Source organism: Coregonus clupeaformis, chromosome 13, assembly GCF_020615455.1.
Source record: "Coregonus clupeaformis isolate EN_2021a chromosome 13, ASM2061545v1, whole genome shotgun sequence".
Classification (NCBI taxonomy): domain Eukaryota; kingdom Metazoa; phylum Chordata; class Actinopteri; order Salmoniformes; family Salmonidae; genus Coregonus; species Coregonus clupeaformis.
Window position 1 is genome coordinate 5,497,961 of NC_059204.1, and position 72,089 is coordinate 5,570,049.

The following is a 72,089-nucleotide window of genomic DNA, read 5'->3' on the forward strand; positions in this document are numbered from 1 at the left end:
CAGAGGATATACCCATTGGACTTAGGGCTCTGCTGGGAGTTTCCCTAATATATATATATTTTTTTTATTCTGCTTTGCCACTAAAATCATAAAACATTGAGAACTAAAATATTGTGTTATTGTTATGCATAATATTATTAATTATTATTATTATTAGAGGAGGGGGGTAGTTCAAAAATGAACCGCACAAGGTTATGAGGATCCATTAAAAGGGGTTCTTCAAAGAACTTATAGGGGTTCCCCCACAGTTTCAATTTGAAGAACCCCTTAAGGAACCTTTTCTTTTTAGAGTGTAGACAATGTCTATTAGTCGATCTGTAGGCTAGCCTTCAAGAATCCCAATTTGTGCACCTGGTCTGGAGTGATGCCTTTGGTTGGGAGAATACCTTAAAAATGGATGGATGGATTGGAGAGGGTGGCGAGGTGAGTGTTTGTTTATCTAAATACTGACTTAGTCTATAGCTAACCAATCAGGACATCACCGATCGTAATGTGCAGTAACGGTTGGGATACAAATGCAAGAGCAAACAATAGGCTAAATAAATGATGCAGTAGGCATATAAGACAGTGGTTTAAACACGCTTATTCCCTCTGCAGTTTTGGAGAGGTTTATTTTACGCTGAAGTTTACACTCGTAAAATAAGCAGTGCGTTTTCGGTCGGTGGATGTGTCAGTAAGCGTCTCTGACGGGAGAATTGGCGCATCTCACGGAGCATCCGCCAGGACTATCCGGTTATGAACGATTCGGCCTTTTCGTGCAAGATACCCTATGTTTTCCCGTGAATTTGATGCAATCGCCGTCGGTTGCATGCAGGACAGCGATGGGGCATTGATAAATAATACAGTTTTATTATGATAAACGGAGACGCTCCTCCCGAAGCCATATTTGTTTTGGATACCGAACTGAGACAGGGGGTGGAGAGTCGCTACAGAAACATTGGGCTTTGGCCAAACATCACCCTGTTTTAGTCCATAATTGACGTAGTCGTGGGGTTGCGTTGCTTTTGGTGAAACATTACCGAATTGAGCAAATTTTGCCAGAGAAATGCAGCTTGCTTGAGGACACCCCATATATCGGTTGGCTGCTGCTGCAATGACAGGCAGAAGTCTCCTCTCGATCACGGTTTCGCGGGTTGGAGAAGAACAGATTGATTGGGACGTTGTCGCAGCTGCAGATGATATTATCAGTGGAGCCTGATCCTGTAAATATTATAAGCGAAAACAAACAGTAATTCGGGAAAAACTCAGGGAAAATGTCTTCTCGTTCTGCGTTACCGTCTGGGAACGACAGGGGCACGGACCATGTAAGTGGAATTATTAGGCTATCCCCATAATTTGTGTGCATGCAGAAATTCTGCATCCTATGTGGATTATAGAACTATGGGTCATAACATGGCGCCTTACATTCGCCATATTTATTTGTAGCGCATATTATATGGTGTATTCATTTTGGTTGTTTGAAAAAGGAGCCCGGTTATGAGAGGATGGATATTTAGCATAGCAGGTTCTCTCAAAATGGGCCGTATCCTTGAACGTCTAAACAGCGAAAGAGCTGATGGCTATAGGCGAACAGACCGGGATGAGTCCATCCGCATACGATAACACTCAGACAGTGGATATGCGCAGAAGCTTCATACTAACCGTCAGCTATTTATAACGCTTTATAGATAGTGATGTCACATACTGTCCGTGTATTCCACTTGTGTGGCCGAAAAGCCGTTAAAACTGGCATACAACCATTCAGATTAATAAAAACGAGAATTTCCCTAGTCAAATTGATTTAAAAATAACTATTTCGGATCATTGCATACAATGTTGTGCAAAATGAAATTGATTGCTGCGTATAGCGGACTATCCAGAGCTATCCAGGTCAAACAGCGCAGCGCCATCCGCTACAGCCTGACACTCCAGCCAGTAGCAGTAGGGCCTGCACAAGCAACAATGGAGATTAGCATTAAACAGAATGTATGTACAGGGCATTCGGAAAGTATTCAGAACCCTTGACTTTTTCCACATTTTGTTTTGTTACAGCCTTATTCTTATAATTGATTAAATTGTAGTTTTTCTCATCGATCTACACACAATACTCCATAATGACAAAGCAAAAACTGGTTTTTAGAAATGTTTGCAGAAATAAATGTAAAAAACCAGGAAATATCACATTTACATAAGTATTAAGACCCTTTACTCAGTACTTTGTTGAAGCACCTTTGGCAGCGATTACAGCCTTGAGTCTTCTTGGGTATGACCCTACAAGCTTGGCACACCTGTATTTGGGGACTTTCTCCAATTCTTCCCTGCAGATCCTCTCAAGCTCTGTCAGGTTGGATGGGGAGCGTCACTGCACAGCTATTTTCAGGTCTCTCCAGAGATGTTTGATTGGGTTCAAGTCCGGGCTCTGGCTAGGGCACTCAAGGACATTCAGAGACTTGTCCCGAAGCCACTCCTGCGTTGTCTTGGCTGTGTGCTTAGGGTTGTTGTCCTGTTGGAAGGTCAACCTTCGCCCCAGTCTGAGGTCCTGAGCTCTCTGGAGCAGGTTATCATCAAGGATCTCTGTACTTTGCTCCGTTCATCTTTCCCTCGATCATGACTATTCTTCAAGTCACTGCCGCTGAAAAACATCCTCACAGTATGACGCTGCCACCACCATGCTTCACTGTAGGGATGGTGCCAGGTTTCCTCCAGACGTGACGCTTGGCATTCAGGCCACAGAGTTCAATCTTGGTTTCATCAGACCAGAGAATCTTGTTTCTCATGGTTTGAGAGTCCTTTAGGTGCCTTTTGGCAAACTCCAAGCGGGCTGTCATGTGCCTTTTACTGAGGAGTGGCTTCCGTCTGACAACTCTACCATAAAGGCCTGATTGGTGGAGTGCTGCAGAGATGGTTGTCCTTCTGGAAGGTTCTCCCATCTCCACAGAGGAACTCTGGAGCTCTGTCAGAGTGACCATTGGGTTCTTGCTCTAGGAAGTGTATTGGTGGTTCCAAACTTCTTCCATTTAAGAATGATGGAGGCGACTGTGTTCTTGAAGACCTTCAATGCTGCAGAAATGTTTTGGTACCCTTCCCCAGATCTGTGCCTCGACACAATCCTGTCTCAGAGCTCTACGGACAATTCTTTCGACCTCATGGCTTGGTTTTTGCTCTGACATGCAGTGTCAACTGTGGGACCTTACATAGACAGGTGTGTGCATTTCCAAATCATGTCCAATCAATTGAATTTACCACAGGTGGACTCCAATCAAGTTGTAGAGGATGATCAATGGAAACAGGATGCACCTGAGCTTAATTTCGAGTCTCATAGCAAAGGGTCTAAATAGTTATGTAATTAAGGTATTTCTGTTTTTTAGTTTGATAACATTTCAAAACACCTGTTTTCGCTTTGTAATTAGGGGGTATTGATGAGGAAAATAAATAATTTAATCAATTTTAGAATAAGTCTGTAACGTAACAAAATGTGGAAAAAGGGAAGGGGTCTGAATACTTTCCAAATGCACTGTAGGCCTATCTAATTTGCTTACAAGTCTCCTGAGTGGCGCAGTGGTCTAAGGCACTGCATCGCAGTGCTAGCTGGGCCACTAGAGATCCTGGTTCAAATCCAGGCTCTGTCGTAGCCGGCCGTGACCGGGAGACCCATGGGGCGGCGCACAATTGGCCCAGGGTAGGGGAGGGAATGGCCGGCAGGGATGTAGCTCAGTTGGTAGAGCATGGCGTTTGCAACGCCAGGGTTGTGGGTTCGATTCCCACGGGGGGGCCAGTATGAAAAATATAATGTATGCACTCACTAACTGTAAGTCGCTCTGGATAAGAGTGTCTGCTAAATGACTAAAATGTAAATGTTAACCTACTATGCACTTGTTTATGGGGGTTCCTCTTTAGATGTGATTCCATAAATGGTAATTTCTCTGCTGACATGTGTGTTTATCAAGGAGCTGTTTGATGAAGCAAATATTTATGTGGAGACCATGTCTTTATTGCAAATGTGCATCCCAAATGACACCCTATTCCCTATATAGTGCACTACTTTGGACCAGAGCCCCATGGGCCTCTTCCCTATTTAGTGTACTACTGCATCCCAAATGACACCCTATTCCCTATATAGTGCACTACTTTGGACCAGAGCCCCATGGGCCTCTTCCCTATTTAGTGTACTACTTTTGACCAGATGGGCCCTATTCAAAAGTAGTTCATTTTAAAGGGAATAGGTTGCCATTCAGGCAGAAAGCAGGAGGACATGCTGAGGGGATGGAAGTGTTAAGCCTCAGGCCTCGAGACTGGCCAGGGACCACTGTGCCTGCATCTGCTCTCTCTCTCGCTCGCTCTCTCTCTGCCTCTCTCTCTCTCTCCGCCTCTCTCTCTCTCCGCATCTCTCTCTCTCCGCATCTCTCTCTCTCTATCTCCGTGCTTCTCTCTCTCTCTCCACGCTGCTCTCTCTCAGCGTCGCTCTCTCTCTCCGCCTCTCTGTCTCGCTGCCTCTCTCTCGCTCCGCTCTCTCTCTCCGCCTCTTTCTCTCTGCGCTTCTCTCTCTCTCTCTCTCTTTCCGTCTCTCTCTCTCTCCGCCTCTCTCTCTCTGTTTCTCTCTGTATTTTCTCTCTCTCTCCTACTGGCATCTCATTCTCTCGTTTTTTGGGGCCCTGTTTCCTTTTGATCACATGACAAGGAGCTGTACATTTATCTTTGTTCCTGTAAAAAACATATTGGTGTTCTTTTTCTTATGCTCTGCTGCCTGCCTGGATGACTGAAAATTAGCCATGACTCAAGCTTTGGACTGGATCTTCACAGCACCTAGTACTAAAGCTGTTGGGTTCTGGAATCGAGCACTTACTAGCATGTGATGCATACCACACCTGGGTTCAGATTCTATTTGAAATCATTTCAAATACTTTAGCTGTGTTTGATTGAGCTTGCCTCTTGCAATGGAACTGATAGAAAACTCCCAAAATTGCAAATCATGCCCAAATTGCACTCCAGGCAGTCTAAAGCAAACACTCAAAATATTTGAAAGATTTCAAATAGTATTTGAACCCAGGTTTGAGGTACACTAGCTCAGTATTTGTAGTGCTAGAAATGACATCGGTCATCTTGGCCCCTGACTAAGTATTTTACACGGACATCATGTGACTAGTCACCAGTGGTGTAAAGTACTTAAGTAAAAATACTTTAAAGTACTACTTAAGTCGTTTTTGGGGATATCTGTACTTTACTATTTATATTTTGACTACTTTTACTTCACTACATTCCTAAAGAAAATATGTACTTTTTACTCCATACATTTTCCCTGACACCCAAAAGTTACATTTCGAATGCTCAGGCAGGACAGCAATATGGTACAATTCACGCACTTATAAATATAACGAGTTGTCATTCCTACTGCCTCTGATCTGGCGGACTCACTAAACACAACTACTCAGTTTGTAAATTATGTCTGAGTGTGCCCCTGTCTGTCCGTAAATTAAAAAAAAACATGAAAATGGTGCCATCTGGTTTGCTTAATATAAGGAATTTGATATATTGCATTTACTTGTACTTTTTACTTTTACTCAAGTATGACAGTTGACTACTTTTCCACCACTGTACTTACGTACATTTAGAACCAGATACTTTTAGACTTTTACTCAAGTAGTATTTTACTGGGTGACATTCACTTAAGTCATTTTCTATTAAGGTACCTTTTACTTTTACTCAAGTATGACAATTGGGTACTTTTTACAGTGTGGAGCGTCACAAATAGAAATATCATGAATAGAACATGGTTCCTTAGTCTACATGTGTGTAGAGAGACATGTCTGTTCTACATTATATGTTTCTATCTAAACGTTCCACAACATTGTGCCCTGTTGAATGTAGCCCAGGCATGATGATGTCCAAATCAAAGATAATATACCAACTTAGAATATAATTTCAGTGTAGAACTATGGTGTACCAGCAGTCCTGGGTGTTGCTTTCAGGCCAAATGGATCTAGGGAAAACACTGATGTAACATTGTTATCTTACTTAGATCTATTCACTCTCAGTATTACCCTGTCCTATTGGAGAGCCAGAGCCACCGTGCTATATGTCCAGTCCAGTAGAGTAGTACCTTAAACACTACCATGCCGAGCTGAGCCGAGCCAAACTGTACTGGCTTGGTTACACATCCACCATAGTTGCTGAAACCGTGCTAGAAGGGGCCATGTGAAAATACAATTCCTTCCATCCGAGCCAGCACAGTAGTGTGGTTCAGGTCAGCTGTTGGCACAGTAGTGTAAAAGGGCTATTGGTCTCTCAGTTGGCCTTGTACCCTTTTCACCCCACTGAGCTGAGCTGCACTTGGCTGGCCTGGTTACGCATCCAACATAGTTGCTGGAAGCGTACTGGAGAAAGCAATGTGAAAAGAAAATATCAGTGCCATCTAAGTATACTGAACCAAAAAATATAAACGCAACATGCAATAATTTCAAAGATTTTACTGAGTTACAGTTCATATAAGGAAATCAGTCAATTGAAATAAATTCATTAGGCTCTAATCTATGGATCTCGCATGACTGGGCAGGGGTGCAGCCATGGGTGGGCCTGGGAGGAAATAGGCCCACCCACTTGGCAGCCAGGACAACCCACTGGGGAGCTAGGCCCAGCCAATCAGAATGAGTTTGTGAAGGTCCTGGGCTGGCGTGGTTACACGTGCTCTGCGTTTGTGAGGCCGGTTAGAATTCTCTAAAACGACGTTGGAGGCAGCTTATGGTAGAGAAATTAACATTCAATTATCTGGCAACAGCTCTGGTGGACATTCCTGCAGTCAGCATGCCAATTGCATGCTCCCTCAAGACTTGAGACATCTGTGGCATTGTGTTGTGTGGCAAAACTGCACATTTTAAAGTGGCCTTTTATTGTCCCCAGCACAAGGTGCACCTGTGTAATGATCATGCTGTTTAATAAGCTTCTTGATATGCCACACCTGTCAGGTGGATGGATTATCTTGGCAAAAGAGAAATGCTCACTAACAGGGATGTAAACAAATTTGTGCACAAAATATGTGAGAAATAAGCTTTTTGTGAATATAGAAAATGTATGCGAAAAAAAAAAAATTCAGCTCATGAAACAGGGGACCAACACTTTATATGTTGCGTTTATATTTTTTGTTCAGTGTATGTTTCGGGTCGGCAGAATAGTGTGAAAAGGGTCTTGGAGTTCCCAGGCTTTGCGTGGTCGTTGTCATGAGGGTGCTGGTTGTGACCCCCCCTTTCCCCTCACTACTCTCCCCCCAGCATGTGTCCCTAGCTGCTAGCCGCTCAGACAAGGGCACCAGCCTGTCCAGCCGCTCGCTGGGCGCCCGCTGCAGGAACTCCATTGCCTCCTGCTCTGACGAGACTCCGCACATCGGCAACTACCGCCTGCTCAAGACCATCGGCAAGGGCAACTTCGCCAAGGTCAAGCTGGCCCGCCACATCCTGACGGGCAAGGAGGTGAGGCTGGGGCACGGGGAGGGTGGGGGGTTGTTGGGTAAGGTACATGATGCAAAGGAAGGGTAGTGGCCATAGAAATAGAATGAAATAGTGTATATTTATATGGTAGTGGGTTGGATGGATGCATGGGGCCCAATCTCAAATCGACCCCTAGACCCAGCATAGCCGGAAGCTTCACCATATTTATACCAAAACAGATATAATATTTGACTAAAACATAATCATTTCAAACCTTGTTTACATTTGTATACGATCACGTGTCTCTCTATTATGCGTGGGAATACTTGGGAACAGATTTCCAGAATTAAAATCACTTGGAGCTGATTTTTGGTGTTTTTACAGTCTTTTATGTCCAACAATTAGAGAGAGAGAGGCAGGGAGAGAGAAAGAGCGGCGCGGAGAGAGAGAGAGATAGAAGCGTGGAGAGAGCAAATGAGAGAGGCGGAGAAAGAGAGAGACGGAGACAGAAAGAAGCGGGGAGGTGGAGAGAGGCAGAGCGAGAGAGAGAGAGAGAGAGGGGGGAGGGGGGAATAAAACCACCTGCGGGCCAAATTCGGCCCACGGGCCATCAGTTGGGGAATCCTGGTCTTGGGATTGGGTTGTTGTAGTGATTGGGGGGGACTTGGGATATAGGGCAGAGAGGTGAGACTTGGTCATGGATAGGAGTAGAGTGAGTGGTGGGGGTAGGAAGTGGATGGGAGGGGGATCTGTAGTTGTGGTTGTTCTTTTATTAAGATGGATCCCCATTAGCTTTGGCCTTAGTGACCACTAGTATTTCTACTGGGATGTTTTTGTCTTCTCGTTGTGCTTTTTTGTAAAATGTCCTTCTTCGCTTCCTCTGACTCCAAGTTCTCCTCATGTTCTCCTCATGTCTCCTCCAGGTTGCAATAAAAATCATTGACAAAACTCAGTTGAATCCAACCAGCCTACAGAAGGTGAGTATTGGCCATTTGTGTTTTCTCAGTCACGGTGGACCTGACTTTAAATGCTTAATAAACTCCCTCTTTTCCCATTGACATTACACAGAGTAAGCAGGCAGGGGCATCTTTATTAAGTGAGTTGATTCAATGACTGAATGACTAAAGTGAAGTAGCTGGAAACCTGAGAGAGTTTTTGTGGAGCGCGGCTACTCTGGAGAGTGAGAGAGAGAGAGAGAGTGAAAGTGAGAGAGAGAGAGATATAGAGAGAGAGAGAGAGAAAGGGGGGGGTGGTGAGAGAGAGATGCAAGGGGGGGTGGTGAGAGAGAAAGATGGCCACTGCGTGGGTTCTAATGCATGGCTACTTTGTCTTTCCCTTGACATGCACTGTTCTTGCCTGGATGGCATGTCTTACCAGGATCTGTGATCATATGCCTATGCCCTTCCTTGATAAATCCACCGCAATTCTCTCACTTATCTCCGATTGGGCAGCGGTGCAAGAGAGGAGACTGATTGGGCGGCTGCTTGAGACCAAACAATGCGATTGGGCCATTGTCGGAGACTACACCTACTATCTATCAGATTTGGCCTAGATTGACGAGAGCGGGCTGGGATTGGCTAGCGACGAGAGAACGCTCTACAATTGCCGTTGATAGCAGGCTGCTTTACATGCCCGTGGCTAGAGAAAATCCTCAATACAGAAGACATGAAAGAGGCCATATTAACATAATCTGGTCTGTTACGCAGAAAGAAGGGAGGGAAAGAGAGAGTTGGGGGAGGTAAAGAGACAGAGGAGAGAGGGGGGTGAGAGAGCGAAGCGTTAGGTAGTGTTAATGCTATCTAGAGGTGGTCAGAACTGTGTCAATTTAAGTACTTGCACTAATAAGCCTTATCTCATAAAATGGGTATAACACTGACAATCAAATGCATCTGTCTGTAAATGTACCCTATATACTGTATTAATGGTATATCAGTGACAGTAGGTCAGATAGCGAATGGCCTGGGGCATGTTTGGTCTGTGGAATTCTGGGATTTCAGGATGACGACGGCAAAACACATCGTATCCCAAAATTCCCACTGGCACAGCTGGAGAAGCGGGGAAGGGCCTAGTCTTAATACCTGGGTCGCTATGGCAACAGTGACGTTGGGCATCGCAAGAGTCTTTAGACTGAGAAAATAAAGGATAGAATGAAGGAGGAAACGGAGGGAGAGAGAGACATATAGAAAGAGGGGGAGGATAGTGGATAGAAAAGCGAGTGATTTGAACCCCACCATATTCCTGCCGAGTTAGACAGCGGGCTGCCATTAGACCACGCACTTCACGCGAGACTACCGCTGTTTACACAGTAGAAAAATAGGAGGATAAAAAAAAAAAATTGATATCGAGGGACACATTTCACTTAACGTCTGGTAAGTAGAGTTGCTACAGATTTATACTTTTGTTGACAGGAAACGTTGAAACTTTTATTGGGGTGAAGCCGGCTATATTGTGGTATGGTTATTTTCTGTCACCAACCACCAGAACGAGGCACAGCTCAGGGAGTCCAACCAATACACAGACTCCTGATGTTGTGTCCCAAAGCTAGGAGCTTATATGTATTGTGAACCAGATGAGCCAGATGGATGGCTCAAATTAAATATCCTGCTTTATGACAAAGCATTTGAACTGATTTCTTCCCAATACTGTAAGTGTAAGCCTTACAGCAGTATGAATTGAAAATGCATAAAATGTTGAAAGAACACATGGTACACATTGCTGTAACATTTACTCTCAGTTGAAGACCCCATATGAATATGTTCTATATATATTATTTGTATTCTATTCACTTCTAACACATATCCTTCTGCCTTTCATAGCTTTTTCGAGAGGTTCGGATAATGAAAGGTTTAAATCACCCAAACATAGGTAAGGGCCTGCATTAAGGGTGTGTGTGTGTGTGTGTACGTGTGTGTGTGTGTGTGTGTGTGTGTGTGTGTGGTTTGTTTATGTTGATACGGGCTATGTTGTATCTATTCTATATTTCTATCAAGGATTTGTGCTAGTAGGTACTGAACCATCATATGCATTTGTGCTGGTGTTTATGCTGTGTGTCTGTGTCATTCACATGATCACACTATGTCTACAGTGCCTTCGGAAAGGATTCAGACCCCTTTGTTAGGTTACAGCCTTATTCTAAAGTTGATTAAATTGTTTTTTCCCCTCATCAATCTACACACAATACCCCATAATGACAAAGCAAAAACAGGTTTTTAGAAATGTCTGCTAATTTATAAAGAAAAAAAAATGGACCCTTTACTCAGTACTTTGTTGAAGCACCTTTGACAGCGATTACAGCCTTGAGTGTTCTTGGGTATGACGCTACAAGCTTGGCACACCTGTATTTGGGGAGTTTCTCCCATTCTTCTCTGCAGATCCTCTCTAGCGCTGTCAGGTTGGATGGGGAGCGTTGCTGCACAGCTATTTTCAGGTCTCTTCAGAGATGTTACATCGGGTTCAAGTCCGGGCTCTGGCTGGGTCACTCAAGGACATTCAGAGACTTGTCCCGAAGCCACGCCTGCGTTCTCTTGGCTGTGGGCTTAGGGTTGTTGTCCTGTTGGAAGGTGAACCTTCGCGCCAGTCTGAGGTCCTGAGCACTCTGGAGCAGGTTATCATCAAGGATCTCTCTGTACTTTGCTCTGTTCATCTTTCCCTCGATCCTGACTAGTCTCCCAGTCCCTGCCGCTGAAAAACATCCCCACAGCATAACGCTGCCACCACCATGCTTCACCGTAGGGATGGTGCCAGGTTTCCTCCAGATGTGACGCTTGGCATTCAGGCCAAATAGTTCAATCTTGGTTTCATCAGACCAGAGAATCTTGTTTCTCATGGTCTGAGAGTCTTTAGGTGCCTTTTGGCAAACTCCAAGCGGGCTGTCATGTGCCTTTTACTGAGGAGTGACTTCCGTCTGGCCACTCTACCATAAAGGCCTGATTGGTGGAGTGCTGCAGAGATGGTTGTCCTTCTGGAAGATTCTCCCATCTCCACAGAGGAACTTTAGAGCTCTGTCAGAGTGACCATTGGGTTCTCGGTCACCTCCCTGACCAAGGCCCTTCTCCCTCAAATGCTCAGTTTGGCTGGGCGGCCAGCTCTAGGAAGAGTCTTGGTGGTTCCAAACTTCTTCCATTAAAGAATGATGGAGGCCACTGTGTTCTTGGGGACCTTTAATGCTGCAGACATTTTTTGGTACCCTTCCCCAGATCTGTGCCTCGACACAATCCTGTCTCGGAGCTCTACGGACAATTCCTTCGACCTCATGGCTTGGTTTTTGCTCTGACATGCACTGTCAACTGTGGGACCTTATATAGACAGGTGTATGCCTTTCCAAATCATGTCCAATCAATTGAATTTACCACAGGTGGACTCCAATCAAGTTGTAGAAACATTTCAAGGATGATCAATGAAAACAGGATGCACCTGAGCTCAATTTCGAGTCTCATAGCAAAGGGTCTGAATACTTATGTAAATAAGGTATTTCTGTTTATAAAATATTTGTTATACATTTTCTAAAATTTCAAAAAACCTGTTTTCGCTTTGTCATTATTGTCACGGACGTTTACAGAAGAGACGGACCAAGGCGCAGCGTGATAAGCGTACATATTTATTAACGTAATAGAACACGAACAAAACAACAAACAAACGATACGTGAAGTCCAAGGTAGACTAATAACATACCTATACGGAACAAGATCCCACACAGACTGGTGCCAAACGGCTGCCTAAGTATGGGCCCCAATCAGAGACAACGAGCTACAGCTGCCTCTGATTGGGAACCACCCTGGCCAACATAGATCTACACGATCTAGAAACTCAACATAGAAAATATAACATAGAAACTACACACCCTGGCTCAACATTTAAGAGTCCCCAGAGCCAGGGCGTGACAATTATGGGGTATTGTGTGTAGATTGCTGAGATTTATATTTATTTAATCCATTTTAGAATAAGGCTGTAACATAACAAAATGTGGAAAAAGTAAAGGGGTCTGAATACTTTCCGACTGCACTGTATCTGTAGGCTACTGCAGTGCTGTATATTTATGTTGTGGCCATGGCTTGACTACTTGTAGTCCGCAGTCAATGTACTAGTCCATCTTGTTTGTGTATACTTAGTATAGCATAGCTTAGAATAGCATAAGGTAGCATAGCATACTGACAGTAGTGTTTGTAGTCTAAATGGCTGGTCCACTCCTGTCTCATCCACCCAGACAGCAGGCTTTTGTCTAGGACTCTCACTGTATGTGTTGAATAGGCTACACTACTAGCACATACAGGAGCTAGCAAGGCCCGGGGATAGAGGGCCCAGGGTTGGGTTGGGGAGGGGAGGGGAGGGGGATTTTCTAAAGCTGAAATGTCATGGATAAAAAAGAAAAGAAAACACATGGCATTAGACTAGACCGGCGTCACTGTTTTTAGCAGGCAGAGACAGAGATGTGTGTTTATTTAATTTTTACGATAGGGGATTTTATTTATATATTATTTTTAATCTGATTTTGTTTGTGCCTATTACAGTGCAGCTGTTTGAGGTGATTGAGACTGATAAGACCCTTTACTTAATCATGGAGTATGCCAGTGGAGGTAGGTGCATCTGCCTTCCTGTCTGTTTCAATAGTCCTAGCTACTGTGTCTCCATAATGGCGGATTAGCTTGTGTTTGATTGACAGGGGAGAAAAGTATAAATAAACCAATGGAGATGACTCAAAACCATAACCGAATACAACGGTTTGTACATTACGTACTCCTACTGTATGTGTATGTAAACATAACCGAATGTTGCATAATTTACCTTTGGTGTTCTACGAAATTATATTGTAAATGTAGTGGGGGATTTCGGTAATAGGCTTATAGCTTAAGATGGGGGTTTAGTGGCCAGGGAAAATATTTCTACCAGCTGAAATGTCATTAGGATAAAATCTAGGAGGAAGCAGGCCACAGCCCCACAGTCTCTGTCATGATAACATTAGTGTTAGGCCTTTGATATTAGCTACTGGAAACATATTAGTTTAAATAACTGTTAATGATGGTTGAAAATACTGCAGATTCTACGAGCACAATATGAGTACATTATGGAACCAGGAAAGGGTTTAAGGAAGATTGAGTGTACAGTATGATGCATTGAAACATATTTTGTCACATACAATATTTCCCTCATCATCATGTTGACCACTCTCTTTTTTTTAAGGTGAAGTGTTTGACTACCTCGTATCTCATGGTAGAATGAAGGAGATTGAAGCCAGAGCCAAATTTCGACAGGTATGACGACCACGGTGCCTCGCACACCTGTTTGTTTGTCTGTCTGTCTCTCTGGCTGTCTGTCTGTCTTTTCGGTCTGGCTTGCTGGTTGGCTTGCTGCCTGCTAACCTGTCTGTCTGTGTGTGTCTGTCTGTCTGTCTATCTGCCTGTCTGTATGTTTGTGTGTCTGTTTGTCTGTCTGTCTGATTACCTGTCTCTCTGCCCTCTAGATCGTGTCTGCTGTCCACTACTGCCACATGAAGAACATTGTCCACCGAGACTTGAAGGTGAGAATGCTGATTGAATATACACTTAACAAAAATATAAACGCAACATGCAACAATTTCAAAGATTTTACTGAGTTACAGTTCATATAAGGAAATCAGTCAATTGAAATAAATTAATTAGGCCCTAATCTATGGATTTCACATGATTTGGGAATACAGATATGCATCTGTTGGCGTGAATCAGAAAACCAGTTACTATCTGGTGTGACCGCCATTTGCCTCATGCAGCGCATAGAGTTGATCAGGCTGTTGATTGTGGCCTGTGGAATGTTGTCCTACTCCTCTTCAATGGCTGTGCAAATTTGCTGGATATTCGCGGGAACTGGAACATGCTGTCGTACACGTCGATCCAGAGCATCCCAAACATGCTCAATGGGTGACATATCTGGTGAGTATGCAGACCATGGAAGAACTGGGACATGTTCAGCTTCCAGGAATTGTGTACAGATCCTTGCGACATGGGGTCGTGCATTATCATGCTGAAACATGGTTACATGATGGCGGCCGATGAATGGCACGACAATGGGCCTCAGGATCTCGTCACGGTATCCATCGATAAAATGCAATTGTGTTAGTTATCTGTAGCTTATGCCTGCCCATACCATAACCCCACTGCCACCATGGGGCACTCTGTTCACAATGTTGATTTACACGCTGTCTGCCATCTGCCCTGTACAGTTGAAACCGGGATTAATCCGTGAATAGTACAGTTCTCCAGCGTGCCAGTGGACATGGAAGGTGAACATTTTCCCACTGAAGTTGGTTACAACGCCGAACTACAGTCAGGTCAAGACCCTGGTGAGGACGACGAGCACGCAGATGAGCTTTCCTGAGACGGTTTCTGACAGTTTGTTCAGATATTCTTCGGTTGTGCAAACCCACAGTTTCATCAGCTGTCCGGGTGGCTGGTCTCAGACGATCCCACAGGTGAAGAAGTCGGATGTGGAGGTCCTGGGCTAGCGTGGTTACACACACAGTTGGACATATTGCCAAAATCTCTAAAACAGCGTTGGAGGCATCTTATGGTAGAGAAATGAACATTTGATTATCTGGCAACAGCTCTGGTGGACATTCCTGCAGTCAGCATGCCAACTGCACACTCCCTCAAAACTTGAGACATCTGTGGCAGTGTGTTGTGTGACAAAACTGCACATTTTAAAGTGGCCCTTTATTGTCCCCAGCACAAGGTGCACCTGTGTAATGATCATGCTGTTTAATCAGCTTTTTTATATGCCACACCTGTCAGGCAAATCTTGGCAAATAAGAAACGCTCACTAAAAGGGATGTAAACAAATTTGTGCACAACATTTTAGAGAAATAAGCTTTTAGTGTGTATGGAACATTTCTGGGATTTTTTATTTCAGCTCATGAAACATGGGACCAACACATTACATGTTGCATTTATATTTTTGTTCATTGTACATTATTTGTAATTGTCATTATAATCCTAAACATAAACATTGTGACCGTGCAGTCAGTCATCCTCCTATTTTATAGATGTGAACATTTATGGATGAACAGTACATGTATTTATAGATGTGGAATGGATAGAGGAAATAGATATAGATAGAGGAGATAGTCTTCTGATTGTTATTGGATATTACGTCCCTGAACATAAGCACAGACAGACGGAGTGTGAGTCACTTCTTCTCCCAGTATTTCCGGACTACTGTATCTATAGAAATCCTGGATGACTGCCCTCCCTCTCCACCTCCCCCTCCATCCCTCCCCCTCCATACCTCCATTCCTCCCCCTCCATCCCTCTCCCTCCCCCTCCATCCCTCCCCCTCCCCCTCCATCCCTCCATCCCTCTGCTCCATGCATCCCTCCACCCCTTCCTCCTCCCTCCTTCTCTCCCCCTACTCTCTCTCCTCCCGCTCTTCCCTCCAGGCCGAGAACCTCCTGCTGGATGCCAACGCCAATATCAAGATTGCCGACTTCGGCTTCAGTAATGAGTTCATGCTGGGCAACAAGCTGGACACGTTCTGTGGCTCCCCACCCTACGCTGCCCCGGAACTTTTCCAGGGGAAGAAGTACGACGGGCCTGAGGTGGACGTCTGGAGTCTGGGAGTCATACTATACACGCTGGTGTCAGGGTCGCTGCCCTTCGATGGGCAGAACCTCAAGGTGTGTGTGTGTGGGGGAGGTGGGGCAGTGAGGCGTTGTGGGGGGGTTAGAGGTGGACATCTGTAGCCTGGGAGTCATACTGTACACACTGGTCAGCAGCTCCTGCCCATCGGAGTGTGTGGCTGTGTGGCTGCTAATCCGCATGCTTCATAGGATATAGTGTTGTAATGAGTGCAGAGTGCATTGCGTGTACAATGGATGTCTTATTTCTACTGTACTGTGTTGGTGTGTGTCTGGGTTGGCCTGTTGTTTGATGTGTGTTTTGACTATTTATGTTTTCATGTGTTTTCGGTCTGTGGTTGACAATCCGCGTTTGGTGTGTGTTTTCGGTGTGTGCTTAAAAACGTGTGTGTATGTGTGTGTTTATCACTGCCCACAGGAGCTGCGTGAGCGCGTCCTGAGGGGGAAGTATCGTGTGCCCTTCTACATGTCCACCGACTGCGAGGGGATCCTACGCCGGTTCCTGGTGCTCAATCCCACCAAGCGCTGCACCCTAGATGTGAGGAGGACCAACCACCCATGCCTGATTCACACTATAGGACTGGCTTCGATATTTTCTTTTCACATTGTCCTTTCTTGCATAGTTTCAGCAATGGTGGATGTGGATGTGGATGTGTAACTATGCCAGCCCAGTACAGCACGGCTTGGCTTGGTTCGGTTTGGCTCTGTAGTGTAAAAAGTGTATACAGTGAGAGAAACAAGTATTTGATCCCCTGCTGATTTTGTACGTTTGCCCACTGACAAAGAAATGATCAGTCTATAATTTTAATGGTAGGTTTATTTGAACAGTGAGTGACAGAATAACAACAAAAACATCCAGAAAAACGCATGTCAAAAATGTTATAAATTGATTTGCATTTTAATGAGGGAAATACGTATTTGACCCCCTCGCAATCAGAAAGATTTCTGGCTCCCAGGTGTCTTTTATACAGGTAACGAGCTGAGATTAGGAACACACTCTTAAAGGGAGTGCTCCTAATCTCAGTTTGTTACCTGTATAAAAGACACCTGTCCACAGAAGCAATCAATCAATCAGATTCCAAACTCTCCACCATGGCCAAGACCAAAGAGCTCTCCAAGGATGTCAGGGACAACATTGTAGACCTACACAAGGCTGGAATGGGCTACAAGACCATCGCCAAGCAGCTTGGTGAGAAGGTGACAACAGTTGGTGCGATTATTCGCAAATGGAAGAAACACAAAACACTCTCAATCTCCCTCGGCCTGGGGCTCCATGCAAGATCTCACCTCGTGGAGTTGCAATGATCATGAGAACGGTGAGGAATCAGCCCAGAACTACACAGGAGGATCTTGTCAATGATCTCAAGGCAGCTGGGACCATAGTCACCAAGAAAACAATTGGTAACACACTACGCCGTGAAGGACTGAAATCCTGCAGCGCCCGCAAGGTCCTCCTGCTCAAGAAAGCACATATACAGGCCCGTCTGAAGTTTGCCAATGAACATCTGAATGATTCAGAGGAGAACTGGGTGAAAGTGTTGTGGTCAGATGTGACCAAAATTGAGCTCTTAGGCATCAACTCAACTCGCCGTGTTTGGAGGAGGAGGAATGCTGCCTATGACCCTAAGAACACCATCCCCACTGTCAAACATGGAGGTGGAAACATTATGCTTTGGGGGTATTTTTCTGCTAAGGGGACAGGACAACTTCACCACATCAAAGGGACGATGGACGGGGCCATGTACCGTCAAATCTTGGGTGAGAACCTGCATTGAAAATGGGTCGTGGATGGGTATTCCAGCATGACAATGACCCAAAACACACGGCCAAGGCAACAAAGGAGTGGCTCAAGAAGAAGCACATTAAGGTCCTGGAGTGGCCTAGCTAGTCTCCAGACCATAATCCCATAGTAAATCTGTGGAGGGAGCTGAAGGTTCGAGTTGCCAAACGTCAGGCTCGAAACCTTAATGACTTGGAGAAGATCGGCAAAGAGGAGTGGGACAAAATCCCTCCTGAGATGTGTGCAAACCTGGTGGCCAACTACAAAAACGTCTGACCTCTGTAATTGCCAACAAGGGTTTTGCCACCAAGTACTAAATCATGTTTTGCAGAGGGGTCAAATACTTATTTCCCTCATTAAAATGCAAATAAATTTGTCCCTGACATCCTTGGAGAGCTCTTTGGTCTTGGCCATGGTGGAGAGTTTGGAATCTGATTGATTGATTGCTTCTGTGGACAGGTGTCTTTTATACAGGTAACAAGCTGAGATTAGGAGCACTCCCTTTAAGAGTGTGCTCCTAATCTCAGCTCGTTACCTGTATAAAAGACACCTGGGAGCCAGAAATCTTTCTGATTGAGAGGGGGTCAAATACGTATTTCCCTCATTAAAATGCAAATCAATTTATAAAATTTTGACATGCGTTTTTCTGGATTTTTTTGTTGTTATTCTGTCTCTCACTGTTCAAATAAACCTACCATTAAAATTATAGACTGATCATGTCTTTGTCAGTGGGCAAACGTACAAAATCAGCAGGGGATCAAATACTTTTTTCCCTCACTGTAACAGCAGTGTACATTGCTATTAGTGTCACACACTAATACCCCAACATGTAATAAAGCCCCAACCACTAGGGCCGGGACCATACCAATATCGCATTTTTTTTCTCCCATGGCAACATTTTTTACACAAAGCAGACCAATCTCTTTGGTCCTTTTTAAAAACCAGCTGTATATAAAATATTGTGTGCTATAGCTTGGAAAATAAATACATGTGACTCGGGATGACAACATAATGATGTTTGTTTCCAACATTAGGGTGGTTTTCCTAAAGTTAAATCCGCTTTGTGTTTTGTTTCCTTGCCACGATACTAATGAGTATTGCAATACTGGTATCGCCACCGGCCCTACAAACCACCATAACAGGAATATCACCTACATCCCCAGAACCCCAACACACACACACACACACAGGATTTCCAACTTTAGCTACTCTCTAACATGGAATCTTGTTGTGATCTCCACAGCAAGTCATGAAGGACAAGTGGATAAACGCAGGGTATGATGAGGATTCCTTGAAGCCCCATATAGAGCCTGTTGAGGACTACAGTGATGCCGCTCGCATAGGTGAGCCAGCTATGTGCAGGCCACTGGGTTGCTATCCACCATGTTGGCTCTAAGGGCAATGTGTTACTCTTCCATTTTGGCTCTCGTGGCTTCTTTAGCCAGGTCACTTCATGCCTTTTGACATTATCATGAAACACATTTCAGATACAGTATCCTTTCAGTTAATATCTGTTCATGAAACGTTAGCTTAAAATGAACTTTAGCTTAAAATTATTTCCAAAATGGCCACCTTCTTTTTCCCCATCTCCCCTTATTTGTGGTCCTCAGAGGTGATGGTGGGGATGGGCTTCACTCCCGAGGAGATCAAGGACGCTCTGCTCAACCAGAAGTACAACGAGGTCACCGCTACCTACCTACTGCTGGGCCTCAAGAATGAGGTGAGCAGTCTGAGCCTGGTCACCAGAGGGCAGCACAAGATATCAATGCGCTATTACACAGAAATACACTGCAGCCCTAGTAATCAGTATGTATACTGGATTTAGGACATACTAAAATGGCTTATTTGATGAAGAATTATGTAGGCAAACAATAGATATTTATGTAGGCGTATTATGTGAATGTAAAACAACATATACGTACACAGAAAGAAATTGTGCTCTTGGTGGCTCCACATTTAGTCCATGCAGCTGGTTAACACCTGTGCTGTGGTTGTCTTGGTAACAGGAAGGCGGCGAGTCTCGTTCGGCCAGTACCCTGTCCCTGGCACGGGTCCGGCCCAGCCCCATCACCAACGGGACCAACAAACACTCCTCGGCCACTGCAGGCTCCTCTTCCTCATCTTCCTCCTCCTCGCACAGCAAGACCCAGCGCAGCGCCTCCACCTATCACAGGCAGCGGCGGCACAGTGACTTCTGTGAGTGTTCTACTGTGCATTCTGCTGCACCTTCTACTGTACCCTCTTGTTTACTTTCTACTGTAGATTCTACTGTAATGTACCTTCCCTCACCGTCTCATAACCCGCCCCCCCCATATTGTCAAAAGAAAATGTTATATTTTTAATACCCTCAAACACCAAGTTAGGCATACCTAATTTCAAAATAGACAATCATCACTGTCAACTGTGAATGATAATTCTTCATGTTTTACGGTGAAACGTCCAAATTGCATCTTTATGCCAATCATTTGATCTCAATCAGTTTCATGGGAATATGCATTTAGTTCTTCTTGAATTACCCTGAGCCAATTAGAGCAGATGGTGTTAGCAAACTATATAGCCTTCCTGTATTTTGTTTCAGTCAAAGCACATTCTGTCTAGTGGCACGCTGTTGAGTTTTGGCCACATTCAATTTTTTTATTTACTATTCAGCTAACATCCTAAAATCTCATAAGAAATTAGGTGGTGTTTTTGGTGTAACAGTAATGTTATACTATGTTATTATATTTGGTTATGTTATGTAGAATACCAATTCATCATTATGTGATCTTGAAAGACATCATATTCAGCTTTGATCTAACTTTACTAATCTAGCACCATTGTGAGAAGTGGCAGAGTGGTCGCTCCGGTGTTAACATGTGTGTTCCCCCCTCAGGCGGGCCCTCCATGCCGGTCATGCACCCCAAGCGGAGCCCCACCAGCACGGGCGACCGGGAGCTGCGGGAGGGGCGCATGCCCCCGCGTAAGGCCAGCTGCAGCGTGATGGGCAGCCGCTCGCTGCCACCCTCCAGTCCCATGGTCAGCAGCGCCAATAACCCCAACAAGTCAGAGATCCCCGACCGCCGAAAGGAGATGACTGCCACCACGGTGAGGAACAGTGAGGTAGGACGGGTGGGTTGGGTAGCGGGGGTTTATAGGGCTGCATTTGAAATGGCACCTTATTCCATAAGTAGTTTATTACTACACAGGAAAAAGGGTGCCATTTTGGACATACTCTAGGTTAGCAAATGGCTGCTAGCTATAAGACTTGTGTGGACACATTTCCACAGGGTAAAATGTAAGGGCGTTTTCACACAAGTTTGTTTGCTATAGTTCTTCATTTGGTCCGGTCGGTTTCACATTGCCAAATGTCAAACAGACAAAAATGCATATACAAAACCATTTGTTTATGCAAGTCATAACGCCACACCGTAACCATAGATTCAGGACTATGGACAGAAGGCTACTGCAGTCAGCGCGATGAAAGGATAATATTAGATGCACAGCCAATTTCAGCACCACCGGAGTGGACAGTCAGGACAACAGGAGCACTGTGCCAGGGCTCACCTCAGAGCACAACCAATTAGGCTACATTGGTCATTGTCCCTATACCCATCAAATAACACAAAGTTGTGTATACAGTGGGGGAAAAAAGTATTTAGTCAGCCACCAATTGTGCAAGTTCTCCCACTTAAAAAGATGAGAGAGGCCTGTAATTTTCATCATAGGTACACGTCAACTATGACAGACAAAATGAGAAAAAAAATCCAGAAAATCACATTGTAGGATTTTTTATGAATTTATTTGCAAATTATGGTGGAAAATAAGTATTTGGTCAATAACAAAAGTTTCTCAATACTTTGTTATATACCCTTTGTTGGCAATGACACAGGTCAAATGTTTTCTGTAAGTCTTCACAAGGTTTTCACACACTGTTGCTGGTATTTTGACCCATTCCTCCATGCAGATCTCCTCTAGAGCAGTGGTGTTTTGGGGCTGTCGCTGGGCAACACAGACTTTCAACTCCCTCCAAAGATTTTCTATGGGGTTGAGATCTGGAGACTGGCTAGAGCCACTCCAGGACCTTGAAATGCTTCTTACGAAGCCACTCCTTCGTTGCCCGGGCGGTGTGTTTGGGATCATTGTCATGCTGAAAGACCCAGCCACGTTTCATCTTCAATGCCCTTGCTGATGGAAGGAGGTTTTCACTCAAAATCTCACGATACATGGCCCCCATTCATTCTTTCCTTTACACGGATCAGTCGTCCTAGTCCCTTTGCAGAAAAACAGCCCCAAAGCATGATGTTTCCACCCCCATGCTTCACAGTAGGTATGGTGTTCTTTGGATGCAACTCAGCATTCTTTGTCCTCCAAACACGACGAGTTGAGTTTTTACCAAAAGTTATATTTTGGTTTCATCTGACCATATGACATTCTCCCAATCCTCTTCTGGATCATCCAAATGCACTCTAGCAAACTTCAGACGGGCCTGGACATGTACTGGCTTAAGCAGGGGGACACGTCTGGCACTGCAGGATTTGAGTCCCTGGCGGCGTAGTGTGTTACTGATGGTAGGCTTTGTTACTTTGGTTCCAGCTCTCTGCAGGTCATTCACTAGGTCCCCCTGTGTGGTTCTGGGATTTTTGTGATCATTTTGACCCCACAGGGTGAGATCTTGCGTGGAGCCCCAGATCGAGGGAGATTATCAGTGGTCTTGTATGTCTTCCATTTCCTAAAAATTGCTCCCACAGTTGATTTCTTCAAACCAAGCTGCTTACCTATTGCAGATTCAGTCTTTCCAGCCTGGTGCAGGTCTACAATTTTGTTTCTGGTGTCCTTTGACAGGTCTTTGGTCTTGGCCATAGTGGAGTTTGGAGTGTGACTGTTTGAGGTTGTGGACAGGTGTCTTTTATACTGATAACAAGTTCAAACAGGTGCCATTAATACAGGTAACGAGTGGAGGACAGAGGAGCCTCTTAAAGAAGAAGTTACAGGTCTGTGAGAGCCAGAAATCTTGCTTGTTTGTAGGTGACCAAATACTTATTTTCCACCATAATTTGCTAATAAATTCATTAAAAATCCTACAATGTGATTTTTCTTTTTAAGTGGGAGAACTTGCACAATTGGTGGCTGACTAAATACTTTTTTTCCCCACTGTATATATCAATAGCAATTACACCCGCAAAAGCAAGCAATTATATTAAGAATCTCTAAAAGATGCATTGAAGTAAAAAGCAAAGGCCTAAACTAGACATTACATTAAAAAATCTGCCAAACAACCGGTAGGCTTACATGAGGGAAAACTAATTAATTCTGGCACGGCAACCAGGGCCATAAAGGTTGTAGCTTACCATTTAGAAGAGTTGCAGCATCCACCATGTTGTTAAACCTCATGAGAAGTTTCTGATTTCATTCTCCTTTCTGGCTAAATGTACTTGTCAGGTCCATCTCAAATGCAAGCTCGACAAGCTGGGCTTTTCGTTGATGTAACATGCTGCGTCTGTGTTCACTGAATATGTTCTTCAGGGTGGAGAATGAATTTTCACACATTGCTGTAGATGTCCCAAATAATCCATGTTTCAGTGCACAGTCGGCATTGCTGACCAAAGGCCCGCCATATCTTTGAAGAACACTGAGTGGGGTCCATTTGTTGTTGCTGGCTGTGGTTGTGATTTCACTTAGCAAAAATGCACTTTGCAAACCACAATACACTCTGCTTCCACTGGTTCAGTTTTGGTTAAATCCAACAGGTCGTCAGGTGCTATTTGTTGGAGTAACGGAGGTGCAGGTGCTTGTTGTGATGTTAACCTCGTGCTGTTGGTGCTAGGCCCTGGCTCTTCTCCATCTTGTTGGTCAGCAGGCAGCATAGGGGATGGGCGGATATTACATTTGATGCTAGGCTCCTCAACCTCGGTGGTCGGGCCAGCAGGTTGCTCAATGAGCTAGGCATCGCTCTCGACATGGTGGTCCTCAGTGTTTTGCTCATGGCAGTGCCCAGACATTTTCGGATATCCATGCTGATTAGCCAGCTATAATTATTCAGCTCACTGCTACCAAAACTTAACGAAGCTAGTATATACAAGCTATCCTATTATTAGCTGTAGCTGTCTGCAAAAGTGAACAACTTTTTTTCCCTCTCTGTGAAAAAAAACGGGTCAATTTGACCCCACCCTGGTGGGATCCAATGTGCTTCCTAAACAAGCTAATGAAGGTGGTACCTTATTAAATTGCATGGCTAGGTGCCCAATCAGAATGCATTGGATTTTAACTATTAAATGTGACATTATTACATCCCCCCTCCTCAGATCATGATCGCTCACCCGCCATATAGCCTCTGTCCTGGCCTGCACTACTGGCAGGCCCGGCAGCGCTACATTGGCAAAACCAGGCATTGTAATTCATATATAATTTGTTATGTTTATGGGGAAACATAACTGGGGGGGGCACAAATTCTATCTGGGTGGTCCATGCCCGGCTTTGCCACCCCGTAGAGCCGGCCCAGGCAGTAGCCTACTTTGCATCGGATGCGCTTAAAAATGTGCTGCTAGCTACTCACAAAATGTTTCAGAAATATAAAGTTATGATATTGTGTGCATTTCATCTAATGCTCACAGTTAAACAACCAATAATACTGCTGGACTCTGGTTATTTTCTTGTGTTTGGTCCAGACTGCATTCTCACCTGCAGCAAATGTCGTAGAAATATTTGGCTCAAAAGTAGTCAACTCAAAAATATCTCTCAAGAGACTGGAGCTTGTGAATCCAAAAATTTGACTTTATTATTTGCGTAACAAAGCCGAGCCACTCCATGGAACGGCTGTCTCTCTCTGGCTCAGAAATCTCTTTTATACACACACAAATGCACAGTCATGTTTACATAGCATACAAAGCTACTCCCCTTAAGATAACTGATTAACATCTTTAACTGCCACGCCACTATTATCTTTCAAAGTCCAACAACACATGTTGTTTACTCCAAAAGACCATGGGCGCTTTTGCCTCTTTCCCTTATCTCATTATATTGGTGGCGTGGCTCAGACACTTTTTAAAATAATATACATACATTCATTAAAGCATGTTTACACACTGTATTGGCTATATTCCTTATTTAGACATGCATCTGGATTATAAAATGTCAATTATGTTTACTATATTTTACCTTTGACATTTCCCAACATTTTCCTTAATGATACATAAAATATTACCATACAAACCACACCGAGATACTAATGGAATCGGACCGAGACCATTGTTTTTTCGCGAACCACAGTGCGTGGTTTGGTGCGCACTCGAGTGCGAATTGTTCAAGTTTGTTTATTCGTCATATACACATGATATACATGGAGTACAAAGTGCAATGAAATGCTCTCTTGCAGGTTAACCTCTCAACAGTACAACAAAAATAGAGAAAGTCAATGGGTAAAGAAGGGAAATAAAAGTACAAAATATACACTCAACTGGCAGCTTCATTAAATAGTACCCGCAAAACACCAGTCTCAACAGTGAAGAGGCAACTCTGGGATGCTGACCTTCTAGGCAGAGTTGCAAAGAAAAAGCCATATCTCAGTGGCCAATAAAAAGAAAAGATTAAGATGGGCCGTCTGAGATATAGCTTTTTCTGATCACCGGGGCCTCCCACTCCTCTTTCTATTCTGGTTAGAGCCAGTTTGCGCTGTTCAGTGAAGGGAGTAGTACACAGCGTTGAACGAGATCTTCAGTTTCTTGGCAATTTCTCGCATGGAATAGCCTTCATTTCTCAGAACAAGAATAGACTGACGAGTTCCAGAAGAAAGTTATTTGTTTCTGGCCATTTTGAGCCTGTAATCGAACCCACAATTGCTGATGCTCCAGATACTCAACGTAAAACTGTATGCACACATGACTGTAAGTCGCTTTGGATAAAAGCGTCTGCTAAATGGCATGTTTATGTTTAGTCTCTAGAAGGCCAGTTTTATTGCTTCTTTAATCAGCACAACAGTTTTCAGCTGTGCTAACATAATTGCAAAAGGGTTTTCTAATGATCAATTAGCCTTTTAAAATGATAAACATGGATTAGCAAACATAATGTGCCATTGGAACACAGGACTGATGGTTGCTGATAATGTGCCTCTGTACACCTATGTAGATATTCCATTAAAAATCAGCAGTTTCCAGCTACAATAGGCATTTACAACATTAACAATGTCTACACTGTATTTCTGATCAATTTGATGTTATTTTAATGGACAAAACAATTGCTTGCTACTTTTGAACAGTAGTGTATATAAAATACAACTCAAGATAAAATAGAATAGTAATTTTAGCAAGAATGTCCCTGTCCTGGGTACATGCTTCAAGACAACCACCATCGTATCTATGGTAAAGTCTGATTTGGTCATTTGTTCTGACCCCGCTCTCTTACTTTCCCAGAACAACATTCCGGGAAGTGCCATGACCCGCCGGAACACATACGTCTGCACGGACCGCTCCAGCACTGACAGACACTCCCTGCTGCAGAATGGCAAGGAGAACAGGTAAAGGACATGGAGGGACAAGGGAGGGAGAGCGAGAGAGAGAGAGAGAGAGACTCCCAAATATGTCCCCTGATGATGATTAAGATTAAGAGATTAAGATCAATTTATTGGTGAATTGAACACAAGGTCCAACCGAAATTTGACTTCTGCTTTTAAAGGAGAAGATTAATTTTTTACAACCAAATCTCTATTTTGTATGTAAATTATATGTTCTAGAAGGGTCCAGACACCTTTTTTGTGATTTCACTTGTTTTTTAGAAATGTACCCAGTGTGTGCCCAGTGGGCGCTTCCTCATCCTCCTTGTGTAGTATGGGGGCCCTGAAAAAACATGAACAAAGGCTCCAAAAACACATTGGTTAAATCATCATTGTTTCCATGTAATTTCAATGAAATTACAGTGCCAGTCAAAAGTTTGGACACACCTACTCATTCAAGGGTTTTTCTTTATTTTTACAATTTTCTACATTGTAGAATAATAGTGAAGACATCAAAACTATGAAATAACACATAAGGAATCATGTAGGAACCAAAAAAGTGGTGTTAAACAAATCCAAATATATTTTATATTTGAGATTCTTCAAAGTAGCCACCCTTTGCCTTGATGACAGCTTTGCACACTCTTGGCATTCTCTCAACCAGCTTCACCTGGAATACTTTTCCAACAGTCTTGAAGGAGTTCCCACATATGCTGAGCACTTGTTGGCTGCTTTTCCTTCACTCTGCCGTCCGACTCATCCCAAACCATCTCCATTGGGTTGAGGTCGGGGGATTGTGGAGACCAGGTCATCTGATGCAGCACTCCATCGCTCTCCTTCTTGGTCAAATAGCCCTTACACAGCCTGGAGGTGTGTTGGGTCATTGTCCTGTTGAAAAACAAATTATAGTCCCACTAAACCCAAACCAGATGGGATGGCGTATCGCTGCAGAATGCTGTGGTAGCCATGCAGTTAAGTGTACCTTGAATTCTAAATAAATCACAGACAGTGTCACCAGCCCCACACCGTAACACCACCTCCTCCATGCTTTACGGTGGGAACAACACATGCGGAGATCATCCGTTCACCCACACCACGTCTCACAAAGACACATCCAGACCAAAGGACACATTTCCACTGGTCTAATGTCCATTGCTTGTGTTTCTTGGCCCAAGTAGGTCTCTTCTTATTATTGGTGTCCTTTAGTAGTGGTTTCTTTGCAGCAATTCGACCATGAAGGCCTGATTCACACAGTCCCCTCTGAACAATTGATGTTGAGATGTGTCTGTAATTTGAACTCTGTGAAGCTTTTATTTTGACTGCAATTTCTGAGGCTGGTAACTCTAATGAACTTATCCTCTGCAGCAGAGGTAACTCTGGGTCTTCCATTCCTGTGGCGGTCCTCATGAGAGCCAGTTTCATCATAGCACTTGATGGTTTTTGCGACTGCACTTGAAGAAACGTTGAAAGTTCTTGAAATGTTCCGTATTGACTGACCTTCATGTCTTAAAGTAATGATGGACTGTCGTTTCTGTTTGCTTATTTGAGCTGTTCTTGCCATAAAATGGCTATCTTCTGTATACCCCCCTACCTTGTCAAAACATAACTGATTGGCTCAAACACATTAAGAAGGATAGAAATTCCACAAATTAACTTTTAAGAAGGCACACCGTTTAATTGAAATGCATTCCAGGTGACTACCTCATGAAGCTGGTTGAGAGAATGCCAAGAGTGTGCAAAGCTGTCATCAAGGCAAAGGGTGGCTACTTTGAAGAATCTCAAATATAAAATATATTTGGATTTGTTTAACACCACTTTTTTGGTTCCTACATGATTCCATATGTGTTATTTCATAGTTTTGATGTCTTCACTATTATTCTACAATGTAGAAAATAGTAAAAATAAAGAAAAACCCTTAAATGAGTAGGTGTGTCCAAACTTTTGACTCGTAGTGTATGTTGAACCTCCCGAGTGGCGCAGTGGTCTAAGGCACTGCATCGCAGTGCTAGCTGTGCCACTAGAGATCCTGGTTCGAATCCAGGCTCTGTTGTAGCCGGCCGCGACCGGGAGACCCATGGGGCGGCGCACAATTGGCCCAGCGTCGTCCAGGGTAGAGGAGGGAATGGCCGGGAGGGATGTAGCTCAGTTGGTAGAGCATGGCGTTTGCAACACCAGGGTTGTGGGTTTGATTCCCACGGGGGTCCAGTATGGAAAAAAAAAAATATATATGTATACACTCACTAACTGTAAGTCGCTCTGGATAAGAGCGTCTGCTAAATGACTAAAATGTAAATGTTGAACCAACGTGGAATAGAGGTTGCATCTACATCTGTGCCCAGTGGGTGATTTGCTGTTTGGGGTAAGTTTCTGAAAAACAAATGAAGTCACAGAAAAGGTGTCTGGACCCTTCTATAACATGCTATTTACATCAAAAATAGAGATTTGATTGTGAAAAACAAAACTTCTCCTTTATCCCAACGAAAGACACACATACAGGCTTTTGGAGAGGTGCGGGGGGGCTGTCACACTGAGCGCTCGGGAGCTGTTGTTGTGGGGGGTTAAGTGCCTTGCTGAAAGGGACATAGGCAGGCAATGGCATCTAGGATTTGATACCAGCAACCCTCCAGTTGGTTGCCATCTCACTTCCCATTTCCCACCAGGTCACCTCCCGACAGATTTTTCCCGTCTGACCCGGGATTTGAACTGGCAACTCTCTGGCTGCTGGGTCGCCTCTCTAACCGCTAGGCTACCTGGCGCCCCGTTTTTAGTGTTGTTTTTTGTCAACCATTTTATTGTGAAGTCGAAGACAAACTTCCACTTTGTGTGGACAGTAACATTTGTCTAATTTTAATTGTCTCTCTGCTCCAGCTCCCTGTCCCACCGCCTGCCCCCCACATCCCCCTCCACGCTGAGCATCTCTGGGGCTGGGGCCGGGGCCTCCTCCTCCTCTTCTAGCGAGCGCTGCCGTCTGACACGGGGCTCCACCATTCGGAGCACCTTTCACGGGGGCCAGCTGAGGGACCGGGGCCCGCCCGTCTACTCGGCCCCGCCCACCTCCCCCACGCTGTCCCACCATGACGCCAGTCCCCTGCCGCACGCCCGCAGCCGTGCCACCTCCAACCTCTTCACCAAGCTCACCTCCAAACTCACACGCAGGTAAGCGGTCACCTCCGTAACGGTCACCTCCGTAACAGTCACCTCAGTAACGCTCGCCTCCAAATGCAGGGGACTATCACCTTAGTGAATAGTAGTAGTCGCCTCCGTAATGCCTGCCTCCAAACTCACAAGCAGGTAATCGTGGACCTGGGTCGTGTTTAGAAGGGGAAACGGGGGAGGTATGCATACTACCTGAATTTGTTCAAGAAGATCACCAATTATCATTCTCTGTTGCAAAAAGTTACAGGCCACGGCCCTGGGTCCTGACATAGAGAGCTAACCCATCTCTGCCTGGAATCAGCTTTAATATACAGTATAATCACATATATGTAATGTAATGAAACATATGCTTCCTCCATGCCAATCAGCTACAGCTGTGCTGTTATCCACCACTCCCTTGGCCATGTTTCAAATATATTCTCTTTCTCCCCCTCCTCTCCCATTTATTTTTCTATTTCTCTCTCTTGCGCTTCCTCTTCCTCTCCTTACATCAGGGTCAATCTTGAACCCTCTAAGCGCCAGGGCTCAAACAAATCAGTCTCGGGTTGTACCCTTCCCCAGGGATCAAAAACAGTTAGTAAGTTCCCATGTCTCTAGCTTCTCTCTGTCGATCTGCCTGCCTGCTTGCCTGCCTACCTTCTGGACATACTAACACTGTGTGTGTGTGTGTGTGTGTGTGTGTGTGTGTGTGTGTGTGTGTGTGTGTGTGTGTGTGTGTGTGTGTGTGTGTGTGTGTGTGTGTGTGCGTGTGCGTGCCTGTCTGACGGTGTTCCTGTTTACTTACCTATCGGTCTGCCTTTCTGTTACATACCTTTGTGTCTGTCTTTCTGCATGTCTACCTGTCTATGTCTTACCGACCTGTCTGTCTGTATGACTGCCTTTCTCTAACTTCCCATGTGCCTAGTACTTACCTGTCTGTATGCCTGCCTGCCTGTCTGTATACCTGTTTGTCTGTATGCCTTACCTGTATGTATGCTTGTCTGTCTGCCTTACCTCTCTGTCTGTCTGCCTTACCTGTCTGTCTGTCTGTCTGTCTGCCTTACCTGACTGTCTGTATGCTTGTCTGTCTGTCTGTCTGTCTGTCTGTATGCCTGTCTGTATGCCTGTACAGTTGAAGTCGGAAGTTTACATACACTTAGGTTGGAGTCATTAAAACTTGTTTTTCAACCACTCCACACATTTCTTGTTAACAAACTATAGTTTTGGCAAGTCAGTTAGTCATCTACTTTGTGCATGACACAAGTAATTTATCCAACAATTGTTTACAGACAGATTATTTCACTTATAATTCAATGTATCACAATTCCAGTGGGTCAGATGTTTACATACACTAAGTTGACTGTGCCTTTAAACAGCTTGGAAAATTCCAGAAAATGATGTCATGGCTTTAGAAGCTTCTGATAGGCTAATTGACATCATTTGAGACAATTGGAGGTGTACCTGTGGATGTATTTCAAGGCCTACCTTCAAACTCAGTGTCTCTTTGCTTGACATCATGGGAAAATCAAAAGACATCAGCCAAGACCTCAGGAAAAAGAATTGTAGACCTCCACAAGTCTGGTTCATCCTTGGGAGCAATTTCCAAATGCCTGAAGGTACCACATTCATCTGTACAAACAATAGTACACAAGTATAAACACCATGGGACCACGCAGCCGTCATACCGCTCAGGAAGGAGACGCGTTCTGTCTCCTAGAGATGAACGTACTTTGGTGCGAAAAGTGCAAATCAATCCCAGAACAACAGCAAAGGACCTTGTGAAGATGCTGGAGGAAACAGGTACAAAAGTATCTATATCCACAGTAAAACGAATCCTATGTCGACATGACCTGAAAGGTTGCTCTGGAAGGAAGAAGCCACTGCTCCAAAACATAAAAAAGCCAGACTATGGTTTGCAACTGCACATGGGGACAAAGATCGTACTTTTTGGAGAAATGTCCTCTGGTATGATGAAACAAAAATAAACTGTTTGGTCATAATGACCAGCGTTATGTTTGGAGGAAAAAGGGAGTTGCTTGCATGCCGAAGAACACCATTCCAACCGTGAAGCACAGGAGTGGCAGCATCATGCTGTGGGGGTGCTTTGCTGCAGGAGCACTTCACAAAATAGATGGTATCATGAGGAAGGAAAATTATGTGAATATATTGAAGCAACATCTCAAGACATCAGTCAGGAAGTTAAAGCTTGGTCGCAAATGGGTCTTCCAAATGGACAATGACCCCAAGCATACTTCCAAAGTTGTGGCAAAATGGCTTAAGGACAACAAAGTCAAGGTATTGGAGTGGCCATCACAAAGCCCTGACCTCAAACCTATAGAAAATATGTGGGCAGAACTGAAAAAGCGTGTGCGAGGAAGGAGGCCTACAAACCTGACTCAGTTACACCAGCTCTGTCAGGAGGAATGGGCCAAAATTCACCCAATTTATTGTGGGAAGCTTGTGGAAGGTTACCCGAAACATTTGACCCAAGTTAAACAATTTAAAGGCAATGATACCAAATACTCATTGAGTGTAAGTAAACTTCTGACCCACAGGGAATGTGATGAAATAAATAAAAGCTAAAACAAATCATTCTCTTTACTATTATTCTGACATTTCACATTCTTAAAATAAAGTGGTGATCCTAAATGACCTAAAACATGGAATTTGTACTAGGATTAATTGTCAGGAATTGTGAAAAACTGAGTTTAAATGTATTTGGCTAAGGTGTATGTAAACTTCTGACTTCAACTGTATGTCTGTCCGTATGCCTTTCCTGTCTATATTCTTGTCTGTCTGTCTGTCTGTCTGTCTGTCTGTCTGTCTGTCTGTCTGTCTGTCTGTCTGTCTGTCTGTCTGTCTGTCTGTCTGTCTGTCTGTCTGTCTGTCTGTCTGTCTGTATGACTGTCTGTACCTACTTGTCTTTGTTCTGTAGCTCTTTCACACTGCTTTTTGGTTAATTCCTTTGGCATGCCTGGGGGATTACATTTTACTTGAACCCTGCATCATAAGGGCTACATATTACTGTCAAAACAATGACTTAACGGGTGTCATGATTGCAACTGACTTAACACTGTCATGACCCAAACCATGAATTAGCTATTGCAGTTTTGCTAGACAATTGGCTGATATACAGTAAACATGGTCTCAGTTGTCATAAGCTGACACCTATGATATCTGTTGTCATTGTTATGAAAGTGTTATGGAGCCTTTATTATACGTAAGGGCTTGCTTTAAATAAGTATTTGTTCCAGGGGCACCGTCCTAGTGGATAAGGTCTTCTCCCTTGTTTTATTTTGAATGACAGTTGATTCCCGGACATGATACAGCCTTATTATTTGACTATGTTGATCGAGTCAGGGCGCTCTGATATGGAGTGATATTAGTACTATTGCATTGATATCACTCCATACTCTGACCCGTATTCATGGATTGCACCTACGTCACCTATTCGCGTCACGCCATCTGAACGGAGGCTCACTCTTAGCTAGCCATCTAACGCTACACCAAATATTTTTTATAACTAACCCAAGATACACCACAGCCTGTCGTTTCCAATGGGAGCAAATTAAGCATAGTGGGCAGAACAAGCAAGGAGGTGGGCAGAGCCAAGAACGAGCTAGCGAGATCCTATTGGCGCGTTCTAGCATGTGTTTGCATATTTCCGTTAAGGAATGCCTACTCTGTGAACTGCGCATGTGCAGTAACTAAATTCGCCATTGCCCTCCTTCTAAACAACGCAATTTTTTATAACTTTGGCAAAGGGTAAGGTCTACAAGACCTAGTCAACTCTGTTCGTTACAGATGATTGTTTTGGGAAAAGCAAACTGTATTCAGATCAAATGTTTCATCGCTGAGAAAATTAGCGTGTCGGCCCAGTTCCATCTGGCTCCATATTCTTCCACTGCCGGCCACTGGTGCTTCCTCTCCTCACTATATTTGCTGGAGAGTGGAACTTCAAACCGGATGCTTCAGATTTATACAGTACCAGTCAAAAGTTTGGACTCCTACTCATTCAAGGGTTTTTCGTTATTTTTACTATTTTCTACATTGTAGAATAATAGTGAAGACATCAAACTATGAAATAACACATATGGAATCATTTAGTAACCAAAAAAGTGTATTTGAGATTCTTCAAAGTAGCCACCAACTGCCTTGATGACAGCTTTGCACACTCAACCAGCTTCAACTGGAATGCTTTTCTTGAAGGAGTTCCCACATATGCTGAGCACTTGTTAGCTGCTTTTCCTTCACTCTGCGGTCCAACTCATCCCAAACCATCTCAACTGGGTTGAGGTCGGGTGATTGTGGAGGCCAGGTCATCTGATGCAGCACTCCATCACTCTCCTTCTTGGTCAAATAACACTTACAAAGCCTGGAGGTGTGTTGGGTCGTTGTCCTGTTGAAAAACAAATGATAGTCCCACTAAGCGCAAACCAGATGGGATGGCGTATCGCTGCAGAATGCTGTGGTAGCCATGCTGGTTAAGTGTGCCTTGAATTCTAAATAAATCACAGACAGTGTCACCAGCAAAGCACCCCCACGCCATCACAACTTCTCCTCCATGCTTCACGGTGGGAACCACACATGCAGAGATCATCTGTTCACCTACTCTGCATCTCACAAAGACACGGTGGTTGGAACCCAAAATCTCAAATTTGGACTCATCAGACAGATTTCCACCGGTCTAATGTCCATTGTGCGTGTTTCTTGGCCCAAGCAAGTCTCTTCTTCTTATTGGTGTCCTTTAGTAGTGGTTTCTTTGCAGCAATTTGACCATGAAGGCCTGATTCACGCAGTCTCCTCTGAACAGTTGATGTTGAGATGTGTCTGTTACATGAACTCTGTGAAGCATTTATTTGGGCTGCAATCTGAGGTGCAGTTAACTCTAATGAACATCAAATAAAATAAAATGTTATTTGTGAAATGCACCGAATACAACAAGTGTAGACCTTACAGTGAAATGCTTACTTACAAGCCCTTAACCAACAATGCAGTTTTAAGAAAGAATACCAAAACAAATCACACAAAAAAAATAGAATATAAAATAATACAAAATAAAAGTAACAAATAATTAAAGAGCAGCAGTAAAATAACAATAGAGAGGCAATGCACATAATCTGGGTAGCCATTGAATTAGATGTTCAGGAGTCTTATGGCTTGGGGGTAGAAGCTGTTTAGAAGCCTCTTGGACCTAGACTTGGCGCTCCGGTACCGCTTGCCGTGCGGTAGCAGAGAGAACAGTCTATGACTAGGGTGGCTGGAGTCTGACCATTTTTAGGGCCTTCCTCTGACACCGCCTGGTATAGAGGTCCTGGATGGCAGGAAGCTTGGCCCCAGTGATGTACTGGGCCTTACGCACTACCGTCTGTAGCACCTTGCGGTCAGAGGCCGAGCAGTTGCCATACCAGGCAGTGATGCAACCAGTCAGGATGCTCTCGATGCAGCTGTAGAACCTTTTGAGGATCTGAGGACCCATGCCAAATCTTTTCAGTCTCCTTAGGAGGAATAGGTTTTGTCGTGCCCTCTTCACGACTGTTTTGGTGTGTTTTGGACCCATGTTAGTTTGTTGGTGATGTGGACACTTATCCTCTGCAGTAGAGGTAACTCTGGGTCCTCCTTTCCTGTTGCGGTCCTCATGAGAGCCAGTTTCATCATAGCGCTTGATGGTTTTTGCGACTGCACTTGAAGAAACTTTCAAAGTTCTTGAAATGTTCCGTATTGACTGACCTTCATGTCTTAAAGTAATGATGGACTGTTGTTTCTCTTTGCTTATTTGAGCTGTTCTTGCCATAATATGGACTTGGTCTTTTACCAAGTATGGCTATGTTCTGTATACCACCCCTACCTTGTCACAACACAAGTGATTGGCTCAAATGCATTAAGAAGGAAAGAAATTCCATAAATTAACTTTTAAGAAGGCACACCTGTTAATTGAAATGCATTCCAGGTGACTACCTCATGAAGCTGGTTGAGAGAATGCCAAGAGTGTGCAAAGCTGTCATCAAGGCAAAGGGTGGCTACTTTGAGGAATCTCAAATATAAAATATATTTTGATTTGTTTAACACTTTTTTTGGTTACTACATGATTCCATATGTGTTATTTCATAGTTTTGATGTCTTCACTATTATTCTACAATGTAGAAAATAGTGAAAATAAAGAAAAACTCTTGAATGAGTAGGTGTGTCCTAACTTTTGACTGGTACTGTACATCTGGTGAAACATATGGCTCCTTGTTCTATCTGTGGTTATACTGCATCTAAAGTTAACCTGACGACATCACAATGAAGACAAAAGGTTTTCCTACTCATTATTTGCCTCCTTTAGAAATGACATGTTTCCAAGCCACTATAATGCACTTTAGACTAAATCTTCATCAACGCCAATTGACAATGCATTGAGTAGAACATTCACTCGGGAGTCAATAGAACTTTCATAACAATATTGTGATGCAACGTGCAACCCATGAACACCTGGAGGTTTTTGTTGCTGTTGTTTGTTTGTCCTCACTCTATGATTTATTTTCCTTTCTTTTTGAATGGCTTCACAGTATTGTGGATGGATGATGACTGTGTACTTCGTGGACATGGAACTGCACCTCCCATAAATCACTTCTCCGATTCTCCCTTTAACTGTGTGTGTGTGTGTGTGTTCTCTATGCAGGGTCACAAATGAACCTGAGGGAATCTGCCGATCTGCGGTCACAAGGTCAGTATATGTCACAAGGTCAGTATATCCAGCAACCCTTCGTCAACCCATCTTGAACTCATGTTTCAGACAGTAAACTTGCACACCTTAACTGGACATTTAAGCTTAGATTCAACAACCCGTTATCTCAAGTTTTTCTTCTTACCCACATTTACTACCCCTTTCCCTCTAACAACTCTTTTCTCCTCCTTTTTCCTCCACTCTTCCACCACTCTGTCCTTTCTCCTTCTTCTTTTCTGTCCCTTTCTGGTCTCCAGTCGCCATTTACCTGGGCATCAAAAAGCGGCCGAGCCCCGGGCCGTCGGACGTGGCTGGGATCTGAGGGGACCCGGGGGGCGACGGGACCCGGCGGAGGTGGTGCTGGCTCTGCGGGCGGCGGCACGGGGTTGCGGCTGCCAGGTCCACCACGCCGGCCCCTTTCTGCTCTCCTGCACCCACGGGGCGGCCGGTGGTCGCGTGGCCTTTGAGGCCGAGGTGTGCCACCTCTCCACGGGGGGCAGCGCCGCCAACAATGAGTCTTCCAACGGGGTGCGCTACACGCGACTCTGGGGGGCACCGCTCGCTTTCCGGGACATCGCCACGCAAATCTCGAAGGACCTCGAACTCTGAATATAATGGGGGATGGAAAGAGAAATAGATATAGGGACTTGGGGCTGGACCTGAAATAAAAATACATTTCCCCCTGTCTCTTATGTGGCTAAAGACCTACCACCCTCCACACCAGTCTCAACCTAACCACCCAAACACCCCCACGCCACACATACTCAAGCACCCCCTCCCCCCAACTTCATCCACTGGATCCGGATCAGAGAGGAATCCAGCTTCATATTTTTTAGCGTTAACTCTAGCCATAATGACTATTACTTTTATGATTGATATCATTGTGGTTTTTAACCATCACCACCTCTGAACCGACACTATCGAAAACATTCTCGAAAACATTTATTGTGTCTCGCCGTCTTTGATCGTCTTCTGCGTGTCACTGTATGTGTTTTTCATAATTCTTCTCCCATTTGAACATTGATACTGATGAAGTGATTATCCAAGGACTTGTCGCCTGTGGACAACATGCACAAATAGGGAGACAGTTAACTCAATGATTTGACAAGTAGCAATACATTTTGCTCTGTTTTTCATTGTGTGCACAGTATGGGCAGGATTTAATTATTGGCAATGACAGAGGAGTTGACAGACACTTTGAACCAGCCAATGGTAACCTTCAAATCCATTTACCACTTACATCATCATCAACTAAATAAAGTAGTAGGTGGGGATGTTTTCTCGGGCACACCATGAATCTATCTCAGTTAGTCTTACTGCACATGACAAATATAAACTGGACGGATATAGGTGTCAGTTTTGTAGTATTGTACAACCCACACCATAATAAGCTTTGTTAATGTATAAGGTCAGGTAGTATACACATTGGTACACATCATGCTCCATCAGTGGCAATATGAAAACGTAATCTATGTAGATCAAAACTGTGGTTCATAGTGCTATTTTTTCACCTTCATACCTCTTTAGCTACCTGTAGCTTTGGTTTCCTGCACACACCTTTGCAAAGTAATTCCATTGGCAAATTCCTTTTCCGGAGAAACTATTTTAACCCTCTGATTGGCTGGGATCAATGTCTGTGTTGGAACTGGTCATTATCAATAATTATATCAAGCTGTTTTTAAGCATTTTATCCCCTACCTCTCACAATATGATCTATCCCTTTTACCTTTCTTCAACAAAGTTGAATTCAAGTCATGAAACAGTTACATAGACTATGTTATGCTGAGGAACAATTAACTAACTCAATGTCTAATGGCTGAAAGGGTGATGGGAAGGCAAAAAAATATATCCATGCAAAAGCGGTTCACTGCGAACATTGCACCCTTGAATGCCACATGGCTTGCCAAAATGCAAAGCTGTCAGACATCATAGTGAATCAAATATGGAACAGACAATGGTTGAAATACATGATTATTTATGTATTTATATTTGAAATACTTTATTTCTGTGTATTTGAGTAAGTCATATTTCTTTCAGTGCAATGCGATGCAATGCAATTTTTGGGGGGTTCTATTCCGTGCCATGCCAATTTATCTTCAGCCATCTGAACATCAAAATCAGTTTTTTTCTGAGGTAACTGAAACCACCCAATCCCATTCCTACTGTTACACACGCTGGTGCCTCTACTCTGACATCCTTCAACATTTTGACATTGGTGAACTTCAGATCAAACTGGTTTTGTCTACTGTTGATGACTGTCCCACATGACAAAATACTACAGTTTGTTATGTAAAATATTAGTACTTACTATAGAATTCTATAGAATGATGTAGTAAACTGTAGTATACTGTAGAATAGTATACTCCACACTGTAGTATCCCTCGATCGTGTAGTGCTTACTATAGAATGTTGTAGTATGCTGTAGAATACTATAGTAAATACTACAGTAATTTCCTCAAAAATACTACAGTATCCGCAAAAACACTACAGTGTTTTAACTATAGTAATACTACAATATTAATTTGCATATACCCCACCCATTCCCATACCCCGTACCCCAATTTGTGCCACCCATGAGTGAGAAACCTACATGTCAAGTATAGACCATATATTGTGTTCCCTACAGGTTATATAAAAGAACAGAAGCTCTAAACTATCCGTTCAGACTCAATTCCTACCTACCTACAGGTTATATAAAATTAGCTATTTTAGTATTTGTCCTGTAGGTTTCCTACAGTGCTGCAGGGAGCCTAGAGCATTGAGGCCAGTAACCGAAAGGTTGCTGGTTCAAATACCTGAGCCGACAAGGTGAAAAATCTGTTGGTGCCCTTGAGCAAGGCACTTAACCCTAATTTGCTAAAGGGGTGCCGAACTACTATGGCTGATTATAAAACAACACATTTCACTGTACCTATCCGGTGTATGTGACAATAAAACATGTATTTTTTTACAGTATACTACAGTCATGTCTGCAAAGACACTGCATTAAATACTACAGTCATGTCTGAAAAAACACTACAGTAAATACTACAGTCATGTCCGCAAAAACACTACAGTAAATACTACAGTATACTACAGTAATGTCTGCAAAATCACTACAGTAAATACTACAGTATACTACAGTCATGTTCGCAAAAACACTACAGTATATACTACAGTATACTACAGTCATGTCTGCAAAATCACTACAGTAAATACTACAGTATACTACAGTCATGTCAGCAAAAACACTACAATTGAATACTAAAGTAAAGTCTGCAAAAACACTACAGTGAATACTATAGTATATAAATATAGTAATACTACAGTATTTTTACCATAGTATAATATAGTATTTTTTCATGTGGGGTCGACTGCTGTGGGATGTAGGGGAAGTGCATAGAAACGCAGAGGAGTCATTTAGAGAGAGAGCGAGAGAGAGAGAGAGCGACATAAAGACAGTGTGACTGGGATGCTGTGTTTTCCCTGTTGCTCCTCTGACAGTATGCCTACATACAGTAGAAGTTCAATGTTAGAAAATAAGAAGCTCAAAAAGGCTTCCTCACCGTCCTCCTGATTAGACTAAATGATGTACTGTGATGTTCATGTAGGCTACAGAGACCAAGATGTCTGCCTGGTTATTTACTGTTAATGCTCTCGATCTCGGTTGTGGCTTTTTGCGCTTGGTGACTTAACCAGTCAGACCAAAGTGATCATGTAGGGTTTGATCTTCACCACAAGTGTTTTTGCTGTCTGTATGTCAGTTTGTTTTTGCGATCCTCCTCCTGTCGTTTCTTTTTTCGGAATCACTCCCAACTGTCATCTACTTCACAGACATGTTGTTGAATCATCTCTTCTCAACCTCCTTGTGCTGTTTGGTCTGCCCCATGACAGGATCCCCTATATATAGGAGAATAATACTAGTCTACTACATTTCACCGCCCTTGACAGTACAGACAGACAGACGTATTGACCTGAAGAGGGTCAGTCCTATGTCCTATAACATTGTGGTGTATATTAGCATTAGGTAATATAGACCTCAATGCACTTTGCTTTGACTTGAATCAGCTCCTTCCAGTGGACCCTAGGGCAATGCCCACAACAAGCCACTGGAGGGCGCCAATGTCTTAAATGTGAACACTTCAATTTGTGGATATTTGCACAGGTACTTTTATTTATTTTGTAGATGAATATCGTAATAAAAAAAACTGGATTTATATCAGCCAGTTAATGGCTGTATAAAAAATACATGAATATAGTATATATCTTAGAGGTCAAGGTTTATTTATAGCTAGAACAAGGGAAGTACTTCTAGTTTAAATCAGTTTCTGTCAATGACAGTAGGGAACAATACCAACCTGCAATCCTGCATGACTTCAGAGTTTGGGTTTTGGGGGTAAAAAATGTAATGATTCACACCCATATGTGGATGCTTTATGAAATAAAGATGCAGTCAGTGTTTGGACATGAATATGGACACAGAGAAATTGTACTGGGTATTGTACCAGCTCTTCCCCCCTATCACAAGTACAGATGGCAGATTTTGGGTCAAACTCCATCTTCTATTACTTACAGGGAAATTGGTTCACTGGATATTCAGAAATGTAATTCACAAGTCTGAATTTCTCTACTGCGTAACTAAATGAAAAATTACATAAACATTTTTTAAAATTCCAATGTGTTGTTACAAAATCTGCAATTTTACAAATGTTTAAATTGCCGTTAGAATTCAGACCATCTCTGATAGACACAAATGTCAGGCACATCTGATGTTGGGTTGGGTTGCGTTCAAGCCATAGAAACGTCTGTTTACATTTTTACAGAATGAAAGGGAAGCATCTGGTTGAACATATCCACAGTGTGTGCTGAGTTAAAGGAAATAAATTGTTTCCAAGTGGAATGCAAACCTATGAAATGCATTTAGATAAAGTTAGTTCAATGTGTGCTGGTATGCCTATAAGAGACTGTCAGTGTTATATATGGTTGTTGCACACAGTATTATGGCCCCAAGGGCTCAGTATTTAAGTCATGTGCATTGTCATACTGGAACTGTTAATTTTTCAAAACCTTTGATGTAATATGCAATAGAGGACAATGAGATGGATGAAGAGACACATTTTGACCTGGACGCCTAATTCTATTCACCCCTTGACCCCTTCAGAAACAAACAATGTGAGATTGTGTTGCCCAAAGGCCCTGGTGCTTTTGGTCTACAGCTAAAGTGAGAAACATGGAGCTGACGAGAAATAAAATTCACAGATGTTGCCATTGTTTCCATTATTTTATTTTTTTCTTACAATGGATCTCTCTGTTTGCTGCATGATTGATCATCACTTGATTATTGCTATTGCTCTTACTGCTGATAATAACTCTGTTCACCCTTAATTGTTGGACAGATAGGCTTTGAATATCATCTTTACCTACTACCCAGCAAACACACAACCACCACACAATGTTGTCTCAGTGTTTACTCCAGGTTGTGAGCTTCAAATATATGTACGTATCAAAAGTAAATGTAATTGCTCAAATATACTTAAGTATCAAATGTAAAAGTATAAATCATTTCAAATTCCTTATATTAAGCAAACCAGATGGCACCATTTTCTTGTTTTTTATTTATTTACTGATAGCCACACGCCAACACTGACATCATTTACAAACAAAGTATTTGTGTTTGGTGAGTCTGCCAGATCAGAGGCAGTAGGGATGACCAGGGATGTTCTCTTGGTAAGTCTGTGAATTTGACCATTATTCTGTCCTGCTAAGCAGTCAAAATGTAATGAGCACTTTTGGGTGTCAGGGAAAATGTATGGGTGTAAAAAGTACATACTTTTTTTAGGAATGTAGTGGAGTAAAAGTAAAAGTTGTAAAAAAAGATAAATAGTCAAGTAAAGTACAGATACCCCAAAAAAACTACTTAAGTAGTACTTTAAAGTATTTTTACTTTAAAGTACTTACACCACTGGTCTAGTCTACACCTTACTGTGGTAAAGGTAGTCACCCTATACACCCTATACCAGCCAAACTCAATTGGCGGTCCGTGTCCGGACCCAGAGAAGGGTCAATCCGGACCGGACAACATCGTATTTTGTTATACAAAAGTAAATCCATTATTTTTAGACAGCTTTAAAAAATCAACCGGGAGCAGTGGCCTCTTTAACTCGGCGACCTCTCGGCCGCTTTCGAAGCAACGCCCACCTCTACTAGTGCCCTGTCTAATCCAATCGCGTGGTTATATGCAAATACAAGAGGCCGCGTCTTACCCAATCACATTAATCCAAATATTCTCAGCGGAACCTTGGGACAAGCAGGCAGAGAGAGATTTCACCGGGGTTCAACTGTAAATATAAAAAAAGATAAACGTTTACTCTGAAAATCGTATATTCAAAGACGAGTGGACAGAACAGTATTTATTCATTCTCCCCGCAACTAGCACAAAACGAATGTGATTGATATGCAGTGAGTCCGTAGCTCTCGTGAAAAGTGCCAATGTTAAGCGCCATTATGACACCAGGCTTAGTAAATTCGATCAGACATATCCCCTGAACACGGAGGCGAGAACAAACAAGATTAACCAACTCAAATCCCAATATCAGAGGTCCACCAAAGTCCTTTTCAATTCCCTGACAGCCCAACAACGTGCAATGACGTGTTCACTGAGGATAGCTTGGGTTTTGGGAAAACACAAAAAAAAACATGTTCAGACGCTGAGATGGTAAAATAATGCTTGCTTGAAGGTAAACAAAAATATGAGCTCAGGGAAGAAAATGTGGCTTTGAAGGAGCAGGTTGGTGATTGTGACCCTGTCACTTTCTGGGGAAAGATGGTGCCTGCAGCTGAAGTCTCACATACAGCTGTGAATCAGCCTTCTCCACAATTAACTTGTATTATAAACAAATATGGCACCAGGCTCACCGATGAACACCAGCACCAGTGTCTCAGAGTTTCTCTCACACCATTGTGCCAAAGTTCACAGCATTGGCAGGAGACAGAAAGTGTCATTTCTCTCATTAATGCAGGGCCCAGAGATTATTTTTGTTCAACTCTCCTTTGTTCTCCAGAAAACATGCACTTTATTTCAATAAAATACAGTGCCTTGCAAAAGTATTCATCCCCTTTGGCGTTTTTCCTGTTTTGTTACATTACAACCTGTAATTTAAATTGATTTTTATTTGGATTTCATGTAATGGACATACACAAAATAGTCCAAATTGGTGAAGTGAAATGAAAAAAATTACTTGTTTCAGAAAATTCTCAAAAATAAATAACGGAGAGGTGGTGCGTGCATATGTATTCACCCCCTTTGCTATGAAGCCCCTAAATAAGATCTGGTGCAACCAATTACCTTCCGAAGTCACATAATTAGTTAAATAAAGTCCACCTGTGTGCGATCTAAGTGTCACATGATCTCAGTATATATACACCTGTTCTGAAAGGCCCCAGAGTCTGCAACACTGCTAAGCAAGGGGCACCACCAAGCAAGCGGCACCATGAAGACCAAGGAGCTCTCCAAACAGGTCAGGGACAAAGTTATGGAGAAGTACAGATCAGGGTTGTGTTATAAAAAAATATCAGAAACGTTGAACATCCCACGGAGCACCATTAAATCTATTATTAAAAAATGGAAAGAATATGGCACCACAACAAACCTGCCAAGAGAGGGCCGCCCACCAAAACTCCCGGACCAGGCAAGGAGGGCATTAATCAGAGAGGCAACAAAGAGACCAAATATAACCCTGAAGGAGCTGCAAAGCTCCACAGCGGAGATTGGAGTATAAATCCATAGGACCACTTTAAGCCGTACACTCCACAGAGCTGGGCTTTACGGAAGAGTGGCCAGAAAAAAGCCATTGCTTAAAGAAAAAAATAAGCAAACACGTTTGGGGTTCGCCAAAAGGCATGTGGGAGACTCCCCAAACATATGGAAGAAGGTACTCTGGTCAGATGAGACTAAAATTTTGCTTTTTGGCCATCAAGGAAAACGCTATGTCTGGCGCAAACCCAACACTTCTCATCACCCCGAGAACACCATCCCCACAGTGAAGCATGGTGGTGGCAGCATCATGCTGTGGGGATGTATTTCATCGGCAGGGACTGGGAAACTGGTCAGAATTGAAGGAATGATGGATGGTGCTAAATACAGGGAAATTCTTGAGGGAAACTTGTTTCAGTCTTCCAGAGATTTGAGACTGGGACGGAGGTTCACCTTACAGCAGGACAATGACCCTTAGCATACTGCTAAAGCAACACTCGAGTGGTTTAAGGGGAAACATTGAAATGTCTTGGAATGGCCTAGTCCAAGCCCAGACCTCAATCCAATTGAGAATCTGTGGTATGACTTAAAGATTGCTGTACACCAGCGGAACCCATCCAACTAGAAGGAGCTGTAGCAGTTTTTTCTTGAAGAATGAGCAAAGATCCCAGTGGCTAGATGTGCCAAACTTATCGAGACATACCCCAAGAGACTTGCAGCTGTAATTACTGCAAAAGGTGGCTCTACAAAGTATTGACTTTGGGGGGGGGTGTATAGTTATGCACGCTCAAGTTTTCTGTTTTTTTGTCTTATTTCTTGTTTGTTTCACAATAAAAAATATTTTGCATCTTCAAAGTGGTAGGCATGTTGTGTAAATCAAATGATACAAAGCCTCCCAAAATCAATTTTAATTCCAGGTTGTAAGGCAACAAAATAGGAAAAATGCCAAGGGGGTGAATACTTTTGCAAGCTACTACCGTTCAAAATACACTACCGTTCAAAAGTTTGGGATCACTTAGAAATCTCCTTGTTTTCCATGAAAACATACATGAAATGATTTTGAATAGGAAATATAGCAAAATGCATAGGGAATGTAGTCATTGACAAGGTTAGAAATAATGATTTTTAATAGAAATAATAATTGTGTCCTTCAAACTTTGCTTTCGTCAAAGAATCCTCCATTTGCAACAATTACAGCCTTGCAGACCTTTGGCATTCTAGTTGTCAATTTGTTGAGGTAATCTGAAGAGATTTCACCCCATGCTTCCTGAAGCACCTCCCACAAGTTGGATTGGCTTGATGGGCACTTCTTACATACCATACGGTCAAGCTGCTCCCACAACAGCTCAATAGGGTTGAGATCCGGTGACTGTGCTGGCCACTCCATTATAGACAGAATACCAGCTGACTGCTTCTTCCCTAAATAGTTATTGCATAGTTTGGAGCTGTGCTTTGGGTCATTGTCCTGTTGTAGGAGGAAATTGGCTCCAATCAAGCGCCGTCCACAGGGTATGGCATGGCGTTGCAAAATGGAGTGATAGCCTTCCTTCTTCAAGATCCATTTTACCCTGTAGAAATCTCCCACTTTACCACCACCAAAGCACCCCCAGACCATCACATTGCCTCCACCATGCTTGACAGATGGCATCAAGCACTCCTCCAGCATCTTTTAATTTGGTCTGTGTCTCACATTTTACATTTTACATTTTAGTCATTTAGCAGACGCTCTTATCCAGAGCGACTTACAGTTAGTGAATACATGTAATAATATTATTTTTTATTTTTTTTGTATACTGGCCCCCCGTGGGAATCAAACCCACAACCCTGGCGTTGCAAACACCATGCTCTATCAACTGAGCTACATCCCTGCCGGCCATTCCCTCCCCTACCCTGGACGACGCTGGGCCGATTGTGCGCCGCCCATGAGTCTCCTGGTCACGGCCGGCTGCGACAGAGCCTGGATTCGAACCAGGATCTAGTGGCACAGTTAGCACTGCGATGCAGTGCCTTAGACCACTGCGCCACTCACTTGTGATCCGAACACCTAAAACTTTGATTTGTCTGTCCATAACACTTTTTTTCCAATCTTCCTCTCTCCAGTGTCTGTGTTCTTTTGCCCATCTTAATCTTTTCTTTTTATTGGCCAGTCTGACATATGGCTTTTTCTTTGCAACTCTGCCTAGAAGGTCAGCATCCCGGAGTCGCCTCTTCACTGTTGACGTTGAGACTGGTGTTTTGCGGGTACTATTTAATAAAGCTGCCAGTTGAGGACCTGTGAGGCGTCTGTTTCTCAAACTAGACACACTAATGTATTGTCCTCTTGCTCAGTTGTGCACCGGGGCCTCCCACTCCTCTTTCTATTCTGGTTAGAGCCAGTTTGCGCTGTTCAGTGAAGGGAGTAGTACACAGCGTTGTACGAGATCTTCAGTTTCTTGGCAATTTCTCGCATGGAATAGCCTTCATTTCTCAGAACAAGAATAGACTGACAAGTTTCAGAAGAAAACTATTTGTTTCTGGACATTTTGAGCCTGTAATCGAACCCACAATTGCTGATGCTCCAGATACTCAACTAGTCTCAAGAAGGCCAGCACAACAGTTTTCAGCTGAGCTAACATAATTACAAAAGGGTTTTCTAATGATCAATTAGCCTTTTAAAATTATAAACTTGGGTTAGCTAACACAACGTGCCATTGGAACACAGGACTGATAGTTGCTGATAATGGGCCTCTGTACACCTATGTAGATATTCCATTAAAAATCAGCTATTTCCAGCTACAATAGCCATTTACAACATTAACAATGTCTACACTGTATTTCTGATCAATTTGATGTTATTTTAATGGACAAAAAAATTGCTTTTCTTTCGAAAACAAGGTAATTTCTAAGTGACCCCAAACTTTTGATCGGTAGAGTGTATATACAGTGGGGAGAACAAGTATTTGATACACTGCCGATTTTGCAGGTTTTCCTACTTACAAAGCATGTAGAAGTCTGTAAGTTTTATAATAGGTACACTTCAACTGTGAGAGACGGAATCTAAAACAAAAATCCAGAAAATCACATTGTATGATTTTTAAGTAATGAATTTGCATTTTATTGCATGACATAAGTATTTGATCACCTACCAACCAGTAAGAATTCCGTCTCTCACAGACCTGTTAGTTTTTCTTTAAGAAGCCCTCCTGTTCTCTACTCATTACCTGTATTAACTGCACCTGTTTGAACTCGTTACCTGTATAAAAGACACCTGTCCACACACTCAATCAAACAGACTCCAACCTCTCCACAATGGCCAAGACCAGAGAGCTGTGTAAGGACATCAGGGATAAAATTGTAGACCTGCACAAGGCTGGGATGGGCTAGAGGACAATAGGCAAGCAGCTTGGTGAGAAGGCAACAAATGTTGGCGCAATTATTAGAAAATGGAAGAAGTTCAAGATGACGGTCAATCACCCTCGGCCTGGGGCTTCATGCAAGATCTCACCTCGTGGGGCATCAATGATCATGAGGAAGGTGAGGGATCAGCCCAGAACTACACGGCAGGACCTGGTCAATGACCTGAAGAGAGCTGGGACCACAGTCTCAAAGAAAACCATTAGTAACACACTACGCCGTCATGGATTAAAATCCTGCAGCGCACGCAAGGTCCCCCTGCTCAAGCCAGTGCATGTCCAGGCCCGTCTGAAGTTTGCCAATGACCATCTGGATGATCCAGAGGAGGAATGGGAGAAGGTCATGTGGTCTGATGAGACAAAAATAGAGCTTTTGGTCTAAACTCCACTCGCCGTGTTTGGAGGAAGAAGAAGGATGAGTACAACCCCAAGAACACCATCCCAACCGTGAAGCATGGAGGTGGAAACATCATTCTTTGGGGATGCTTTTCTGCAAAGGGGACAGGACGACTGCACCGTATTGAGGGGAGGATGGATGGGGCCATGTATCGCGAGATCTTGGCCAACAACCTCCTTCCCTCAGTAAGAGCATTGAAGATGGGTCGTGGCTGGGTCTTCCAGCATGACAACGACCCGAAACACACAGCCAGGGCAACTAAGGAGTGGCTCCGTAAGAAGCATCTCAAGGTCCTGGAGTGGCCTAGCCAGTATCCAGACCTGAAACCAATAGAAAATATTTGGAGGGAGCTGAAAGTCCGTATTGCCCAGCGACAGCCCCGAAACCTGAAGGATCTGGATAAGGTCTGTGTGGAGTAGTGGGCCAAAATCCCTGCTGCAGTGTGTGCAAACCTGGTCAAGACCTACAGGAAACGTATGATCTCTGTCATTGCAAACAAATGTTTCTGTACCAAATATTAAGTTCTGCTTTTCTGATGTATCAAATACTTATGTCATGCAATAAAATGCAAATTAATTACTTAAAAATCATACAATGTGATTTTCTGGAATTTTGTTTTAGATTCCGTCTCTCACGGTTGAAGTGTACCTATGATAAACATTATAGACCTCTACATGCTTTGTAAGTAGGAAAACCTGCAAAATCAGCAGTGTATCAAATACTTGTTCTCCCCACTGTATATATATATATATATATATATATATATATATATATATATATATACACTGCTCAAAAAAATAAAGGGAACACGGGGAGTGGGGGAAAAAAGTATTTAGTCAGCCAATTGTGCAAGTTCTCCCACTTAAAAAGATGAGAGAGGCCTGTAATTTTCATCATAGGTACACGTCAACTATGACAGACAAATTGAGGAAAAAAAATCCAGAAAATCACATTGTAGGATTTTTATGAATTTATTTGCAAATTATGGTGGAAAATAAGTATTTGGTCACCTACAAACAAGCAAGATTTCTGGCTCTCACAGACCTGTAACTTCTTCTTTAAGAGGCTCCTCTGTCCTCCACTCGTTACCTGTATTAATGGCACCTGTTTGAACTTGTTATCAGTATAAAAGACACCTGTCCACAACCTCAAACAGTCACACTCCAAACTCCACTATGGCCAAGACCAAAGAGCTGTCAAAGGACACCAGAAACAAAATTGTAGACCTGCACCAGGCTGGGAAGACTGAATCTGCAATAGGTAAGCAGCTTGGTTTGAAGAAATCAACTGTGGGAGCAATTATTAGGAAATGGAAGACATACAAGACCACTGATAATCTCCCTCGATCTGGGGCTCCACGCAAGATCTCACCCCGTAGGGTCAAAATGATCACAAGAACGGTGAGCAAAATCCCAGAACCACACGGGGGACCTAGTGAATGACCTGCAGAGAGCTGGGACCAAAGTAACAAAGCCTACCATCAGTAACACACTACGCCGCCAGGGACTCAAATCCTGCAGTGCCAGACGTGTCCCCCTGCTTAAGCCAGTACATGTCCAGGCCCGTCTGAAGTTTGCTAGAGTGCATTTGGATGATCCAGAAGAGGATTGGGAGAATGTCATATGGTCAGATGAAACCAAAATATAACTTTTTGGTAAAAACTCAACTCGTCGTGTTTGGAGGACAAAGAATGCTGAGTTGCATCCAAAGAACACCATACCTACTGTGAAGCATGGGGGTGGAAATATCATGCTTTGGGGCTGTTTTTCTGCAAAGGGACCAGGACGACTGATCCGTGTAAAGGAAAGAATGAATGGGGCCATGTATCGTGAGATTTTGAGTGGAAACCTCCTTCCATCAGCAAGGGCATTGAAGATGAAACGTGGCTGGGTCTTTCAGCATGACAATGATCCCAAACACACCGCCCGGGCAACGAAGGAGTGGCTTCCTAAGAAGCATTTCAAGGTCCTGGAGTGGCCTAGCCAGTCTCCAGATCTCAACCCCATAGAAAATCTTTGGAGGGAGTTGAAAGTCCGTGTTGCCCAGCGACAGCCCCAAAACATCACTGCTCTAGAGGAGATCTGCATGGAGGAATGGGTCAAAATACCAGCAACAGTGTGTGAAAACCTTGTGAAGACTTACAGAAAACGTTTGACCTGTGTCATTGCCAACAAAGGGTATATAACAAAGTATTGACAAACTTTTGTTATTGACCAAATACTTATTTTCCACCATAATTTGCAAATAAATTCATAAAAAATCCTACAATGTGATTTTCTGGATTTTCTTTTCTAATTTTGTCTGTCATAGTTGACGTGTACCTATGATGAAAATTACAGGCCTCTCTCATCTTTTTAAGTGGGAGAACTTGCACAATTGGTGGCTGACTAAATAATTTTTTCCCCCACTGTATGTATGTAGATATATAGATATATATTTAAGAGAGAAAAAAAACCTATGGGGGATTGGAAGTGATGCAGACAATTACATTGATGGAAGTTACAATCTATCTGCAATATTAAAGCTGATCTACCCCCTAATTTTTTTTTTTAAAATTTAAGTGTTAAACAAATCAAAATATATTTTTATATTTGAGATCCTACAAATAGCCACCCATTGCCTTGATGACAGCTTTGCACACTCTTTTTAGCTCAGAAAACTTGGGGGGAAATAAAATGACCCGCGGGCCCCCAGTTGGGAATCCCTGCCATGTACTGTATGCCCATCATGAAACGAGAGATGAGATGATGCCAATGACCCTCGTATTTAGAAACATTTAAGTTATTTTACTGTAACAGTTTCTTGTTTTCCGTTTCACTTGATTAAAAGCCCTCAGTAAGCACGTTCCCCGTGCTGGAAGTCTGGTTCAACAGCAATGCGTCATCAGGTGTCTTTTTTATCCTGGCCTTGCAGCCAAGTAGGCCTAGCCTATCCATAAAAGGTTTTTAAATGGTCCATTCATGAGTGCCTTGAGTTGAAAATATACTGCACATCCTTAACATACACACATATGCTTTTACCCAGTGGTGTAAAGTACTTTAGTAAAAATACTTTAAAATACTACTTAAGTCGTTTTTTGGGGTATCTGTACTTTACTTTACTATTTATATTTTTGACAACTTTTACTTTTACTTCACTACATTCCTAAAGAAAATAATGTACTTTTTACGCCGTACATTTTCCCTGACACCCAAAAGTACCCATTTTGAATGCTTTGCACGACAGGAAAATGGTCCAATTCACGCACTTATCAAGAGAACATCCCTGGTCATCCCTACTGCCTCTGTCACAACTTCCTCCGAGGCTGCCTCCTCTCCTTGTTCGGGCAGGCTTCGGTGTTCGTTGTCACTGGCCTTCTAGCCACTGCTGCTCCTCATCTCATCATTCCATTTGTTTTGTCTTGTTTATTACACACACCTGGTTCATATCCCCTAATCAGTACCTGTATAAGTGTTCCCTCTGCCCCCTTGTCTTTGTGTGTGATTGTTAATTGTAGAGGATATATAGCTCGGTGACGCTAGATTTGTATTGTGTATCGCCGGGATATTCACCCGTGTGCCTTGTCTTCCCCAGTGCGCCGTTAACCACACTGGTATATATTATGCAGTGCTGCGTACCTCTGTTTATTTGAATAAACCATTTATTCTGTGATTTCCTCTCCTGCACCTGACTCCGTCCTACATTACCGCTACAGAATCACACACCCGAACAACATGGAGTCAGCAGGAACCGGGAATATGTCTGGAGTCATGGAGTGGGTCCGGGAACATTCGAACATGCTAGCCAGCTTGGGCGAGGCGAAGTATCGGGTTCTCCAGGTCGTCCAACGCCTGGAGAGGAGAGGACCCGACACTTCGAGACCAGCTGAGCGACCGGATCCAGCTACCCACACCCCAGCACCCAGAAGGATTCACCTTTCCCGACCGAGGGAGTACAACGGGACAGTGGCCCGCTGCCAGGGTTTCCTCCTGCAGATGGACCTCTATTTCTCCACCATCAGCCTGGCTCCCTCGGAGTGGGAGAAGGTGTCCGCCCTCGTCTCCTGCCTCTCGGGCAAAGCCCTGGAGTGGGCCAATGCCGTCTGGAGTGACGGGGAGTTCGCTCGCCTCTTCCGGGCCGTCTTTGATCACCCTCCTGAAGGAAGAGAGGCGGGCGAGCGTCTGGTCCATTTGAGGCAGGGGACGAGGACCACGCAGGACTTTGCCCTGAAGTTCAGGACTCTAGTGGCTGGGTCTGGGTGGAACGAGCGGGCCCTCATCGACCACTTCCGGTGCCACCTGCGAGAGGACGTCCGAAGGGAGCTAGCCTGCCGGGATGGACAACCTGCCGGGTTGGACAACCTGCTGGCTTCTAGAGGACGTCCTGGGAGGGGCCTTCCCGTTTCACCTCCCCCCAACCCGGATCACAAGAAGATGGAGATTGGGTGGTGCGGTGATCCAGGAGAGAAGGAGGATGACAGCGCCAGTGTCACTCTTGTGGCACGAGAGGACATTCTACTGCACGTTGTCGTCAGCGTTCTTTTGGGTCTGGAGGCGGCAGGCAGGGCACTCTCGCGTCACCCCAGTTATCTAACACCCACACTCGTTCAGAGCCCTCTGCTGCACACTGTACCCTACACATCCACTTCCCTGATTACACGGTAGTTCCCCAGTGTAAGGTGCTGGTCGATTCAGGCACAGCTGGGAACTTTATGGACAGGTCGTTAGCACATAGTCTAGGTATTACATTGGTTCCCCTATCCATTCCAATTCCCATCCAAGCACTTGACAGTCGACCATTAGGGTCAGGGTTCGTTAGGGAGGTTACAGCACCAGTCACAATGGTTACACAAGAGACCCATAGAGAGCAAGTCACTTTTTTTATTATTGAGTCTCCTGATTTCCCTGTTGTGTTGGGTCTTCCCTGGTTAGCACTACACAGCCCCACCTTTTCATGGCCGCAGACGGTTCTCACGGGGTGGTCGCGAGAGTGTCAGGGTAGGTGTCTGGCTGTTTCCGTTGGTGCAACCACGGTGGAAAGTCCAGACACTACCTCCATCGTGCGCATTCCCCCCGAATACCTCGATTTGACGCATGCGTTTTCCAAAATGCAGGTGACCAAATGACCACCTCATCGGGCGGGGGATTACGCGATAAACCTCCGGGTAGACGCTGTGCCTCCCAGGAGTCATGTACAGTGCCTTGCAAAAGTATTCATCCCCCTTGCTATGAAGCCCCTAAATAAGATCTGGTGCAACCAATTACCTTCAGAAGTCACATAATTAGTTAAATAAAGTCCACCTGTGTGCAATCTAATTGTCACATGATCTGTCACATGATCTTAGTATATACAGTGAGGGAAAAAAGTATTTGATCCCCTGATGATTTTGTACGTTTGCCCACTGACAAAGTAACGATCAGTCTATAATTTTAATGGTAGGTTTATTTGAACAGTGAGAGACAGAATAACAACAAAGAAATCCAGAAAAACGCATGTCAAAAATGTTGTAAATTGATTTACATGATCTCAGTATATATACACCTGTTCTGAAAGGCCCCAGAGTCTGCAACACCACTAAGCAAGGGGCACCACCAAGAAAGCGGCACCATGAAGACCAAGGAGCTCTCCAAACAGGTCAGGGACAAAGTTGTGGAGAAGTACAGATCAGGTTTGGGTTCTAAAAAAATATCAGAAACTTTGAACATCCCACAGAGCACCATTAAATCCATTATTAAAAAATGGAAAGAATATGGCACCACAACAAACCTGCCAAGAGAGGGCCACCCACCAAAACTCACGGACCAGGCAAGGAGGACATTAATCAGAGAGGCAACAAAGAGACCAAAGATAATCCTGAAGGATCTGCAAAGCTCCACAGCGGAGATTGGAGTATCTGTCCATAGGACCACCTTAACGTACACTCCACAGAGCTGGGCTTCATGGAAGAGTGGCCAGAAAAAAGCCATTGCTTAAAGAAAAAAATAAGCAAACAGGTTTGGTGTTCGACAAAAGGCATGTGGGAGACTCCCCAAACATATGGAAGAAGGTACTCTGGTCAGATGAGACTAAAATTGAGCTTTTTGGCCATCAAGGAAAACGCTATGTCTGGCGCAAACCCAACACCTCTCATCACCCCGAGAACACCATCCCAACAGTGAAGCATGGTGATGGTAGCATCATTCTGTGGGGATGTTTTTAATCGGCAGGGACTGGGAAACTGGTCAGAATTGAAGGAATGATGGATGGCACTAAATACAGGGACATTCTTGAGGGAAACCTGTTTCAGTCTTCCAGAGATTTGAGACTGGGACTGAGGTTCACCTTCCAGCAGGACAATGACCCTAAGCATACTGCTAAAGCAACACTCGAGTGGTTTAAGGGGAAACATTTAAATGTCTTGGAATGGCCTAGTCAAAGCCCAGACCTCAATCCAATTGAGAATCTGTGGTATGACTTAAAGATTGCTGTACACCAGCGGAACCCATCCAACTTGAAGGAGCTGGAGCAGTTTTGCCTTGAAGAATGGGCAAAAATCCCAGTGGCTAGATGTGCCAAGCTTATAGAGACATACCCCAAGAGACTTGCAGCTGTAATTACTGCAAAAGGTGGCTCTACAAAGTATTGACGTTGGTGGGTGTATAGTTATGCACGCTCAAGTTTTCTGTTTTTTTGTCTTATTTCTTGTTTCACCCCAAAAAATATTTTGCATCTTCAAAGTGGTAGGCATGTTGTGTAAATCAAATGATACAAACCCCCCAAAAATCTATTTTAATTCCAGGTTGTAAGGCAACAAAATAGGAAAAATGCCAAGGGGGGTGAATACTTTCGCAAGCCACTGTATATCCCCTGTCACAGGCTGAAACGGAGGCGATGGAGACATACGTCTCCGAGTCCCTGAGCCAGGGATTCATACGTCCCTCCACTTCGCCCGCCTCCTCAAGTTTTTTTTTTTTTGTGAAGAAGAAAGACGGAGGTCTGAGCTCTTGCATTGATTACCGATCACTTAACAAGGGGACTATTCGTTATACTTATCCTCTACCCCTCATTCCATCTGTGATCGAGTCAATGCATGGGGCGCACTTCTTCACCAAATTAGATCTCCGGAGTGCGTACAACCTGGTGCGTGTCTGAGATGGGTGTGACGAATACCTGGTGATGCCGTACGGTTTGATGAATGCTCCATCAGTCTTCCAGTCCTTTGTGAACGAGGTGTTTCGGGACATGCTTGGTCGCGGTGTATAATATAATATACACCAGTGCGGTAAACGGCGCACTGGGGAAGACAAGGCACACGGGTGAATATCCCGGCGATACACAATACAAATCTAGCTCCACGAGCTATATATCCTCTACAATGAACAATCACACACAAATACAATGATTTCCTCTCCTGCGCCTTACTCCGTCCAACATCACCCGCTACAGCCTCTGATCTGCCGGACTCACTAAACACAAATGCTTAGTTTGTGAATGATGTCTGCATGTTGTAGTGTGCCCCTGTCTATTCGTTAAAAAAAATAAGACAATTGTGCTGTCTGATTTGCTTAATATATGCAATTTGAAATGATTTATACTTTTACTCTTACATTTGATACTTAAGTATATTTTTGCAATTACATTTACTTTTGATGCTTACATATATTTAAAACCTGCATACTTGTTCAAGTATCCATCTCCATTTCCAAAGTGCGCCTCTCATCGGATTACCAAAGACGTGCTCCTCCAAACTTATTTATTTTATTCAGTCCTATAATACAGTATCAACGGTAAACCTAGGCTATATCTTGCTTATTGAGAACGTGCCTCACACATACAATAAAATGTACAGGAGCAAAGTATTTTTTATTTTAGGAGAAGTGCGATGCGTAAAGACATGTAGGCCTATACTCCTTGAAGCCAATTACTCCTACAACAATGTTGACTGCCAACACTCCAAACATATTGAGCTGTCGTATCGGGTGAATGGTGGCCATTATTGCTGTCAACAAAGAGTCCGTCTATGCTGCATCGTGTTAGAGGCTTTTATTAAAATCACGAGGTTACAGCATAAATGACAGGTGACATGACACCCGGAGAGCGACGCCTCCGAATGGCTGCTCGTTCTGCCCCTCCGTCGTTGTTCCCCCCTTATATATAACCTTCCAAGATGTGAGTGGCTCCCTCTACTGTCCAATCCCCGTGTCTACAACACACTTCCTGTCTGTCATATGTGACGTCACACCCAAAACATTCCCTCTTGATACTAACACAAACAACATTCCATTTCTTCATGAAAAACATTTAACAAAGGCATAATCTTCAGATACGATATTCCCCCCTTCGAGACGAACTAAACGTCTCGAAAACAAACAGAATAGGATTATGACTAGTAACAATTTATCTTATTGAGTATCTTTAACATTAAACCAAAAACATTCTCCTCTAGAGTGTAAATACCTTTCTATGAAATAACTGTTTATGAAGTGTGAATACATTACTATGAAATATGAACAAATCTCTATGGAGTGTGAATACATTACTATGAAATATGAACAAATCTCTATGGAGTGTGAATACATTACTATGAAATATGAACAAATCTCTATGGAGTGTAAGAGCGAAAAACTGTCCGGCAGCCATCTTTTCAGATATCCATCCATCAATCAAGACAGTAAAATTCTCTCACGGTCCCTCTGCCCCAGGCAACCACCTTCGGTACTCCATATAAACTCATAACCCATGTAAATGCATTTGAAAGTATGATGCAATTAAATACACATGTAAGCCCCTGCAAACAAAATCCTATCCAAAAACATCCACTGTAAGGCTGGTCAACCCATTGGACCGTACAGTGAAACTCTCCCTTCCTAGCCTCTCTGTCCCTAAACATTCACGAAATAAACAAAAACATCTAAGATCCTCACATGTATTCAATAACATCAAACATCATTCTACAAAAATTAATACCTAAAAATATGACACAATTATGTATTACACATGTCTATATTTCATTGCAAACACTGGAATGTAGTCCACTACACTTCATCTCCCCGTAGTCTCCTCTTCCAATGGACTGTTGATGATGGAATCAGCCACACCCTCCTTCTTTCATCTCCTCCAGTCATATTGTCCCTTCCCATGTTCCTTGTTTGAGTATTTCAATCTCCACATGTTCCCCCAAATGCTTCTGGAAGAAAAGAAAAGAAACCAAACAGTATCTTTTCCAAAAAAACACTTTCAAATTGAACATCAATATCAACTAAGAATCTAGAAATGATATTTAAATGATGTATGAATCACATAAACCTATTCCCCCCTTTGATTCATAAATCATACCAACATCACCCTAATATTGAAAAAAAATGTTTTTGGAAAAATGATCAAATAATCAAAAATAATATTTATCCATTCAGTTCCACTGGTCCATTTTCATCCAGATCAGGAACAGTCAACACCGGCATCTGAGTGTTGTCTCCAGGCATCACTTTCCAACCTATCTCAATATCATAGCTTTCTCAAAAGTCAGTAACAAATTACAAACATCACACAGTGTTATCAAAGCTGCCATTAAAATGTAACCCATCACTGCCCCTACTGGCCTAATTGATCTAGCAACCAAGTCTTCCAAATGCATCCCTTATTTCCTTCAATGCATCTATAACCCCAGTGATATTATCTGAACTATCTGGACTCAAAGTATAACTAATATTTATCAATATGATCTTCCCAAATGTTACACCATACCATGAATAAAGTCCCCCCTTCTCCCTTAGACTTATCCTTCAATGATAGGCTTGAAGCCTATGACATGTCCCTTTTCATCCTATTTTGAACTCTAGTTTCAGATTGATCTGTGTTCGGTGCTACTCCTCTTCTAATTGTAAAAACCTCATATGGAAGCTTCAACGTTGACATGTAACAACATCCTTTCCATCCATAGGGTAAGAATATATACGTTTTATCACCCCAAACCCTCTAAATATCTCTAAAATTCCCCATAGTCACATTGTCAGTCAAAAGCTAATCGTTTAACCATCAAAGTCCTGCTCTTCTTACTACCTGGTATATTAAAAATTAACCTTATATTTCTCATTACTACCCTTAAGGTCATGCTTATCCAAAGTCATCATATAATCATCACAATCTGATATTCCCATAAACATACCCTTTACCTCATATGTTTTATTAGAACAACAACAACTTTTAGCCCTCAATGTTTCACCTGAATACTTCAGGGTTCCGTTGTTACCTGATTTTCCTTTCCCATTTAACAATTCCCATAGGGTAATTCATTTAACCAAGAACACTTAAACATAGGCTTAAACCACTGTTCTGACAACGACATTATTTTATCTGTCAATGACTGTTGCTGATAGCACAGTCATGACAAAGCATAAGACTGACCCATACCTGATAGAGGCCGCGCGACCGTCTAACATGTTTGGTGCTGGAATTCTCAACAGACATGGACCCTCAAGATTCCTCACTGATCTTACAGAATGAGTTAATCTATCTCTAATTTCCACAACAGAAGAACGAGCGGTACTGATCAGATACCTCTCCTTGTCTGTCATTAAAATCAAAGACCTCATCCTGTCCTCCATGATGAATCTATATTCTCTCTACTACTATCTGCTCTCCTATTTTAACCCTATTCGTACTATCCTTGACAGCACTCTCCATCCGTAACATAACCCCTTAATTTCAGAAAAGTTGTTGTCGATGTCATACTCCCTACATTTGCTATTGCCATCGTATCATTAATCCCTTCCAAAGTTACCATTAAAGTAGTTGACTTAGTTGCTGTATCAACCCTAATTACTTCTAGTGCAACAGTTCCCATTATCCTCTGTGTATTATCTACTGTTGGAGTGACTACTATAATCTACTCTTCCTGAACTCCCTCGGTGACTGCGGAAGCTTCAACAGATTTCAAATCTTCCATCCTAAGCGTCACTTTACGAATTACATAGCCTTTTAACCAATAATTCTTAACCGGAACAACTTCTAATGCTTGCCCTAGATAAGTACACATATATTCTCCCTGACCTTTCTCTGTATCATTACGCAACATAAGTGAACAGTCACTCCTAACCTCTTCCACTTCATATCGTTGTACAAACTATCCCTCCTTTGACTAGGTGCAACAGCTTCTACTCCTGGTCCTGATAACAATACTTATTCTCCATAATTATCTCTCCATATGGGAGGAACGTCCCCATCCTAACCCTAATAAGTATTCTTTCCCCTAAAATTGGTGCTGTATTGGTTCCCTTATAACCAAATGCGATATATTTATGGCTTTAATAACTATCAATGTTGAAAGAGTTAAATTGCTTCTCCCTGTTGTTCTAATAAACTGAAGTGTTAATGTCCTTAGTTACTCCTAATTTTTCCCCAAAGAAAAAAGTTGTCTTTGCTTGTACTTCCATCTATCACCACTAGTGTCACTTTTTCCCACTCTCAGTCCTATCTCTAATTCCTGACTTTCAAACTTTTGATTATAAAAAAAATACACCTATAATTACCTTGATCTTCCTGCTGGGAACTGTAACTATAGATACTCAATCACCCTCAATCTTCTCTTATCATTCAGCAACACATACTTTCTCAATGCATCTGCCCCTAACAGATCTAACCTCCTACCATATCTTCCCACTAAACTCTAAAACGTCCTTCCTCACTGTTCTCTCTCTGTCTTACTACTAACTTTGAAACTTAGCTTACTGTCTTAGAGTTCCTTCAACCTAGTTCTCCTAACTTATTTTAATCTAATCTTTTCCTCCTAACATTTAAACTTGTTCCACTGATTTATTCACAACATCCCTTTCCACCAAATTTTTGGAATATGTGATGGGGAAGGTTCCCACCTGCTTCTGACTCATTACACACAGACTTGGCAAACTAAACACCTTTTAGCCTAGCCTGAAATCCCTTAGTGTAAGAATGTAACCCAGAATAAACAATGCATCTCTTTTAACTTTTTCAGACAGTGTCTAATAGACAGTCGTCTAGTGTACATCTTATTGTACAATTCAATTTAAACAATGCATCTCTTCCCAACACTGCAATAACAGTATCTTCTAATATTAGTACCTTAAGAGTAATTAACTGTTTTACTACCTCAAATCCCTATCCTAATTAGTTATCAATTAGTGAGATGTTTAACCTCTTTAGGCTGAACCCAGATAAGTTTTTCCACTATTCACCATCACTTCTAATGGTCGGTTTTTACTTCAATTGTTAGCTATTTTCTCTTCTTCTCTAATCGATGCTCTCAGCTGACACCCCCCTTCCGGATCTTCTAGGCACTCTAGAATCTTTAGGGTTCACCTGGAGAACAGGTGAACCCTAAACCCGCTTCCGCATTGTCTCCGTACTGCTGTGCTGTTTGTTGCTACTTGGCTACCTGCCAAACTATTCACGTTTTACTTTTAATAAACGTTTAATCAATCTTTGTGTTCAACAAATTTACCAACTTTTTAGTTTTGTCCTCACTCATCTTTTTTCGTTAAAACTTTTTCACCCCGGACGTTTATCCCGAGACAGAAGAGTCATTTTCCTGTGCGTTTTAGCTGCCAACTTTACGTTATTTTCCTTTTTTCCATCGCAACTTTTTCCCTTATTCAACTTTTTTCACTCCGGACGCTTTATCTGGACATGGTTCATCAACATCTTCAACAGCCGAAGCTAAGTAGTAACATTAACATGATGTCTTCTAATTGCAGTCGCTGTACTCATAATATACAGGAGAACGATCGCCTTACGGCGAAAATAGCTGTGCTACAAGCCCAGCTTCAGACGCAATCGTTAGGCAAGGGTAATCTCAGTGTAGGAAAGGAAGAAACAGCGTCTGTGCCACCAGTAAGTACAGACAGTAACGTTAGTATAAATCCCCCCGCACAGTCCCCGCAGCCGGACAACTTTCTCATGGCTTCTGGAGGGAAATACTGTTGGAATGCTCAACCGGTGTCGCTCATTCAGCCGACAGAAACCTTCAACCGGTTTTCCCCATTATGTAGCGAGTCGGAGTCTGAGTCTGAGTCTTCTCTAGTCTCTACTCCTCCCGTTACGGGTCTGAGATGCCGAAGGCTCCCACCATTAGCTCTGACAAATTGAAAACCCTAGTCATTGGCGACTCCATTACCCGCAGTATTAGACTTAAAACGAATCACCCAGCGATCATACACTGTTTACCAGGGGGCAGGGCTACCGACGTTAAGGCTAATCTAAAGATGGTGCTGGCTAAAGCTAAAACTGGCGAGTGTAGAGAGTATAGAGATATTGTTATCCACGTCGGCACCAACGATGTTAGGATGAAACAGTCAGAGGTCACCAAGTGCAACATAGCTTCAGCTTGTAAATCAGCTAGAAAGATGTGTCGGCATCGAGTAATTGTCTCTGGCCCCCTCCCAGTTAGGGGAAGTGACGAGCTCTACAGCAGAGTCTCAGCACTTAATCGCTGGTTGAAAACTGTTTTCTGCCCCTCCCAAAAGATAACATTTGTGGATAATTGGCCCTCTTTCTGGGACTCACCCACAAACAGGACCAAGCCTGACCTGCTGAGGAGTGACGGACTCCATCCTAGCTGGAGGGGTGCTCTCCTCTTATCTACCAACATAGATAGGGCTCTAACTCCTCTAGCCCCACAGTGAAATAGGGTGCAGGCCAGGCAGCAGGCTGTTAGCCAACCTGCCAGCTTAGTGGAGTCTGCCAATAGCACAGTCAGTGTAGTCAGCTCAGCCATACCCATTGAGACTGTGTCTGTGCCTCGACCTAGGTTGGGCAAAACTAAACATGGCGGTGTTCACCCTAGCAATCTTATTAGGATAAAGACCTCCTCCATTCCTGCCATTATTGAAAGAGATCGTGATACCTCACATCTCAAAATAGGGTTACTTAATGTTAGATCCCTCACTTCAAAGGCAGTCATAGTCAATGAACTAATCACTGATCATAATCTCGATGTGATTGGCCTGACTGAAACATGGCTTAAGCCTGATGAATTTGCTGTGTTAAATGAGGCCTCACCTCCTGGTTACACTAGTGACCATATTCCCCGTGCATCCCGCAAAGGCGGAGGTGTTGCTAACATTTACGATAGCAAATTTCAATTTACAAAAAAAAAATGGCGTTTTCATCTTTTGAGCTTCTAGTCATGAAATCTATGCAGCCTACTCAATCACTTTTTATAGCTACTGTTTACAGGCCTCCTGGGCCATATACAGCGTTCCTCTCTGAGTTTCCTGAATTCCTATCAGACCTTGTAGTCATAGCAGATCATATTCTAATTTTTGGTGATTTTAATATTCACATGGAGAAGTCCACAGACCCACTCCAAAAGTCTTTCGGAGCCATTATCGACTCAGTGGGTTTTGTCCAACATGTCTCTGGACCTACTCACTGCCACAGTCATACTCTGGACCTAGTTTTGTCCCATGGAATAAATGTTGTAGATCTTAATGTTTTTCCACAAAATCCTGGACTATCGGACCACCATTTTATTACATTTGCAATCGCAACAAATAATCTGCTCAGACCCCAACCAAGGAGCATCAAAAGTCGTGCTATAAATTCTCAAACAACACAAAAATTCATTGATGCCCTTCCAGACTCCTTCTGCCTACCCAAGGACGTCAGAGGACAAAAATCAGTTAACCACTTAACTGAGGAACTCAATTTAACCTTGCGCAATACCCTAGATGCAGTTGCACCCCTAAAAACGAAAAACATTTGTCATAAGAAACTAGCTCCCTGGTATACAGAAAATACCCGAGCTTTGAAGCAAGCTTCCAGGAAATTGGAACGGAAATGGCGCCACACCAAACTGGAAGTCTTCCGACTAGCTTGGAAAGACAGTACCGTGCAGTACCGAAGAGCCCTCACTGCTGCTCGATCATCCTACTTTTCCAACTTAATTGAGGAAAATAAGAACAATCCAAAATTTCTTTTTGATACTGTTGCAAAGCTAACTAAAAAGCAGCATTCCCCAAGAGAGGATGGCTTTCACTTCAGCAGTGATAAATTCATGAACTTCTTTGAGGAAAAGATCATGACCATTAGAAAGCAAATTACGGACTCCTCTTTGAATCTGCGTATTCCTCCAGGGCTTAGCTGTCCTGGATCTGCACAGCTCTGCGAGGGCCTGGGATCGGGAGAGACACTTAAGTGTTTTAGTACTATATCTCTTGACACAATGATGAAAATAATCATGGCCTCTAAACCTTCAAGCTGCATACTGGATCCTATTCCTACTAAACTGCTGAAGGAGCTGCTTCCTGTGCTTGGCCCTCCTATGTTGAACATAATAAACAGCTCTCTATCCACCGGATGTGTACCAAACTCACTAAAAGTGGCAGTGATAAAGCCTCTCTTGAAAAAGCCAAACCTTGACCCGGAAAATATAAAAACTATCGGCCTATATCGAATCTTCCATTCCTCTCAAAAATTTTAGAAAAAGCTGTTGCGCAGCAACTCACTGCCTTTCTGAAGACAAACAATGTATACGAAATGCTTCAGTCTGGTTTTAGACCCCATCATAGCACTGAGACTGCACTTGTGAAGGTGGTAAATGACCTTTTAATGGCGTCAGACCGAGGCTCTGCATCTGTCCTCGTGCTACTAGACCTTAGTGCTGCCTTTGACACCATCGATCACCACATTCTTTTGGAGAGACTGGAAACCCAAATTGGTCTACACGGACAAGTTCTGGCCTGGTTTAGATCCTACCTGTCGGAAAGATATCAGTTTGTCTCTGTGAATGGTCTGTCCTCCGACAAATCAACTGTACATTTCGGTGTTCCTCAAGGTTCCGTTTTAGGACCACTATTGTTTTCACTATATATTTTACCTCTTGGGGATGTTATTCGAAAACATAATGTTAACTTTCACTGCTATGCGGATGACACACAGCTGTACATTTCAATGAAACATGGTGAAGCCCCAAAATTGCCCTCGCTAGAAGCCTGTGTTTCAGACATAAGGAAGTGGATGGCTGAAAACTTTTTACTTTTAAACTCGGACAAAACAGAGATGCTTGTTCTAGGTCCCAAGAAACAAAGAGATCTTCTGTTAAATCTGACAATTCATCTAGATGGTTGTAAAGTCGTCTCAAATAAAACTGTGAAGGACCTCGGTGTTACTCTTGACCCTGATCTCTCTTTTGACGAACATATCAAGACTGTTTCAAGGACAGCTTTTTTCCATCTACGTAACATTGCAAAAATCAGAAATTTTCTGTCCAAAAATGATGCAGAAAAATTAATCCATGCATTTGTTACTTCTAGGTTAGACTACTGCAATGCTCTATTTTCCGGCTACCCGGATAAAGCACTAAATAAACTTCAGTTAGTGCTAAATACGGCTGCTAGAATCCTGACTAGAACCAAGAAATTTGATCATATTACTCCAGTGCTAGCTTCCCTACACTGGCTTCCTGTTAAGGCAAGGGCTGATTTCAAGGTTTTACTGTTAACCTATAAAGCGTTACATGGGCTTGCTCCTACCTATCTTTCCGAGTTGGTCCTGCCGTACATACCAATACGTACGCTACGGTCACAAGACGCAGGCCTCCTAATTGTCCCTAGAATTTCTAAGCAAACAGCGGGAGGCAGGGCTTTCTCCTATAGATCTCCATTTTTATGGAACAGTCTGCCTACCCATGTGAGAGACGCAGACTCGGTCTCAACCTTTAAGTCTTTACTGAAGACTTATCTCTTCAGTAGGTCATATGATTGAGTGTAGTCTGGCCCAGGAGTGTGAAGGTGAACGGAAAGGCTGGAGCAACGAACAGCCCTTGCTGTCTCTGCCGGGCCGGTTCCCCTCTCCACTGGGGTTCTCTGCCTCTAACCCTGTTGCAGGGGCTGAGTCACTGGCTTGCTGGTGCTCTTTCATGCCGTCCCTGGGAGGGGTGCGTCACTTGAGTGGGTTGAGTTACTGACGTGATCTTCCTGTCTGGGTTGGCGCCCCCCTTGGTTTGTGCTGTGGTGGAGACCTCTGTGGGCTATACTCGGCCTTGTCTCAGGATTGTAAGTTGGTGGTTGGGGATATCCCTCTAGTGGTGCGGGGGCTGTGCTTTGGCGGAGTGGGTGGGGTTATATCCTTCCTGTTTGGCCCTGTCCGGGGTTTCTTCGGATGGGGCCACAGTGTCTCCGGACCGCTCCTGTCTCAGCCTCCAGTATTTATGCTGCAGTAGTTTATGTGTCGGGGGGCTGGGGTTAGTTGGTTATACCTGGAGTACTTCTCCTGTCTTATCCAGTGTCCTGTGTGAATTTAAGTATGCTCTCTCTAATTCTCTCGTTCTCTCTTTCTCTCTGAGAACCTGAGCCCTAGGACCATACGTCAGGACTACCGGGCATGATGACACCTTGCTGTCCCCAGTCCGCCTGGCCTTGCTGCTATTCCAGTTTCAACTGTTCTGCCTGCGGTTATGGAACCCCTACCTGTCCCAGACCTGCTGTTTTCAACTCTTAATGATCGGCTATGAAAAGCCAACTGAGATTTATTCCTGATTATTATTTGACCATGCTTGTCACTTATGAACATTTTTGAACATCTTGGCATGGTTCTGTTATAATCTCCACCCGGCACAGCCAGAAGAGGACTGGCCACCCCTCATAGCCTGGTTCCTCTCTAGGTTTCTTCCTAGGCTTTCGCCTTTCTAGGGAGTTTTTCCTAGCCACCGTGCTTCTACACCTGCATTACTAGCTGTTTGGGGTTTTAGGCTGGGTTTCTGTACAGCACTTCGAGATATTAGCTGATGTAAGAAGGGCTATATAAAATAAAATTGATTGATTGATTGATTGATCTTGAATTGCCCCTGTATCTTCCTTAAAAATGTTCTCTGTTCTTCCTCCTGACTTGTTGCATTAACAGGTAAAGTACCCAATCTGTCCACAATTATAACAGTCTTCTGAAAGTTGCTGGAAGTGTAGCTGAAATCTTCCTCCTTCTTCTATTTCTTCTTTGTTCTTCTCCAATTCTTGGGATCCTCTCAGCAGTTTCTCCTCTTCTGTATCTTCAGCGTCTCGAGCTGTTCCTCTAGCTCTCTTACCTCTCCCAAAGTCGTCGCTTCCTCCAGGCCTGATACGCCTCGGTCTATATCTCCTATTTCTTCTTTGCCAGTCATTGTAGGATAAAATCCTCTTGAACATAAAGCACCTTTAATCTCCAAATCTTCATCGCTTTCTTCATCAGAACTCGAATCTCTCGTCTCCTTCTTCGTTCAACTTTCATCAGAGATCAAATCTCGTGTATCCTTCTTCGTTTCTCTCTTGCCAACTTCCTTCTGATCACAGAGTCATATCCACCCATGACCTCTCTCAATCACTCTCATCTTCATCATCCTCATCTTCTTTAAGTTCCCAGACATCTCGGTTTTTCTTCCTTCTGGAGTTTTGGATTCATCTTTATCGTCGTTTCTGCTTGTCCTCTATCTATTATTCGTTCATCTTCATCTCTGATGGAACAATCACCCTCCTGGATGATCACTGAAAGCTTCCTTCTCATAAGGTGGGTGTCTTTTTGCTGAATCCGTATGTGAGAAAGGTGTACTAACATCTGCCATTAGTTTCTCCTAACACTACTTTAGTTAAAGAATTACTATTTTAGTCAATTTTCCCCTATATCAACCCTTTTATATTCCTTTATTGTGAACTATCTTATTTTAGACTGTATAGCCTATGGCTTCCCCCCTTAAATTATTAATATAAACCCAACAACTCCAAAAAAAAATTATTTATTTTTTCCTCCCCCAAAAATCTAATCAAATAAAATATGAATATTAAAAAATTCAATTCAATGCCTTATTCAAAAACCATTTAATTAAAAATAAAAAACCAATTAAAAACTCAATTAAAAATTATGAATAATTTAAAACAAATTTTTTATTCCTATATCACCAATTTATCAATTAGTGTTGGCTATCTTACCACAACCCATCAAATGCAAGTAAATGTAAGTTAGTCAACTTCAAAGCAATCCCAAAAACAAAGCCTGTAACCCCTTGCTCTATAACCCCTAATTATCTTAAATTTACAGAAGAATGTCAGTCTTTGATTCCCAACACATCTGTAATCAAACCCCAGTGATACACAGAGCTTCCAAAATGCAATTTTTAATGAAATAGTATTTGCCAAGCCTATGTAAAATTGTCATCACATCACATATCTTGTAACAGTCTCAAAAATTTTTTTTACTTGATCCTCTGCCGCGTCACGTGATCACTTCCTGTATCTCCTCGCTCCCCCTCTCTCCTGTCTCTCATGACAAGGGACAAAGACACAGAAACAGCTTTTAGTAGTTAATGCAATCACTGAGTATTTCCAACCATTCAATATTCGTTCGTTCTACATTATTCACTCTAAGACTAAACTCAGAACTAAATAGATCGCTCAAAAACATTTTTATTTTATTTTAATCCGTCATTTAATTATTTAATTCATTATACTTCGCCAACATATATTTAATGTATAAATTCAATAGGTCACAAAACAAGTTTCATCTTTAACCAGCCGCCGTTGAAACTAAAATACTCGTGTTAAAATCTCTCCTCTTTGTCTGTGTCCATTTCCCCCTTGCAGGGTAACGCCAAATGGGACCTATGACCTTAACCCACCATTTTGGTTTGTAGGCTTAGCACACCCGCATGTTGTAGTTTTAGCCCCGTAAAATCAAGCGCATGCGCACCTCCATTTAACCCCATGCTTTTTCACCGTGGACTCTCTCCCCAAACAGACGATTAACAGTCCAGCTGTAACTCCCGTTTCCCCCTTATAGTCAAACAACATTTAACAGCGCTCACAAAACATATAACCTGACTTACACACAGAGACAAGTTTAAGAGACTTTAATCCATCGCAATGGAGTCTCTAAGGATACATTAGCATGTAGCACACAACACAATTAGCATTTAGCATTAGCCTTAGCCACGATGTACCATGTAGCATGAAACACACTCCCATTTAGCATTAACATTAGCCTTAGCCTCTAGCTAACTGCGGCCTACTACACAAAGACATACCTGTAATGACGCTCCAGGAGAGTGAGGATCCATTTGCAGTTTTATTACAATCTGGGTCGTACAAACAGGGTCAATCGCCAGCAGACACAACAGTAGGGATAAGGCAACTCGTAATCCAGGTACAGGCATAAGGTCAGGGCAGGCAGCAAGCTTACAAAAATCAGTCCAGTAAAGAATATAGTCCAGGGCAGGCAGCAAAGAATCAAGGAGGGAAAACAGTCCAGAGTAAATCCACGGGCAGACAGACACAGGCGAACACGCTCAGAAAATCACCAGGGTAAACAAGACTTCGCAAAGAGAGAGAGTTTGAGAGCACCTAAATAGTCTACTGATGGGAGTCAGGTGCAACGGTAATCAGAGCCAGGTATGTGGGAAATGTAGTTCAGGGGTTTAATACTCAGGAGAGGGTTCCCTCTGGTGGTGAGCAGGAGGAACAGCGGGAGTCTCGTTTGTGACAGAGCCCCCCCCCTGCGAGCGGCTCCTGACGCGAAGAGGCGAACGACGCCGGGGTCTTCCTCGAGGTCGGGAGGCCGGTTTCTCCGGGTGCGTCCTATGGAACTCAGTCATGAGTGCGGGGGTCGAGTATGTCCTCTGTATTAACCCAGGATCGCTCTTCCGGTCCGTACCCCTCCCAATCCACCAGATATTGGAGGAGCCTGCCCCCGGCGTCTGGAATCGAGTAGATCTCGAACCTGATATGCCTCCTCGCCGTCCACCAAGATGGGTGGAGGGCCCTGATCACTGGTCTGCTCCTCCTCCTCCGCTCTCGGACCACCAGCGGGTTTGAGAAGTGATACATGAAAAGTGGGAGAGATACGATAATTAGAGGGTAATGCCAAACGGAAGGAAACTGGTGTAATCTGTTTAACAATTTGGAAGGGACCTACATACCTGGGACTGAGTTTCTTGCAAGGAAGTCTGAGGCGTAGGTCTCGAGTGGATAGCCAGACCCATTGACCTGGAGTATATTCGGGATTGGGGCGACGGTGACGATTGGCCTGCAACTTCTGTTTCCTGACAGCACGTAGCAAGTGGGTGTGAGCCTGACTCCAGATGTCCTCGCTTCTCTGGAGCCAGTCGTTGACAGAGGGTACCTCGGTGGGTTCCCCTGACCATGGAAATAGGGGAGGTTGGAAGCCCATGACACATTGGAATGGAGTTAGACCGGTGGAGGGTTTCTGGAGTGAGTTCTGTGCATACTCCGCCCACATGAGGAATCGACTCCAGTCTGATTGGTTCTGATGACAGTAGGCTCTGAGAAACCGGGTGATCTCCTGATTGAGGCGTTCTGTCTGACCATTAGATTGTGGGTGATATCCTGAAGTGAGGCTAATGTTGATGTTGAGTTGTTGGAAGAATGCTGACCATACTCTGGATGTGAATTGGGGCCCCCGGTCCGACACGATGTCCTCAGGCAGGCCATAGAAGCGAAACACAAGGTTGCACATGAGTTCGGCTGTTTCCAATGCTGTGGGCAGTTTGGGAAGTGGAATCAACCGGCAGGCCTTGGAGAAGCGATCTATGACAGTGAATATTGTGGTGTTCCCATTGGACTTGGGAAGATCGGTAATAAAGTCTATGGCAAGATGGGACCATGGTCGGTGGGGAACTGGCAGTGGTTGCAGTAGGCCCGATGGTAGTTGTCTGAGATGTTTGCTTGTGTTACAGGTGGTGCATTCGTTAATGAATTTTATTGTGTCTGCCCGCAAGGTTGGCCACCAAAAGCTGTTCTGAAGCAGGTGAACAGTGGCAGCGATTCCAGGATGACCGGAGCTGAGTACGGAGTGAACTTGCTGTAGCACTTTCTGACAGAGATCCTGAGGTACAAAAGTTTTGTTAGGGGGCATTCGGGAGGAGGGGTCTTTTGTGAATTGGCCTGGGTGAGCTCTGTCATGATGTCCCACTGAATAGGGGGCCACGATTAATGACTCAGGAAGCAGGGTTTCCTTGGATTCAGTGGGAACTACACCGTCGTGTTGGCGTGATAATGCGTCTGCTTTGGTGTTCTTTGAACCGGGACGATAGGTAACGGTGAAGTCAAATCGTGTAAAGAAGAGAGCCCACCTCGCTTGTCTGGGATTCAGTCTCTTGGCAGATCGCAAGTATTCCAGATTCTTGTGGTCAGTTAGAATCACAAACGGGTGTTTAGCTCCCTCCAGCCAATGACGCCACTCCTCCATAGCTGCTTTCATGGCCAACAGTTCTCGGTTTCCGGCGTCATAGTTCTGTTCGGCTGGACTAAGTTTGCGGGAGTAATAGGCGCACGGATAGAGCTTGAGTGGGGATCCGTGCCGCTGTGAGAGGATGGCTCAATGCCCGTATTAGAAGCGTCCACCTCAACTGTAAACGGGATTTCAGGATTAGGGTGGTGGAGGATGGGGGCAGATGTGAAACGTGACTTGAGTTCTGCGAAAGCCTCCTGTGCTGTAGTTGACCAGGTGAGGTGTGGTGCATTTCTCTTAGTCATAGAGGTTAAGGGAGAGGCTACCGAGCTGAAATTCCTGATGAAGCGTCGGTAGAAGTTCGCAAATCCCAAGAAGCGTTGTAACTTCTTTAAGGTTACTGGCAGTGGCCAGTCTAGAACGGCCTTGACCTTCTTCTCGTCCATGGCGACTCCCTCCTGGTTGATGATGTAGCCCAAGAAAGACGTGGAAGTCTGGTGAAATTCGCACTTCTCTGCTTTGGCGTATAATTGGTGATCAATGAGTCGTTGTAATACTGTTCTCACGTGTTGCACGTGTTCCTCATAGGTGTTGGAATAGACGAGAATGTCATCGATGTAAACAATTACCCAACGATTAAGCATGTCCCGAAAGACGTCATTGATAAACGACTGAAATACGGACGGACTTTTGGACAGCCCGAAAGGCATCACCAAATACTCATAGTGCCCAGTGCTGGTAGAGAAGGCTGTCTTCCATTCATCACCGTCCCGGATGCGAATGAGATTGTAGGCGCTGCGGAGGTCCAGTTTGGAGAAGTACTTGGCTTTGCGGAGTTGTTCTAGGGCAGCTGGTACCAGCGGTAAAGGATATCGAAACTTGACGGTGATGTCGTTGAGACCCCGGTAGTCGATACAAGGGCGTAGGCCACCGTCTTTTTTTAACAAAGAAGAAGCCAGAGGCTGCAGGTGATGTCGACGTTCTAATGAACCCCTTGAAAGTTCCTCCTCGATGTAGTTGTTCATGGCTTCTGATTCGGGTTGTGATAGGGGGAAGATTCGGCCCTTAGGTGGTGTTGTGCCTGGTAATAGTTCGATGGAACAGTCGCTTGATCGGTGGGGAAGTTCCATCGCCTTGGTCTTGCTAAAAGCTTCGATGAGGTCAGAGTATTCAATGGGAAGAGTGGGGAAAAGGACCGGCTCGTCCTTTAGCGTGACGGTCTGAATGGAGAGTGAAGGGCTGCCAGTTAAGCAGTTGGAGTGACATGACGGGTCCCATTTGATGATACGACCCTCCCTCCATGAGATAAGGGGATTATGTTGACGTAGCCAGGGAGTCCAAGAATAACCGGGTTATGAGGTGATGAGATGACGTAGAAACGAATTACCTCAGTGTGAAGGGTACCGGTCTGTAGTTGAAGGTCCACGGTGGTGTGCAGGACCCTCCCATCGCGAGAGGCCGTCCATCTAGCGCCTCCACTGCCAATTGAGAGTTACAGGAGATTAATGGGAGTTGTTGTTGTTGGGCAAACTCGTGAGACATAAAGTTCCCGGCTGCTCCTGAGTCTAATAGAGCTGATGTGGATATATGATTGCCCTCTAGAGATAATACTATAGGTACTTTGATGCAAGAACTGGAATGATGTGCTTGAACACAAGGACTCACCGAAGAGGGATTACGAGGAGGTGGTCTTGTGGGGCAAAAACGCCCTCAGATGGCCCGGTTGACCACAATAGAGGCAGAGATGTTGACGTATGCGGCGTTCTCGTTCTTCCGGAGTCAGGTGAGTATATCCGAGCTGCATGGGTTCAGTTTGAGACAGAGTGACCGGGTATTGTGTGCTGGTGGGTACCGTTCTGAGTGGACGACGTGAACGAATCAGATTGTCAATCTGAATGGTTAGTTCGATGAATTGATTCAGCGATTTCCCTTCATCTCGGCAGGCCAGTTCGGATTGCAACTCCAAGCTGAGTCCCTTGCGAAAGAGCAGTTTAAGTGTGCTCTCCACCCAGTCGGTTTGAGCTGCTAGAGTGCGAAATGTCAAAGCATATTCTGCTGCGGTATTCCTGCCCTGGCTCAACGCAAGTAGTCGGTCATCAGCTCTCATACCTCCCTCCGGGTGTTCAAATATTTCCCGGAAGCGTTGAAGAAAGGTACCAAACGATGGAAAAGCAGTGCCATCCTCTCTCCAAACCGCCGTCACCCACTCTAACGCCTTGTCAGCGAGGAGTGAGCATACCAAGGAAATCTTGCTGGCATCGGTGACATACATAGCTGGTTGTTGATCAATTAATAATGAACATTGCAGTAGAAATCCCTTACTTTTAGTTGGGTTGCCGTC

The 72,089-nt window shown here is 43.6% G+C and overlaps 1 protein-coding gene and 1 pseudogene across 8 annotated transcripts; both read left to right on the plus strand.

The window, feature by feature from the left end:
• Positions 1 to 249: 249 nt before the first annotated feature.
• mark4a (MAP/microtubule affinity-regulating kinase 4a) lies at positions 250 to 38,461 on the plus strand. 8 transcript variants are annotated; one of them, XM_045224199.1, is made up of 18 exons: positions 517 to 1,304; positions 7,242 to 7,439; positions 8,321 to 8,374; positions 10,214 to 10,262; positions 12,905 to 12,970; positions 13,575 to 13,645; positions 13,855 to 13,911; positions 15,802 to 16,038; positions 16,418 to 16,537; positions 19,023 to 19,122; positions 19,390 to 19,499; positions 19,786 to 19,975; positions 20,652 to 20,878; positions 26,164 to 26,267; positions 29,112 to 29,399; positions 29,894 to 29,976; positions 36,043 to 36,105; positions 36,345 to 36,500. In XM_045224199.1, exons 1-18 carry the CDS (start codon positions 1,254 to 1,256, stop codon positions 36,407 to 36,409), a joined length of 2,133 nt encoding a protein of 710 aa, XP_045080134.1. In that variant the 5' UTR covers positions 517 to 1,253; the 3' UTR covers positions 36,410 to 36,500. The 8 variants fall into 8 exon arrangements, with proteins under 8 accessions (XP_045080133.1, XP_045080134.1, XP_045080135.1 ...); XM_045224200.1 differs by having other exon boundaries at positions 36,043 to 36,087; XM_045224201.1 differs by having other exon boundaries at positions 20,652 to 20,863; positions 36,043 to 36,087.
• Positions 38,462 to 38,781: 320 nt separating this feature from the next.
• Positions 38,782 to 38,841, plus strand: LOC123492251 (annotated as a pseudogene).
• Positions 38,842 to 72,089: the final 33,248 nt, after the last annotated feature.

What these genes read in the sequence shown, in the direction of transcription:
- mark4a (XM_045224195.1), top strand. Translation starts at nt 1,254, where the DNA reads ATGTCTTCTCGTTCTGCGTTACCGTCTGGGAACGACAGGGGCACGGAC. An exon ending in ACGACAGGGGCACGGACCAT is followed by an intron (nt 1,305 to 7,241) that starts GTAAGTGGAATT and finishes CTCTCCCCCCAG; the next exon opens with CATGTGTCCCTAGCTGCTAG. An exon ending in CCACGGTGAGGAACAGTGAG is followed by an intron (nt 20,879 to 26,163) that starts GTAGGACGGGTG and finishes TTACTTTCCCAG; the next exon opens with AACAACATTCCGGGAAGTGC.